The following is a 60,948-nucleotide window of genomic DNA, read 5'->3' as shown; positions in this document are numbered from 1 at the left end:
AGGACTCTCACGGGTCCAAAGAGCAGTACTTCCACTGGACCTCAGAAAAATTAGAATCTGTATCTGAAACCCACTGGGACCCCAGGCAGTCACATTTTGTCCCTCTGAGACCACACAGCTTCTGACATTTGTCTCCGTCCCTGTCCTCTCATCTTCCCTCTGGAGACTGGCTTTTCTGCATCTCTGTACTTGTCGAAGAACTGCCCCGGCTCCAAAGCTGACTCCTCTCTCCTCCAACCACCGCCAAGATAACCCGCGTGGACTAGCCATACTCCAGGAGAGAATCTAACTGGCTCATTGGGTCAGCTTTCTTCTCCTGGTCCGTTCAGCTGTGGTCAGTGGGACACAATCGTGTAATATGACCGTGGCTGCAGGGAACCCCCTGTAGTGAGTGAGCGGGCAGCTCCTTCCCTGAGTATATTCTCTGAGTCACTCAGAAATTATCCTCTCCAGAAAATTAGATTTTTATATCCAAATTTGGAATCTCATTCGTATCACTTTTTATAGTACTAATTACTGTATTAAATTACATAGTCCATTTGTTCATGTTCACTCTGTGTCTCAAAAAAACAAAAGATTGGCCAGGTAGAGTAACACACCTATAATGCCAGCCACTGGGGAGGCTGAGGACCGGGAACGCAGCTCAGCGGTTCCATCCCAGTATCTGCACTGGGTATGTATATATATGAAAGATGAAGGCAGATGGGAGGTCTCTGTTGCTCCTCGCTATAACCATAGCGCCTGGCACACTGCCTGATATTTAGGATGGATTCAAGTAAAAATCATGAAAAAAATGAGGGCTTTGTCGGTCAGATTCCATTTCGTCAGAAGTGGTAGTCATTAGCTGGTGCCTCTCTGCCACATTCTAATAGTCCCCCAGTATCACTTTCATTTACCCCAGGAAATCTTACCTCTTTGCAAGACTTGCTATTTAGCTCTGTGATCCATTGCCTATGATTTGCTTTTAATCCATGACCTGGAAGATACTACCTTTATGAGAGACTTGTTTTGTTTTTGATAATAGGGACTGAATGCAGTGTGCTTCACCACTGAGCTAAGTCCCCAGCCCTTTTTACTTTGAGACAGGTTCTCACTAAGTTGCTGAGGGTCTCACTAAGTTGCCCAGGCTAGCCTTCAACTTGTGATCCTCCTGCCTCAGCCTCCCAGATTGCTGGGATTATAAAGTTGTCTATTCAAACTGGGTGCAGTGGCACTGTAATCCCAGTGACTGGAGGCTAAGGAGGATCGCAAGTTTGAGGCCAGCTTTAGCTGTTTTCTTTTTGTTTGTTTGTTTGTGTTTTGGTGGTGCTGGGGATTGAACCCAGGACCTTGTGCATGTGAGGCAAGGACTCTACCAACTGAGCTGTATTATATCCCCAGCCACCCAGCTTTAGCAATTTTGTAAGACACTCAGCAACTTAGTGAGACCCTGTCTCAAAAAAGACGGAGGAGGTAGCTCAGTGGTAAAGTGCCTCTGGATTCAATTTCTATTTATCAGTTAATAGTTTTGCTTATGACAAAATTGTTTACCTTCCCAGGGACCAGGAAAATTAATACTGAGAAAAGGAAAACCTTTTTTGAAAAAAGCAATAAGAGTCCAGAGGAGCCATCAGGTAACTTAACAGATTATGTGACCTCTGAGGAATGAGTAGGAATTTCCCAGGCAGATGGGGGTTTGAAGGGCATCCTAAGCAGAGGGAAGAAAATTGAACTTGAGTGGATCCAAGCACTGGGGTCAGGGGAGAAGTAAAGGTGACTGCTGAGAAACTGGGAAGAGATGAGAACTGAATGACCTCTTTTATTTGCCAAGCAAAATGTATCGGGGTATGTGTGCAAATAACACAATCCAGATTCTAACCAGTTTAAACAAGATGATTTATTGTCCTACATAACAGGAAGTTCAGGGGTAGGGCAGCCTCCAGGCCTGGTTGATTTAGTGACGTCCATGAGAGCCAGGGTCTTTCCACCTCTGTTCTGTTGGCCCCAGCACCTGCAGCAGCCTTGGGTTTGTCTGCACAGGTGGCGGCTTCTCTGAACTTCCTTCTTTGGGAAGAGAGCAGCTCTTTGTGGTCCTGTCTCTTCTAAAATCAAAGAAACTCTTCTTGACGCACCTCCCCCCTCCTGACTTCCCCGTCATTGCTGGGGAAGTGAGGATCCCTGTAGACAGTCTGAGCTGGGGGTGGGGTCTGCTTTTCCCTGGGATTCATGACTGGGTGGGGAGTACTGGGTACCTGAACAAAGTGGGCGTTCAGTTAGTGAAGTCAAGGATCTGGGTCTTCACAAAGTAGAAGCCTTGAGATATTCCCAGCAGGGAAGTGACATTGTCAGATTTGTGTTTTTTTGTAAAATCATTCTGGCAGCTGTGCTGAAGAGAGATCTGAGCAGGGCCAGAGCAGAAGCAGGGAGCCTGGAAGAAGGAGATTGGATGAGGAGGAGGGCTGCGGTCATGACCAGCTTATCGTGGCCTATTCTGGCCTGTGTTGGGATCCTCCCGAGAAACAGAATCAGCTGGATGTTTATCTAGGAAGAGGGTTAAGATCAGGTAGTGGTTCACAGGATAATGCAAGCTAAAATGTCCCGTGATCTGCTTTCTGCAAGCTGGAGGCTCAGGAAGGCAGGTGGTGCAACTCAGTCCTGAGAACCGGGAGCACCAAGGGCAGAGTACCAGTGCCCCAGCTCGTGCTGTCAGGCAGAATCAATTCAACTCCTGCACCTTTTTCTTTTCAAGCCCTCAAAAGATCAGATCAGGCCTACTCACCTTTAGGATGACCATCTGCTTTTCTCAGTCCATCAATTCAAATGCTAACCTCTTCCAAAATCGTCCTCACAGACATATCCAGAAATGATGTTTAACCAGCTCTCTGGGAACCATGTAGCCCAGTCAAGTTGACATAAAATTAATTATCACAGTGGTGGTGACGGTAGTGCAATATTATGAATGTGTTTAATAACATTGACCTATATGCTGAAAATGGCTAAGAGAATACATTTTATGTGTATTTTACCCAAGAAAATTGAAAGAAAAATGATTAACCATCAAAGGGCCTGGCAGATCTGACATGTTCCAGTGATACCTCACTCATTCCTTCTGCCCATGGCCTCTTGTTCTCTGGGCCTTGACCACATCAGCCTGCCTTAAGTTCTTGAGCGCCTTTGCTCATGCTGTTGTCTATGTCTAGAACACTCTTGTCCACCCTCTGCTTTCCCCTCTGCCTCATCCTCCTCTTAGCCTTGAAATCTGTGCTCCATTAGCATCTCCCCAAGGAAGCCCCTGACTTTCTTCCAGAGGCCTCCTCCTTCTCATTAATCAGCACCCTGTTCTTTTCCGAAGCACATAATTAAGAGTTGGTTATGGAAATGACTGTATATGTAACTGGTCCTACAGTCACTTGTCAGGGTCCGATCCTAAGGTCCACGCATGCAGGAGCCTCATGCGTCTTGTCCAACACTGCCTCCCATGCTGAGATTGGCACATGTTCACAGGGTCTCACCAAGTTGCTTAGCGCCTTGCCGTTGCTGAGGCTGGCTTTGAGCTTGTGATCAGTACGGGGTCAGTAAATGTTGAATAAGCCCAGACAGACATCTGGTTGGATCAGATGGTGAGAGTGTGAAGTCAAGCACAGAGTGGCTGGCTCTGTTTAATTAGATACTGTTTTGCAGTGTTCAGGAACTTCACATCATTTGTGGTTACTATTTTCATCAGTAACTCACATGATATGAATGTGAACATGACAGTTCTTTAAATTTAGAAGGCTGTACAAGCTTGGCTAGGCTCTCATTAAACTCTTTATGAGACCCTGGGGATTTCCCACTTATCCTTTAGTTCAGGGGAAAATGTTGGGGTCCTAGCCTTTCTGTCCAAGCCGGGAAAGTCCAATTTGGCCTCTACAGCGTTTTTCTCATCCTGACTGCATTAGGACAGATGCCCAAAAGGGAGGGGTCTTTTCTATCTATAATCTGTCTGGCTGAGTCCATCCAATTTTGTCTTCATTAATTTATGGGACACATACTGTTTGCCAGGTCCTTGGGGGCCTGGGAGTGTGCAGAGGAGTAAGACAGGCCATAGCTGTGGAACCCCGCCTGCAGAGGTCTGTGGCCTCTATTTACTGATGGGTTGATATTTGTTAAGCTTTCATAGACAAAAAACAAATGGACAAAAGATGAGACTCCTGCCTCAAAGAGATCACAGCCTGGAAAGAAATTAATGATTATGATAATACAAGTGTGTGGACTGGGAGCAGAGGCACGCGCCTGTAATTCCAGCAACCCAGGAGGCTGAGGCAAGAGGACCCCAGGTTCAAAGCCAGCTTTGGCAATATAGCACAACCCTGCCTCAAAATATAAAAAGGATGTAGATCAGTGGTAGAAAGTATACAGGTGACAGCAGTGTGGGGGACAGGCAAAGCCATACAAGCACGTGGCTGTCCTTGGGAAGGAGGCAAGTCAGGGAACACACACTTTAGGAGGTGAGTTGTTGCTTTTAAATTTTTTTTCTTTTTTTTTTGAGAGGGGAACAGGGGATTAAACTCAGGGGCACTCAACCGCTGAGCCACATCCCTAGCCCAATTTTGTATTTTATTTAGAGACAGGGTCTCACTGAGTTGCTTTGTGCCTTGCCATTGCTGAGGCTGACTTTGAACTTATGACCCTCCTGCCTCAGCCTCCTGAGCCTCTGGGATTACAGGCATGCACCACTGCACCCAGCTGCTTTTTAATTTTAATTTCAGATAAAAAAAAATTATTTTTTAATTTTTATTTTTAGTAAGTTCCCCACTAGGACTTATGCTAAAAAAACATTGTTTTGTACCAGAAGTGCATATTTACCTGGAATTCTGATAGTTTAACTTGCTAAATCTGACAAGCCAACCCTGAGGTTATTTGGAGGACATTCCAGGCCCATGGAACGGAACATGCAGAAGTAGAGAAAGAAGGTCAGAGGTGCAGTTAACCTGCCCTGGTGCTTTAAGCACCACAGAGGGCTGTTCCAACCACCATAATTATTATTATTTTTTAAAATTTTTTTTTAATATTTACCTTTTAGTTTTCGGCGGACACAACATCTTTGTTGGTATGTGGTGCTGAGGATCGAACCCGGGTCGCACGCATGCCAGGCGAGCGCGCTACCACTTGAGCCACATCCCCAGCCCACCATAATCATTTTGTGCCAGTTAAGTACCAGACATTCAATGAAATAGACAGGTCATTGCCTATAAAAGCTCATTCTCCAGAAAGGCAAGACGGATCTTCCTCACAACATAGCAAAGGAAATGGCAGTCAGGGCTGCCTGAGCACACAGGAGGAGACCTGGGGCACAGTGCGAGGTGCTGGAGACGGGTGGGTGCCAGATCCCCAGAGGGCCCTGCTCTTCCCCATCACAGGGCTTTGCGTGTGCTGATCCCTCTGCCTGATCCCCCCCCCCTTCTCTTATTAATCACTGTTCATCCCTCCAGTCTCAGCTCAGTCGTCATTTCTTCAGCAGGGCTCTCCCTGGCCTCCTCTTGACTGCGTCAGAGTCCTCTACTTCTATATCCATTTAGATTGAGGTCCTCTGCCAGAAGCCATCCGTGACCCATATGTGAATTGAGCTGTGTGTAAACTGAGCGATGTTAAAGCCATCAGGCAGGGAAGCCTGTTTCGGGAGCCCCCGGTCGGAATGCACTGGTTTGTGAACGCTGATCCATGTGTACCCTGTTGTAGCTCACTGCTCAAGTTCTGGCACAGCCCTGGAGATGGGAATGACCCTTTGGAGCCACACAGCCTCCTGGAGATGGGTGTGGCTTGCCCAAATACCAGTCAACCTGTTTACTGTGAGATCCCTGCCACACCAAGAAGCAAGCACCAAACCAGACTCCTCCCGCTGAAACCTTATCCCTGCCTTTGATGTACTTTCCCTTAAATAGAGTGGGGGGCACTTTTTTCAGTAGTTCAGTTTCAGCTCCCATCAGTACTGGAAGACCCATCAGGGGCTCCTCTTTTTATATCTAATTTCTGGCTCTGTTTTTATTTCTTACTGATTATTTCAGACTTTTTATTTTTACTTTATTTATTTAGTATTGATGATTGAACTCAGGGGCACTCGACCACTGAGCCACATCTCCAGTGCTGTTTTGTATTTTATTTAGAGACAGGGTTTCCCTGAGTTGCTTAGCACCTTGCTTTTTGCTGAGGCTGGCTTTGAACTCGTGATCCTCCTGCCTCAGCCTCCTGAGCATCTGGGATGACAGGGGGGTGCCACCGTGCCTTCTCAGGCAGCTCACATCTCCTTGCAGGAAGCCATCATGATTCATATGTGAATTGTGTGTGAATAAAGAATCAGGGCCATTTTTCAGTCATTCAGTTCCAGCTCCTATCAGGACTAGAAGACCTGTCTTCTGCTTTATTTCATCTAATATCTGGCTCTGTCTGTTTCTTACTAATTATTTCAGACTCTCTATTTCCCAGGCAGCTCACTCCTCCTGAGCAGAACCCCACCCTGTCGGGGTGCTTGTCGCCCTGTTATAGTCCTCCCTCCCCATTGGACTGGGAGCCTCTGAGGGCAGGAGCCACAGGTTTCGTCTCCCTCTTCCTGTATTATGCCCATTACTTAATCCGTCAGTATGATCTGGAATGTTAAGAGAATGTATGAATGAGGTATGAAACTAGGCAAGAGTGTCACAAACTCAGGTGCCTACAGGAACTCAGGTAACATAAATGAAAGGGACATGAGTAGTGAGTTGGAGAGACCAAGCCATCTCTAAAAGGGGTACAACTACTTAATCACAAAAATGTAGGCTTGGAGAAGAGGCGGCTTCTGGTTTAAAATCTGAATTTTTAACTATTATGTACGTATGTACGTATTAATGTATTTTTGTTATGATACTGAGGACTGAACCCAGGAGCATTCTACCACTGAGCCACATCCCAGTCCCTTTCTAAAAAGTTTTTGAGGCAAGATTTCATTATTTTTTCCCTACATTTTTTATTGGTGCATTGTAGTTATGTATAGTGGTGGGATTTGTTGTTGCATATTCGTACATGCACACAGTATAATTTGGCCAATATCATTCCTTAGTATTTTTGCTTTCCCTTCCCCCCTTCCTCCCCGGTGAGACAGGATTTCACTAAGTTGCCCAGGCTGGCCTCAAACTTGTGGTCTTCCTGCCTCGGCCTTCTTGAGTAGCGGGGATTACAGGTGGTGCCACCATGCCCAGCTATGAATTCTTTTTTTAATAAATATTATTTATAGTTATTAGTGTATAGTAATTATACAAAATAGTGGGTTTATACTTTTCTTTTTTTTGTAGTACGGTAGATTGAAACCCAGGGCGCTCTAACTCCAAGCTATAGTCCCGGCCCTTTTATAGTATTTTTTTTTTTTTTAATCACTAAATCCTTAGGGCCTTACTAAGTTGCTAAGGTTGGTCTCAAACTTAAATCCTCCTGTCTCAGCCTCCCAAGTCACTGGAATTACAGGCATGCGCCACAGAGCCCCGAAGGGTCCATTTATTCTTTAACCTTTCAACTGTAGTCTCCAGGCCAGCAGGGTTGGCATCATCTGGAAACTCATTGGGAAGATAAATTCTTGTTTTGTTTTTTTAAGATTTATTAAAAAAAACTTTTTAAAATTAGAGCTTTATAGTTATACAATAGTTGAGGTTATCCCAACAACCTTCAGGTGCATGGAACTGGATTTCAGTTCATGATCCCCTCCCCATTTCCTTCTCACCCTCCCTCCTCTCCCCTCCCCCATTCTCCTTCCTCTGCTAGACTTCCTTTCCCTTGTGTATTTATATTTGATTGGTTCTTTCTTTATTTTTATTTTTGGTTGCGCTAGGGATTGAACCCAGGGCTTTGTGCATTTGAGGCAAGCACTCTACCAACTGAGCTATACCTATGCATAAAGGTGGAGATCCCTGTGGTATATGTAAATATGCACATGACTTTTTAAAAGTTTATTCTTTTTTTTTTCCAATGGAATTTTTTTTTCTTTTTTTAAAGAGAGAGAGAGAATTTTTTTTTTTTTAATATTTTTATTTTATTTTTATTTATTTATTTATTTATTTTATTTATTTTTAGTTTTTCGGTGGACACAACATTTTTGTTTGTACGTGGTGCTGAGGATCGAACCCGGGCCGCACGCATGCCAGGCGAGCGCGCTACCACTTGAGCCACATCCCCAGCCCGAGAGAGAGAATTTTAATATTTATTTTTTAGTTTTTGGCAGACATAACATCTTTGTTTGTATGTGGTGCTGAGGATTGAACCTGGGCTGCACCCATGCCAGGTGCTTGAGCCACATCCCCAGCCCCTTAAAAGTTTATTCTAAGCTGGGCAAGGTGCATGCTTTTAATTCCAGCGGCTCAGGAGGCTGAGACAGGAGAATGGTGAGTTCAAAGCCAGCCTCAGCAACAGCAAGGCATTAAGTAACTCAGACCCTGTCTCTAAATAAAATACAAAATAGGGCTGGAGATGTGGCTCAGTAGTCGAGTACCCCTGAGTTTAATCCCCGGTACCAAAAAAAAAAAAATGTTGGTTCTACATTGCCTCCTCTTACCATCCCTCCACTCTACCTCTCATCTCCTTCTGCAGTACCCATTTTCCCTTTATCTTTATGTTATCCTATCCTTCCTTCTCCATTTCCTTTATTTTAATCTATTTTAGGAAGATAAATTTTGGGGCCTCAACCCAAACCTACTCCATTAGAGAATGTGGGATGGGACCCTGCAATCTGTAACAAGCCCTCCAGATAATTCTGATACATGTTAGTCTGAAAAACACTAATGTAGATGTCAAAATGTTAAATAACTGAAGGTACTTAGAGTAAGTAATAAGTATAAGAAATACTCAGGAAGTGAAGGGTAGTCTTTGGCAATTAGAGAACCGTTCTCTCTAACTGCAGCCTCTTGACATTTCTAGGTATTTGGTGCAAGGAGGAAAACCAGATCCAATGTTGCCAGATGTTTAGAATTTTCAAGAGACTAATGTGCGTTAAAAGCATTGTTTAGCTCATTAATGAAGAAATTGGTGAGCTGTTAAAACTAGTTCAAAGGAGAATCCAGGGAACAGGTTATAAATCAGGGATATGGAAATGCTTGTGCAAATGGAGGCCAAACTGGTTTTTCCACAGGAAGAGGGTTGTGTGTTCCCAGGATAGTATTCATTTGCATGTCCATGGAGAGAAATAATTTTCCATTGGTGTCAGTTACCTACAGTTTACAGAGATGTAAAATTATTTCCCCAAACCAAAATCAGGTGACATAAGAGGGTATGCTTTAAACAATACATACATAATTTTCATTATTAAAGTACAGTTAAATTTACAAAATTAAAGTAAAATTTTCCCTGTATGGGTGATATTGTAGACTGAATTGTGTCCCCTTAAAATTCGTATGAGCAAGTCGCTGAGAAAGTGAACATCTGCAACCAAGAAGTGAGCCCTCACCAGGAACCCAGTCTGTTGCCATCTTGATCTTGGACCTCCCAGCCTCCAGAACTGACAGAAATCGATGTGTGTTATTTAAGACACTGGTGTAACTGGGTGTGGTGGCACATGCTTGTAATCCAAATGGCTTGGGAGGCTGAGTCAGGAGTATTGTAGGTTCAAGGCCAGCTTTAGCAACTTAAGCTGTAAGCAACCTAGTGAGACCCTGTCTCAAAATAAAAAATAAAAAAAGGCTGGGGATGAGGCTCAGTGGTTAAGTGCCTTTGGGTTCAATCCCTGGTACCAAAAAAAAAAAAAAAAGACACTGGTCTGACATTTTGTTATAGTAGCTTGAATTGACTAAGACCAATAACTGCAAAGTACTTAGCATAGGATCTGACACACAGTAAACAGTCCAATCATGGGTCATTCAGTGTAGTTTCATAATTTTCAGTGTTGAAGGGCGTTATGAACAGATGGGAATATGTGTGGTTAGGGGATTTGTTTTGGAATTAAGGTAGTGTTACCGCTGTTGACTGGTGACCAGTCCTTGCTTCCCCAATGTTGAAGTATAACACTAGAGAAGCACGCCGAGGCAAGGTCAGAGTGGAAATTAGAAGTTTATTGAAGGACAGCAGAAAAGACTTCTCCCCGAGGAAGAAGGGGACCCAAGAGATAGAATCCATGGAAGTGCGGTTGTTTCCCCTTTTTATAGTTCTTTCAGTGATGGCATGTAGGTGGGAAGGCCTGAGGGGTTGGACACAGGTGGGCCAAAGAAGTAATCTGGGCAGGAAGGACTTCTAAGTCAGCATCTTCAAGTTTGCTGGGGGCTGTTCATTAACACTTCTTTGGGATGGGCTCTGGCCTTGGGCTTTTCCAGGACTTCATTAATATTCCAAGAGTTGTTCAATTTTTCCCGGAATTCATTCTCAACATGGCCTCCATTTTAAATCTCACTTGATATTAGACCCCATTTACCTAACTACCTAACTGACTACCTAACTTTAAATCTGGCTTCAGTAGCACAAGAAATGTCCTTCTAAACTTAGTTTGTGTATTCATTGCTTTCACTGTTCATTTGCACATTCAACAAGTACTTATACAGTAATGCCTGGTATGTCAGGCATTATGGAAGGTCCTGAAGTACAGAGCTCTTTGGACTAAGGTCCCTGCTTAGTGGGGGTGAAATAGGTAAGGGACTGCAGGGAAGATTTTGTACTTCAGTGGAAGATCGGTGTGTGTGGTGCCAGGGATTGGAACCCAGGCCTTATGCACGCAAGGCAAGCACTCTACCAACTGAGCTATATCCCCAGCCCCCTTCAGTGGAAAATTGGGCATCGTGTGGACTGCTCACCTTGCCAGGGTCTAGCCTTTCATCAGAGAAGTCTGGCAGTCCTCTAAGTAGTAGATGGCTGGTAGCAATACAAAATAATTCTGGCTTGTAGACATGCGGATTAATTCTGTCTGCTGGAAGGACAGCTCTCAGCACTGGGGGAAAGCCGGTTTTGTGAAATTTGCACATTTGTTTCAACAGCCTATTATTCTGTAAAAATTAGCCCTTTGACTTATCTTGTGGACAGATGATAACATCTGCTTGGTTCCCTTATTTAGAGTCCTTTAGAAAAATAGATGTCTGATAAGTCGATAGTGTAATGGAGAAAATAAGGGTTTGTGGGGGACAGTGCGAGGGAGGAGACCCTCCTGGATTAAAAATGCTAAAAGGATGATTATTTGTCCTGCCTTTTATCTGGCAACCCTACTTCTGCAGGCCATGCGAGGTTAATTTGACTTTGACCTTGCCGGCGGTCTCCGGAGACCCGGAGAGGCCGTGAGGGGAGCCGGAGATGTCCTCCTTTGCCCGAGCCCGATTGGGGGCGGGGCCCGGGTTGGGCGGGTCCAGGCCTGACCACGCCCCGTCACGTGGCCTTCTGCGCCTGCCGCGTCGGCAGCCCAGGGTCGCGCCAGGCGGCACCAGCTAAGGGGCAGGGGAGGCTGCGGCCACTGCAGCGGGGTCGAGCCCATGGCGGCGACGGCGGTGGCTGCGGGGGCAGGGGCGGCGGCCGGGACCGAGTCTGCTGAGGGCCCCCCAGGCCCGGCGGCGGCGCTGGAGCTGTGGCTCAGTGAGTAGCCTGGCTGTCCCTCGGCGCGGGCGCAGCGCCCCACGTGAGGCCTCGCTTCCCGCCTCCCGGGGCCTTTCTTTCTGTGGCCGGCGGCCGCGGGGGAGGCGGGCGGTGGGGTCGCCTCGCTCCCCGGGGGGAGGAGCCCCAGGAGGCGGCGAAGCCGCGGACCCGCGCCGGGGCGCCCTAGGCGCCCCCCGCGCTTGCCCTGCCCCCCGAAGGCCGTGCTTCTTTCTCTCTAGGCGGCTGCAGGGCTAGCGCGCGAGCTGTCCTCCTGCGCCCGGCCCCTTGCAGCCGGCGTCCGCGCTCCTTGGGACCCCAAAGAGGCGGCTTCAGTTACGACCCCGTCTGAGAGCGGGGACGCTTAGGCTGTAAGCAGATCGTGTGGAGAATACGCAGCCTCTCGCAGTCCTTCCGCCTGCTGCTTTTAATGTCAAAATAAGCCGTTATTAAAGCCTTTTGTGCATGTTTACTCTGGCCAGCTGTTTATTTGTTCGGTGCTGGGGTTCGAACCCAGGGCACGGCGCACGGTAGGCAAGCGCGCTACCACTGGGCTGCAACCCAGCCCAGACGTCGTGTCTTGTGAAAGTTTCACGGTGGTCTTGGGGGCTGGAGGGGTTCTTGTTATCCTCCTTTTACTGATGAGGAATTGAGACTCCTAAAGCCGCTGGTGTAGGACTCTGCTAGGTGCCGTGGTCCTGAGAAGCGTAACCCAGGGTCCTAGCTCACAAAGGCATTTTTTTGTTGGGTGCTGGCCAGACCCTAACAGCACCTGGTTCACTGGAGCTGCGGGGAAGGGCGTTTGTGAGCGTGCGGTGGGAGGATTCGGTTTGTTTACCTGGGAGTTGTCACCGCGGACGAGGTGTTTGAGTGGACAATGGAGGCGACCACATTCCAGGCAGAGGAAACTGCATGTGCAAAAGCTGAGGACTGGAGAATGTGGAGCATTCTGGGAACTAGTAGGTCAGTCTGCTGAAGTGCTAAGCGGAGAATCTGGAAGGAGGTGCACACTCGTTTGCTAATTGATGTAAGATCCACAAGGATTTTGTATGCTGCAGAAGGGAACTGATATTTTACCATGGGGTGGGTAGCTGAGGAATTTTTTCCGCAGGAGAATCCGTGGTCAAGTAAGCCTGAAAGCCTGCAGCATGTGGAGCTGAATTGTTTAGAGAGGGTGAGACTTCTGGCAGGGGCCATACATAAAAAGCTCTTTTGATGGTGCTCAGGGTGCTAAGACAAAGGCAATGGGGAGGGAGAGGAGAAACAGCAGTGTCTGCTTTGCAGTGCAGGCAAGAGATAGGAGGATTGTAGAATGGATCCCAGGTGTCACACCAGGTCCCAGTTGTCACCTATTTCTCACCTGTTAGGAAGAGCTGCTTTAGGAAGACCTTAGAGTTTGAAGTGCTTGCAGCACCAGGAAGAGGAGCTTTCCAGGCGGTTGGCTCCAGGGAGGATAGGAGCAGGAGGTGTGATTTGGGAGTCTTGGCTCCTTGACAGTGAGCTTGCCAGGGAGGCTGTGCAGGGGAGGAAAAGCAGAGGTTTGGAGACAGAGCATGGGCGCGGTGGGCGGGGGGGGGGGGGGGGGGATCCCAACATTGAAGAGGCAGGTAGGGAGAGCAGTCTGCAGACTGAGGATGGAGCAGAAAAACCAGGGGGGAGGGGGGTTGGGGGCAGGGCACAGGTGACAAAGGAGGGGTGTGGTTGGTAGGTAGTTTTGTTGCTTAAAAAATGGAGTAGAATTTGGAAGAAGGGGGAATTTTGATTTCGGTAACTCAAAGGTTTTGGGATATTTTTGTTGTTTTTGGTTTTTGTCGTACTGGAGATCAAACCCCGGGGTGTGCTACCCCTGAGCTTCATCCCTAGCCCTTTTTTATTTCGACAGTGTCTGGCTGAGTTGCTGAGGGTCTCACTAAGGTGTCTAGGCTGGCCTCCCACTTGTGATTCTCCTGCCTTATCCTCCCAAGTTGCTGGGATTACAGGCATGTGCCATTGTGCCTGGCTTAAAAGGTTAGATGTTAAATGGTTGAGACAGGCTATTTGGGGGGCTGTGTTCATGGGGCAGTGGAGAACAGAAAGCTTAGGCTGGAGCTGCAGGAAGAAAAATAGACTGGGTGGGATGACAAATGGCAGCTGAGCTAGAGGAGATAGAGTGGCTGGAACCTAGGCGATCCCCCCAGAAGGGTTCTTCAGTTCCAGTTTATTGGGGTGATGTCCCAAAGTTGCTGAATCTTACAGTTTTTCAGGGAAGCCTTACACAACCATTTTTATGTGAAATCTTTTTGGTTTTTAAAAGTCATCAGCAATTGCCCAACTGAGTGCAGTGGTGCAGGCCTGGAGACTGAGGCAGGAGGATCACAAGTTTGAGGCCAGCCTCAGCAACTTAGGGAGACTTTGTCTCAAAATAAAGCTCTGTAGTAAAGTGGCGTAGCTCAGTGGGAAAGTGCCCATAGGTTTAATTTTCAGTACCGACAACAACCAAAAAAAGACTGTTTGCCCGATGAAGATCAGGCAGAATAATCTGTGGGAAGAGTATGGGAGATGGCTTTTTTTGAGGGGGTCGTACTGGGGATTGAACCCAGGGGCACTTAACCAGTGAGCCACATCCCCAGCACTTTCTTTTTTCTTTCTTTTTTTTTAAGAGACAGGGTCTTGCTAAATTCTTTTGGGCCTTGCTAAATTGCTGAGGCTGGCTTTGAACTTGGGATCCTCCTGCCTCAGCCTCCCAGTCTGCTGGGATTAGAGGTGTGAGCTGCTGCGCCTAGCTCAGATGGCCTTTTTTTATGGTGTTTATATGTGAAAGGAAGGACAGACAGGGGTAGCTAGCAGGAGTAAAGGAGCCAGGCGTGGTGGCACTTGCCACCTGTCCCAGCAACTCTCCTGTAATCCCAGTGGCTCAGGAGGCTGTGGCAGGAGGATTGCAAGGAAGGGGTGACAGGAAGGAGGTTAGAGTCAGAGCAGGAAAGGGTGGCTTGGCTCCACAGGGAGGAAGGGCAGCTTTTGTTTCTGAGTGTCTGGGGAAGGAGATAAAGATGATTGCACATGTGAACTAGTTTGTCATTGCTACACCATGTGAAGTGTCAGGGGCTGAGCCAGGAGGGGATTTGAGGAAAGTAGGGAAGGTCGGGAATGACTAGTAAGAGAAGCAAAGGGACAGCGGCTCAGGAGGCTGAGGCAGGAGGATCGTGAGTTCAAAGCCAACCTCAGCACCGAAGCAAGGCCCTAAGCAACTCAGCAAGACCCTGTCTCAAAATAAAATATAAAAAGGGCTGGAGATGTGGCTCAGTGGTTAAGCACTTGTGGGTTCAATCCCCGGTACCAAACAAAGAAGAAGAAGTGAAAGGGAGCCCACCTGGACACCTGAGGTCAGAGCTGTTCTCTCTGTGCCCTTGACATGTGGGGCCTGGTGATTCTGTGTGGCAGTGGACTGTCCTGGGACAAGGATATTTAGCTGCAGCCCTGGCTTTAGCCCGCTAGATAGCAGTAACACACTTGCCCTTTCCAGTTCTGATGACCCAAAATATCTCCGGACATTGCCAGATTTCCCTGGAGCAGGGGGATGAGTAAGGGTTGGGTAGAGCGGGAGACCTACCCTTCTCCCTCTTGAGATCGGACATCTTGGTGGCTGGATGTTGGGGGTCGTATTTTCCTTTTCTTCTGGGTGTGGGAGCAGAGAAAGTAAACTACAGTTTCAACCCTAACAGTTGAGGGAGGGGTACTGGTGGTGGGATGGAGGGACAGTAGAGGCTCATGGTCCAGCAGGGCCGGAGGGGAGCTAAAGGGAGGCGTGGTGGGTCTGAGCTGGATGGAGAAGGATGCCGCTCTAGGTGGGTCATTGACAGCTCTTGCCTGAGCAAGCACGGCAACCGTATCTTTAAGATGGGGGCAGCATTAATACCTCCCTTTAGGATTGTTGGGGGGATCAAAGAAAGGCCTTAATATAGGTAAAGCACTTAAATACTGCCTTACTATAGAGTGCAGTGGTGCCAGTAAAGTAGCTTACCACAGACAACGGCCCAGGAGGGGCGGGCTCAGTGGGCAGCTCCGGTTGCCTTTTTTTTTTTTTTGGTATCAGGGATTGAGCTCAGGGGCACTCGGCCACTGATCCACATCCTCAGCCCTATTTTGTATTTTATTTAGAGACAGGGTCTCACTGAGTTGCTTAGTATCTCCCTTTTGCTGAGGCTGGCTTTGAACTCCCGATCCTCCTGCCTCAGCCTCCCAAACCGCGGGGATTATAGGCGTGCACCACTGTGCTCCGCCAGCAGCCCCATTTCTTCATGTGAATTTTCTCTACTTTGCTTTGTCTTCTGCTGCACTCCCAATAGAAATAATTAATTTTTCCTATTGATTTGAGAAAGTTATCATTCTGTTTGTTGATCCAGCTTGGGTCTTATGTTCATTTTGGAATCTGGATGGGGGTGGGGGTAAAATATGAAAATTGCTGGACCTGGGCGGGGTGGTGGCCATCCCTAGAAATGAAGATGGGGAAGGCCATCATCAGACCCACCTGGGCTTTGGCCCTAGAATTGAGAAGGGATAGTTCCCAGAGGATCAGGAAGCTGTCAGAGACTCATGCTTTAAAATACAAATGGCAGCTCCTGTGCGTTCTGTTCTGCAGCTTCCCCCACCACACACAGTGTATTTTGATCATCGCTCACGTGACTTCATGTACAGCTAGCTGCCTTACTCTTTTTTAAAATTTTTATTTTTGTAGTTGGACAGCATGCATTTATTTTGTTTATTTTTTAATGCAGTGTGAAGGATCGAACCCAGTGCCTCACATATGCTAGGCAAGCGCTCTGCCCCTGAGCCCTGCCCCCAGCCCACCTTACTCCTTTTAAGGAAGTTTTACATGCCCATTGTGTCTTTGCCTGTAGACCATTTAACCAGTTCTGTTGGTGGAATCACCGGGGTTGCCAGTCCTGTGCTATTTTTACGAGCACTTGGTCCTCTTGGTCTCTGAATCTGGATTCGAGCTCTGGCCGAGGTGCCAGGAAGGCAGTAGCCTAGTAAAAATTGAGTGCTTGGTAAATCCTGTTCTTCCTTCTGCCTGGATCTACTCCCAGGTGATGTATCCTTTCTTCCAGCCCCACTTTTATTCCTCCCTTGGGGCTCTGGAGAGGTCTGGATTGCAATCTATTTATAGTCTGAGTTTTTCCAGGGCTGAGCTCATCCTTCTCTGTTGGGAGTCCAGCTTAGAACAGTTTCATGGTGGGTCTTGGCAGGTTTTCATTTATGCTGAATAAAGTGACTTCCAGGATGTCCAGTCCATGTGTGCCCCTGGGGAGGGACTCCCTGTGCAGTGCACACTGCTGAAGGATTGAATTCTGTTGCTGAAGGTGACTGCCTCCCTCCCTTTCCCCCAAGCCTCCCCTTGCTAGTACATGCTGCTGCTAGTGTGGAATTGTGACCCTGGGGTTGGTGGGCAGCTGGTGTAAGATGATTGGACTTTTGAATTAGTCTTTCTCCAATAAGCCATTTCACTCACAGCTGGAGGCTCAGCTGTTTTCTTAAGACCTCTGATCCTGGAGCAGGCTTGAAATCAATCATGTAAACACTGCTTTTATTTTATTTTATTTTGGGGGGCTGGAGATCAAATTCAGGATGTCACTGAGTGACATTCTTAGCCCTGTTGTTTGTTTGATTTTGAGGCAGGTTCTAAAAATCTTAAAAAAAAAAATACTAAGTTGCTGAGGCTGGCCTTGAACTTGAGATCCTCCTGCCTCAGCCTCCCAAGTTGCTGGGGTTACAACTGTGTGCCACTGAGCCTGGCCAAATACTTATTTTATTAAGCAAATAAATGGGAACAGAGTATTTCTTGGCACTCATTTGTCTCACCCACGTGTCAGCTGGGTAAACCACCTTGTGGAGTCTGGAGTGGCCATCTCAATGCCTTGATAATCATAGAACAGAGAAGGAATCCTTTAAGTTTCTCCCTGGTCATGCCTTTCTGGCACCTAGCTGTTCCTTGGATCGGATTGGTGTCAGACAGACCTGGGCAGTTGCTGTGGCCTGTCCAGACCTGCTGCTGGTCTTCTGAGGGTCATTTTCTCTGGAGCTGCTCGAGGCCTCTGAAATAGCTTTGGCAGGCTGGGATTATGTGTTCAGAGACCCAGTTATTTTGGAATTGTAATCGTCATCTCCTGACAGTGGCAGTATGTCCAGCCAGCCAGTCAAATACTGCACAGCAAAAGACAGAGCCCTCGTTCATTCAGTAGCTATCTGGGCTAGTGATGTTCTGTGTGCCAGAGTGTGGCAGGTGAGTGAGACAGACCTCCTTCTTGCCTTGAGACTGTTCACTTCCTTCCCCAGAGAGGCCCCACCCTGCATTTGTCAAGGAACTGAAGAATACTGAGAGCAGTCGGTACCTTAGGGACTTGGAGCCAGGCAGATGTGGGACTGGACTTCCGCTTCTGCCATTCTCTTGCTCTGGGGCTGGGCCACATCTGTAAATGTGAAATAATGGTGCGAACCTCAGTTGTTCCGAGGATACTTGGCCTGTTGCCTGGCCCAAATCGCAGCTAGAGAAAGAAAGAAAAGTAGAGAAAGAAATGAAAAAAATAATAGAAATAAAATGGTAGCTATTACTATTTCTCTTACTTTTGGGCCATGATGATAAACTCTGAGGAAATCCTCATAAGATCTAGCAAATAAAATAGAATCTAACTTACATTTTATAGACCTCTTGGCTGCTTTAACTTGGTCAAGGGTTTGGAAGTGAATAAACTCCATGGTGGTTTCTCCCTTTCTTTGAAAAGGCTAGTGCCGGCCATGCTGTCTCTTTCCTCTGGCAGCCAGGGAGAGGGGCAAGGCTGGATTGTGCCTCTATGTACAGTCACCTGTAGGGGTCAGAATACTTTGAGGTGTCCACCTTGACCTTATAATGGACTGAAATCGAAGCTTAACTGATGTAGGATTATTTTGAGGTGATTGAGACTAGAGTCTGAAAATCATTGCTTTATTTAATTTATTTGAGTATCAACAGGAAGTTCAACTTGCAACTTGGGGTTTATTTGGATAAGTCACCTTAAGTCACCTCACCGAAAGTCAGGGAGCAGCTGCATTTGGTCCCTGTGTGCAGCATTGTGCTGAGCACTGCAGGGCATGCAGGGCTTCTGCCTTCAGGGGTTTATTCCCCTTAGGTAGAGAAGGGCATTTATATGTATTTTTGCAGGAAAAGGCAGAGACTATTAACATAATGAGTAACAGGAGCTGACCTTTATTGATTACTTTGTGCTACTGTTCTGAGTACTTTATTTATTTTTGTACTAGGAATTGAACCCCAGGGTGCTCTACCACTGAGCTGCATCCCCAGTCCTTTTTATTTTTTATTTTGAGACAAGACCTTGCTAAGTTGCTTAGGGTCTTCCTAAATTGCTGAATTTGCAATCCTCCAGTTTCAATCTCCCAAATTGCTGGGATTACCAGCATTTGCCACTGTGCCCAACTGTGCTGAACACTTTAGAAGCTGTCCACTTTAAATCACACAACAATCCCACGAGGAAGATACTGTCTTCCTACTGAGACCCCCTAGAATTAGCGATCCCCACCTAAATGCAGTGAGGGAAGGTAAAAGACCAGAATTCTGAGGAAGAAGAGAGGGCTTCTGTTTTGTAGGGGTGGGCCATAAAAAGATCCAAGAAGCCCAGTATTCTGGTGCAGGCCTGTAATCCCAGCAACTGGGATGATAAGACTGAATGTTCACAAGTTCGAGGCCATCCTTAGCAACTTAAAGCCTGTCTTCAAAAAAAGAAAAAGAAAAATCAAGCAAGCTTTTATGAAAAGCTTGCTTTTATGAAAGGGGAAGCATTTAACATTTGAATTGGGGCCCGAATGAATGGTGGATAGGATGCTAGGGCACTTAGTGTTGGAGCACCTGAAGAGAACTTTGAATGGGGCCTGGGAGTGACAGAACTGATCCTTTGACTGCCTTGCACTCCTTTGTCATGTTCTCCTGGCATTTACAATGGGTATGTCCTTTGAATCTCATGGCCAAGACACATGACTTCCACATGACATAGTGTGACTGTACAGGGAACAGTTGATTCTGGGTGGAGGATGGAGCCCTAAGTAATCAGAAGGGAAGAAAATTAGTGGGTTGGATCAAGAGAGGAGGTTTCTAGAGGAGATGGAAATTCAAATGCGTCTTGAAGGATGGATAGGAGTTTGAGAGGAGTGGAGTGGACACTTGGACTAGAGGAATGATAGCACCAAAATACCCTGACACTGACCTCTTATTCCAGAGCCTGAAAGAGCTGCTCCGTCAGGACCAGCGTGACTCTTTTTCTTTCTTTTTTTTTCATATATGTAGCTATATTTATTTTTTAGTTGTAGTTGAACACAATACCTTCATTTTATTTATTTTTTATGTAGTGCTGAGGATCAAACCCAGCGCCCCGCACGTGCTAGGTGAGCGTTCTACCGCTGAGCCCCAGCCCCAGCCCCAAGCGTGGCCTGTGGGGGGTCAGAACCAAGACGATCTTCCTGTGGCAGGTTCTTGTCTTCCTGTCACAGAGTTAGGAAACTTACAGGTGGCCTCCCACATGCAGGGACCCCTGTGCCACCACATTGCAGAGCCAGCATGGGGTAGTCCTGACAGAGGGCACTCACAGGCCAGCCTCTGCACCAGAAATGGAGTCGCTTTCAGTGCCCTGGTTAATTAATTTGCTCATTTATTTATCCAGCAAACATTCAGGAAGGGCATGGTATGTGCCAGACATGGCCCTTGACAGCGTTAACAACACAGGCGTGATTCCCAGTGCTCTCTGCAGTGCACAGTCTGATCTGAGGGTGTGATGTCACAGCCCTTGACTCCCTCGTATCTGGGGAAGGGTGTGTGTCCTTTTTATGATGCTGTCTTTAACTTTAGCATTTATTTTCTTGGCAGACAAAGCCACAGACCCAAGTGTGTCAGAACAGGATTGGTCGGCTATCCAGAACTTCTGTGAGCAGGTGAACACTGACCCCAATGGGTAAGGTGACTTCACATAACACTTGACTCTGTGGGGACCCCAGACTGAGCACAGGCCCTTGTCTCTTGGGACTGATGGCTGTTACACAGTTAGGAAGGATTTCTGTCTTTCCCCCCTCCCCCCTCTCTACAATCTCTTTTTCTAAAATTAGTAAATTCATGAGGGTTTGTTGTTTGTAGTGCTGGTGACTGAATCCAGGGACACTAGACCTGAGCCACACCCTCAGCTCTTCTTTTTAAATTTTATTTTGAACTGGCACAGTGGCACACGCCTGTAATCCCAGTGACTTGGGCGACTGAGGCAGGAGGATTGCAAGTTTGAGGCCAGCCCAGGCAACTGCAAGACCTTCAGCAACTTAGTGAGACCCTGTCTCAAAATAATTAAAAAGGCCTGGGGATGTAGCTCAGAGGTAGAGTGCTCCTGGGTTCGATCCCCAGGACTGAAATGAATAAATCAATGAGTAAATCAAGAAAGTCTATTTTTTCAGGCCGTAACAGTTGCCCAGGCTGACCTGGAGCTGGTTCATTCTGCCTTAGCCTTCCAAGTAGCTGGATCCCAGGCGGGTGCCACTGGGCCTGGCTGGGTTTTGTTGGTTTGTTTGTTTTGGTTTTTGTTTTTGAGAGGGTCTCCCTTTGTAGCACAGGCTGGTCTCAAATTTTTGGGGTCAAGTGATCTCCCACCTCAGCTGACTCCAAAGTGGCTGGGACTACAGGTGTGCCCCACTACATCTGGCTAGGTTTTTAATTTTGGGGTGCTGGTGATTCAGCCTAGGGCCTTTTAGCATGCACTCTGTCACTGGGCACATCCCCAGCCCAGGGTACGGTTTTATCAAATTCTTTTTCCCAAACCCCTGGATAGCAGCTGAAGAACCAAGTCGTTGATGTGTAGGTTTAACTTCCATGGTGCTGGTATTCAGTCGGAGTGAGCGGTGCCTTGCCCACTTCCTGTCCCAGTCTTCAGCGGGCAGTTAGCACGGACAGACGAGTTCTGTGTGTCTCAGACATGGCTGCATGTGGGTTTGGGCCCCTGCTGCTCCACTAGGAGTTGTCTCTTGGGACTGATGGCTGGGGTGGGATGGCCAAGGGCAGGAAGATGTGGCCTGGGCAGAGGAGTAGTAGCTCAAGTGCTGCAGGTGCAGCAAGGGTGGGTGGGGGTGGGTGCCCCGGACTGGGTGCCAGTCACATTCCACCTCTGCTTTCGGTCACCAGCTCTTGGAAGACAGGTGACTTTACCAAGCACACTCAGCGAGACCAGTTAGTTTTTTCCTCCCCACCCACAGTTGGGATCTGTTTGTTTTCCTTCAGCCCCACACATGCGCCCTGGCTCCTGGCCCACAAGATCCAGTCTCCACAAGAGAAGGAAGCGCTTTATGCCCTGACGGTGAGTTTGGTCGCTCAGAGGTAGATGTTAGACCAGGACGCAAGAAAAGACCACTGACTCCAATTAAAATCAAATTAAAGCAAGCTTATTATTTCGACCGGCCGGGCTGCCTCTCCCTCTCAAAACCGCGGGAACAAGACAGCAGCCACAGCTTTCCTGCAGCCCAGCTTTATAGCCCAGAAAGTTACCAAAGGGGGGTTACAGATAACAAAACTCGGACGAGCATCACACTAATGGTAGTTTACATTTTTGCTGGCCCCAACATCAAATGTTATGAAGGTCATTAGAGCCTCAGAGAGGGTCGTCGTCTGGCCAGGGAAGGCCAAGATTTGTGAGGGGTCACTAAAGTTTCAGAGAGGGCTGCTCTCTGGTCAGAGAGCCAGGCATGGGTGAGTTCAAGGCAGGGCAGGCATTCCAAGCAGGTTCAGAATTTACAGTAATTTATAGTAAAGCCGAAATTATCTTTTCATGGCTTTGTGGCGAATTGGCTCCCAATTTTAAGAAAAGATCAGGTTGGGTCTATCAGTAGAGTGCTCCTGGGTTCGACTGGGGGGGGGGGACTTTGTCTCTACCCAGGCCTTTTCACTGAGGTGGGACATCTGAGAGGTTGTCCTTCGCAGTCTTTGAACAGCAGGCTGGAGGGAGTTCTGAGCCAAGTTGCCCAGCCAGACCTGTCCGTGTAGAGCAGCCCTGAGCCACTTTAGGAGGAGGAAAGGAAGCTCTCCTCAGAGTGAGGCTGGCAAGATCCAGTGCCCAAGGGCCAGACTGGGAGCGTAAATGAGCAAAGCCGCCGGGTGCAAGCATGTGCCCTGTCTGCAGAGGCAGCTGAGCCGAGGACCTGCTGGCTTGTTCCAGGCCTGAGTTTGGGCCCAGTTTTCTTAGAACTTTTGTTTTCTTTAAGAGAAACTAGAAGTCCAGATTTTTATGTGAGTTCTCTGAATGTTTAAATGTTGGGGGACACTCACTCTTTTTTATGGAATGAAGTATTGCCCAATTCTAGAATTGAAAATAAAGCCAGTTAAGATCTTTAACTTAAAAAAAAAAAGTGGGTAACTGACTTGACATTGAAAAATCAGTGTGGACTGCAGGTGATATGTGTGGGCCAAGCTTGCCTCTGGAGAGCCACCGGGTGACCTGGTGGCACAGTTCTTGGGCCCTGCATACCCGATTTCTTCCTCCAGGGAGTGAGTGATTCTCAGGCTATTTTCACCTGCCCATAGGGTTCCTAACAGGTGGGGTGACCTTGGGGTACACACACACCCCACTGAGGTACTGCCTGGGCATGAACATAGCATGTTGAACAGGTAACATTTATTTTTCCCTTGATCTGAAAGTGTTTCCTTTTCCCAAAACTTCAGGGTCCTTGTAGGCTGCAGGAGGGGTTAGCTTTGGTCTCACTAGTCACCAGCAGGTGCTCTCAGCTTCAAGGTGACAAGCCACTGACTTTCCTTCTCATGGGCGTCCTCTGTCTGTACAGGTCCTGGAGACATGTATGAACCACTGTGGTGAGAAGTTCCACAATGAGGTGGCCAAGTTCCGCTTCCTGAATGAGCTGATCAAAGTGTTGTCTCCCAAAGTGAGTAACTGGGCTTGGTCCTGCCCACTGCACCCAACCTTCGGCTCCTGCCGTGACTCTGTCCTACTCAAAGGCTTCCCTAGGCCACAGCAGGCCACGCCTGGACAGGCCCTGCCTGCCTGTCTTAGCTGTCGAGAACAGGTCCTGCTGTGGACGTGGTCTCCTCCCCATGCCCTGGGAAGGTGGGGGTGCTTATCCGCTGGCCAGCACCCTCCAGCTGACCTCCCACTCTTTGAAATGGCACAGTATTTGGGGGTGTGTGGACAAGAGGAGCTTGAGCTCCGAGGCACAGGGTTCCTGGTGCTGGGAGGTGACCAGGTGTGACTCCGAGTTTCACGCCACCTCCTGCCTGGTTCTTTGCTCCTTTCCTACTGGCACCTGAGTTAGTGATGCCACCCTCAGTAACCAACGTTGGCTGACCCCTTTCTTGCTGTGAACCAGGTGTGGTCCAAGTGGGCTTCCTGTGACTGACACCCTTACCACTCAGGAAACTCTGTTTTGTGTGTGTGTGTCGTACTGGGGATTGAACCCAGGGGTTTGGGCATGGGAAGCAGGCGCTGTACTACTGAGCTGCATCCCCCACCTTTGACATTTTTATTTTGAGACAGGGTCTCACAAAATTGCCCAGATTGGCCATCCTCTTGACTTAGCCTACCAAGTTACAGATATGTCAGTTCAAAATAAAATTTAAAAAGAAGAGCTGAGGATGTGGCTCAGGTCTAATGTCCCTGGATTCAGTCACCAGCACTACAAACAACAAACCTTGGGGCTGGGGATGTGGCTCAAGCAGTAGCGCGCTCGCCTGGCATGCGTGCGGCCCGGGTTCGATCCTCAGCACCACATACAAAGATGTTGTGTCTGCCGAAAAACTAAAAAATAAATATTAAAAAAAAAAAAAAAAAACAAACCTTCATGAATTTACTAATTTTAGAAAAAGAGATTGTAGAGGGGGTGGGGGAGAAAGACAGAAATCCTTCCTAACTGTGTAACAGCCATCAGTCCCAAGAAACAAGGGCCTGTGCACAGACTGGGGTCCCCACAGAGTCAAGTGTTATGTGAAGTCACCTTACCCATTGGGGTCAGTGTTCACCTGCTCACATAAGTTCTGGATAGCCGACCAATCCTGTTCTGACACGCTGGGTCTGTGGCTTTGTCTGCCAAGAAAATAAATGCTAAAGTTAAAGACAGCATCATAAAAAGGACACACACCATGCCCAGCTTTCTGTGCCAAGAAGTGGAAAAAGATCAATCTTTAAAAAAAATTTATTTTTAATAACTTTATTTTGTTATGTGGTGCTGAGGATCGAACCCAGTGCGAGGCAAGCACTCTCCCACGGAGCCACAACCCCAGCCCCAAGTCTACCCTTGCCTTAGTAAAATCATGAATGTCCCCAGTGATGTGGACAAGGCTCTGACTTAGGCCCATATACAGTGGGCTTTAATTTTAGCAGTTCTGGAGATGGAAGGGGCTTTGGCCAGGTAATTGGGCTCTCGTTGTGTCAGCCAGGTGGTCTCCTAAGGGACAAGTCCCTTTCCAGTCTCTAATTCTTTCTCTTTTTACTCTCAGTACTTAGGGGCCTGGGCCACAGAAAAAGTTAAAGGGAGAGTCATCGAGATCCTCTTTAGTTGGACAGTGTGGTTTCCAGAAGACATCAAGATCCGAGATGCTTATCAGATGCTGAAGAAGCAAGGTGTGGCCCCGTGGCTAACGCAGTGTCCCCTCACAGTGGTGTGCTCTTTCTGCTTTTTTATGTACCTTGTAATTTGTCGGAGGTGAACACACTGATAGATGATGGAAACTGAGGTCAATGTCTTTATCCCTGGAAATAGGTGGACTTTCCTTCTGAGGGGGCTGCAGTTACACCAGGCTTGAGATTTGTTATTGCCCTAATTGCCTGTGTTGATAGTTGGGGGCTGACTTGCTGGAGTTTGCTCAGTCTCTGTTCCGCCTTCCCTTTGCTCTGTTGTTGTGTTTCCTCCCTTCCCTCCCTCCCTCCCTCCCTCCTTTTTTTTTGGTACCAGGGATTGAACCTAGGGCGCTTTACTGAGCCACGTCCCCAGCCCTTTTTATATTTTATTTTGAGACATGCTCTCGCTAAGTTGCTGAGGCTGGCTTTGAATTCATGATCCTCCTGCTCAGCCTCCCGAGCCACTGGGATTACAGGTGTGCACCACTGCGCCCAGATTTCGCTCTGTATCTTAAAGAGAGCCTTCCTCCATGTTCTTTTTTTTGGGGAGGGGCGGGGGGGTTGCGGGGAGGTACTGGGGATTAAACCCAGAGGTGCTTTATCATTGAGCTATATCCCTAGCCACTTTTATTTTATGTTTTGAGACAAGGTCTTGCTAAATTGCTGAGGCTGGCCTCAAATTTGCAATTCTCTTGCCTCAGTCTCCCGAGTGGCTGGGATTACAAGTGTGTGCCACTGCACCCAGCTTCCTTTGTGTGCTTGCATGTGTGTGCCTGTTAGTTGTTGGAGGAGGGTGAGGGTGGTGGGCAGGGGCAGGATCTATACAGTTAAGCTCTGTTAGGCAGGCACTGTTCCTGGGTGTTGGTATGATCTGTCCGTGATCCTGGCATGAACTGCCCCAGGGAACAAGGTTGTTTTTCCTCGGCTTTTTCTAGCTGCAGCAGATCCCTCCAGTGCTCCCAGGGCTGCAGATGGTTGCCCTTCTCCCAGCAGTTTAAAAGCTTTGCTTCTGTGGAGCGATGGAGAAGGATTCAGTGGAATGTCTGGCCTTCCCAGCTTCCTTTTCGAGCCCCTGGAGAAGAGCTTGTGTCCTTGTTTTGTAACCCCAGGAGTCCTGCGCTGGCCTGGTCGCCGCTGGCCTGTGAGCAGAGGGGCAACTTATCTCACCAGTGCTGCCTCCTCAGCTCCCAGGGGCTCTGCCTCGCCTTAGGTTCAAGGTTAATTTGGTTGTAGTCCTGTGATCTCAGCTGTCTCATGGGTTGGAGAAAAGGCGTTAGATCGCAGGTGTCTAGGGTTTTGTTATTGCTGTTGGGGTGGCGGTTAGTTACGTGTTCCCACTTTCGAGTGTCCTGACAGGAAGCTGGGAATCTGACTTCCTTTTTATGTTGGGCTTCTTAGAAGAAGGAACTGGGTTCAGGATGGGTAATTTTTCCCTAATGTGCACTCACGTAGCACTTTTAGGAGCTTCATCGGGGATGCTGCCGTTATTTCTGGGCCCTAGGAGGTTCTACAGTCATGGTCAGTGGTCATTATTTTGTAGCCCAAAGCCCATGGGAGCGGGCTGCAGCTGGCTGTGCTCTGACACTGCTGGTCATGGTGGTTCCTTGGATGCTCAGTGAGATGATGCATAGCCTCTGTCACCCCCCGGGTGTGGCTTTTCAAGGGTGTTGACATTCCTAGTATCAGGAACTAAGGGCTTCCGGACCCCATTAACGTCCCTGCATACCCATATCTATATCTTAACCTTGTGAAATGCAGGAATCATAAAACAAGACCCTAAGCTACCAATGGACAAGATCTTGCCCCCACCTTCTCCCTGGCCCAAGAGCTCCATCTTTGATGCTGACGAAGAGAAGTCCAAGGTAAGGAACGCCTCCCCGGCCTCAGCGGCTCTCACGGAGTCTGACTGGGCTGCTTGTCTTGGGCCCTTTTCTTGAAACGTCCTCTGATCTTTGAACAGAGTGTGGGCAGATAGGGTGGTGAGTTCCATCTCTTTCCAGGCTCTTAGGCATGAGGTAGCAGAAGGTCCACGTGTGTTTGTGGATGGGCCAGATAATAAATGCCACACTTTTGTGCCATACCCCTGACCTTGGGGGGAAGAAAGGTGCCAAGGGTAACCCAGGGGACTGTGGGGTGTGGGGTCCAGATGTGTGGTATAGGGTTAGGGTTAGGGAGAGGAAAGGGTCGATGTCAGTGCACATCATTTTCAGTGCCAGTAGGCCTGACACTCCCCCCACAACGCTCACCGTTGTCCTTCCATTGTGGCCTCCTCAAATTGTTGGTTCTCCGACATCAGAAAGGGAAGGGGGAGGAAGGTGATCAAATCCCAGGCCAAGACCCCGGGGGTGATGTGATGTCAAAGAGAGGCAGGGCCCAGTGTCCCAGCAGAGCAGGTCCCGTCTTCCAGCCATCTGTGGTGGAGGGTCAGCCCCGTCGCGGAGCACATGGTCCCGGCACTCTCAGCACGCTTGACCTCTGAGCCCAGTAGTGCTCTGGGGGGGCTGCCCTGGGCACGGGTGGATAGCACAGCCCCCCTGGCCTCTGCTGTTTGCCAGAAGTACCTTCTCTTTGTTGTGACAACCAAAAATAGCTCCAGACTTGGCGAGATATCTGCTAGGGGACATAATCCTCCCATCCTCCACCCATGAAAACCAGCAGTCTGTTATTAGGACGGCCACAGTCTCCGTCACAGCATCACTGACGACATGGTAAAATAATGCACGTAATGTGGGGGCTGTTGTTGGTATGAAGGCTTCTGTTGCTGCCACTTTGGCTCTGGGCCAGAGGGAATTAACTGTGTCACCCTCTCCTCTTGACCACATTCTTCAGCTTCTGACGAGACTTCTCAAGAGCAACCACCCTGAGGATCTCCAGGCAGCAAACCGGCTCATCAAGAATCTGGTTAAGGAGGTGGGCGCTTTTCAGTCGGTTCTGTGTCACCAGCATGTGACACTGATGGTCACATGGGAGCTGATGGGCAGTGTGAGCCGTGTGCTGGAAGGCGTGGATGGGCAAGCCCTGAGCTCCCTGAGGGGCAGCGGCCTGGTGCCTGGGAACAGCCCTGTGCTCTTGTGCTTCCCAGCTCCCCTGCCTGCGGTGCTCAGAGCGTTTTGTAGACGTGACTCTGTGCCAGTGACAGGCATACTGGTGTGGACAGAGTCCAGGTTTGGGAGTTTCCTTTTTCCAACACGATGGAGGCTGGCAGTACAAAGGAGGTTACCAGGCCCCCACCCTGTGCTGTTGCCCCAGGAATTCTGGGCTCTGAGTATTTTCCCACCTGCTAGGTGAGCGCCCCACTTACCTAGTGTTGAGCCCTGAGCCCCAGCAGTACGGTACCCCTTCCCATCTCTGTTCACATCTCTGTTCAGGCTGCATCCAGGGCTTCTTCTCTCTTACTCTGTCCTTTTTATCCCAAAAGGAACAAGAAAAATCAGAGAAGGTGTCCAGAAGAGTCAGCGCGGTGGAGGAAGTGCGAAGCCACGTGAAGGTGCTGCAGGAGATGCTGAGCACATATCGCAGGCCAGGGCAGGCCCCCCCGGACCAGGAGGCCCTGCAGGTGACCTGCCGCTCTGACTTGGAAACCTCCCTGTGTGTGAAAGTGTGTCTGTAGGTCCACGAAGCCATCATCCTCATCAAGATGATAAATGTGGCTGTCATCCCCTCCCTGCTCTCTTCCCCACCCCACCCCCATCAGCAGGCTTCCCTTTCAGCTCTGGTGGGTGTGAGTGGACTGGTAACAGTGTGCCCTTAGTTCTCGCCTGGCTCTCACTGGACGCTCCCATTGAGACCTGCTCCTGTTGCCCTGGGTAGCACCACTTCCCTCCATGGCTAGGCTAGTCTGTTGCATGGATGTAGCTTGCTCTTTCCATCTGTTGATTATTTGGGTTGTTTAGGGCTTCGAGTGATACAGGCTGCTATAAACATTTTGTGTGAACATGTATCTTCATGTGTCTTCTCTTGGGTATTTGCCTAGGTGTGGGATTGCTAGGTCATATTCTGAGTGTGTGGTTAATTTTCAAGAAACTGCCAAACTATTTTCCTTAGTGTTTGCCCATTTTCCATTCCTAACAGCCATATATCACAGTTTAGTTTATTTATATCTTACATACTCTGAGAGCAATCTTTCTTTTTGATAACACCCTTGAGATAATTAACATATCATAAAAACAGTCAGTCATCACTATTATCTAATTTAAAACATTTTAATCAGCCCTAAAAGAAACCCAGTACCTTGTATTTATTTTAAATTCTTTTGGGATATACCGAGGATTGGAATGGCAGGATATTATGCTAACTCTGTTTGACATTTTGAGAAACTGCCAAACTGTTTTCAACATAGCACCATTTTACAATCTCACACACAATTATAAGGGTCTCAGTTCTCCACATCCTGCCAACACTTGTTATCTTGTTGATGACAGCTATCCTAGGTGTGAATTAGAGGCTCACTGTGACCTTATTTTGCTGATGGCTATGTCAAGCATTCTTCTTCTTCTTTTTTTTGTGGTGCTGGAGATTGAACCCAGGGCCTTCTGCAGGCAAGGCAAGCACTCTGCCAACTGAGCTCTATCTCCAGCCCATGTCAAGCATTCTTTAATGTGCTTTTTGACCGCTTAAATATCTTTTTTGGAGAAAGTCTGTTCAAATCCTTTGCCTACTTTTTTTTTTTTTTTTTTTTGGTACTGGAGATTAAACTCAGGGGCAATCAACCCCTGAGCCCCATCCCCAGCCCTATTTTGTATTTTATTTAGAGACAGGGTCTCACTGAGTTGCTTAGTGCCTTGCTATTGCTGAGGCTGGCTTTGAACTCGCGATCCACCTGCTTCAGTCTCCTGAGCCGCTGGGATGACAGGCTTGCGCCACCGTGCCCAGCCTTTGCCTGTCATTTAATCATTTTATTGGGTTATTTAAGTGATATGAGTTCTTTATATATTCTGGATACAAGTTCCTATCAGACAGTTTACTTCCATTCTGAGTTGCTACTCCAGTGGCTTGACAGCATCTTTTGGACCACAAAAATTTTTAAGTTCAGAGAAGTTCACTTTATTTTTTTCTTTTGTTGCTGGTGCTTTCGTTGTCCTGTGCAGGAATCTCCCCAGGCCTTGGGTGGGGTGGGGCGCTGCAGCGCTGCCTGAAGCTACTGTTCGTGATCTCTCTTACCCTCGGCTCTCTGCCTCCCCCTGCAGGCCTCCCTCAGCCTTCCTTCGGCAGTCCAGCTTTCTGTTTCTCTGCAGAGGAAAGAAAGATGGCCTTCACATAGCTCCTTTGTTACCCGTCCTTCCACTTCAGAAGACTAGCAGAAACAAACCAGAGTCTTTCCCAATCCCAAATTCCTGAGAGTAAAACCCATTTGGCCAGCTTGGTTTGTGTATCTGCCCTGGCTGACTTGCCTGGGACTGGGACTGGGCAGCATTAGGGAGAACGTCATGCCAGCCTTCCTTGGTGGGTGGTAGGGACAGAACTTTGAAGGGTGCTGGGCTTGAGCTAGGCAGACGCTCCAAAGCCCATCTCCTCCCATAGTGAGTTTGCACCAGGGCCCTTCAGGAAGGTCAGCGTGTTGGACTTTTAAACAGCACAGCTGTTCTTCACACAGCAGAGACGGGAGAGAGGCAGAGTCAGCTGTCGGGGAGGCCTGGAGTGTCAGCTGGTGGAGCCCCCTTCAAGGAGGGAAATCTAGGGCTGGGGTTGTAGCTCAGTGGTAGAGCACTTGCTAGCACATGTGAGGCCCTGGGCCCCATCCCCAGGACTGTGGGAGAGAAAAAAATGGAAATCTAAGCTGCCCAGAGCTGTGTGTGCTCAGCAGTGTGAGAGTGGGCTGTCCCGGGATGAGGATGGGGCTTCCAGCTGAGCCGGGGAGCGAGCCCTGTGGGCGGGCGTGGTGGGCGTTTTGTTGAAGGGATCAGGGCATCAGACAGCAGTTGGGGTGGGAAGTTCAGACTCTAGTGGTCAAGCAGGGAGTTGTCCTTTGAGCTGTTCCAGCCCAGGGCTGGGAGAGGGGCCTGAGGAGGAGGGGACGCTGTGCCCCCAGAGACAATGGGTTCTTTTCTGAGCTCAGGACTTTACACTTTTATTTTTTAAAAAATCATATATTTACAGTCCAAACTTTTTCTGAAACTGACTGCTGTCAGTCATGAATCTGGGGCAGACTGAGGGGCCCTCCTGCAGCCCAGACTCTGCTCCCCACTTGAATGGCGCAGCTGGGGCCCAGGTGTGGGTGTAAACCCTGCTCTTTCCCCAGGTCGTGTATGAAAGGTGTGAGAAGCTGCGGCCCACGCTGTTCCGCCTGGCGGGAGACACCACCGATGACGACGACGCGCTGGGTAATGCGGTTCTGGTCCCTGAGTAGCTGGCGCCTCAAGAGCAAAGCAGATGCGTCCTTGCTGCTGTGCTGCCGTGGTGCAGGAGCAGGCAGAGTGGGCTGTGGCCCTGGGGCAGCTGGGCTGGGGGAGGGGGCCTTGGCTGACACAGAACTGACTTCAGAGTTACCTGGGCTTGAACAGGGAATCAGCAGATCCAAAGCCTAGAAAAGGGTGGACATTTATCATGAGATTAAGTGTGTGGCCATCCCACAGAGGTGGGAACAGCACCTACCTCCCTACCACCCGTTAAAAATAGGTTCCTTGACTGTAGACTTCCGGATCTCCGTTTTGCGTATCCTCCTACCCTATTGTGATGTATAATGATATTTCTTATATTGCCAGTTACATCAGGGATGGGTCAGATTCAGGTTCAACTGAGGGAGCAGGAATACATGATAGGTGGATTCAGGAGGCCTGTGATGTAATTATTGTCTGACCATTTTCTCAGTGATGTCAGTGAAGTCAAAGGTACACAGATCCGAGTTTGTAAATATCTCACATGTTAAATATAAAAACACCTGCTGTTGATTTGCAGCCTCCATTCACAGCCAGAAAATTTGAGGGAACTAAGCAGTTGGTCTCTCGTGAGAAGTAATCTTCCAGCACTTTGACCTGTGGGTAGTTATTGTGCATCGCCCTGGTCCTCTTGCCATTCTGTGTCTCCTAGAGAGATGTGCTCGTAGGTACTAACCATGGGGTGCTTAATGCAGTTTTGGAATCCAGTGTGTATTTTATGCTGTAAGTTTCAGTTTGGATGCTTCATTTCATTGGAAATGCTGGATCTACATTTGCAATTTTATAAAATATGTAGGCTTAAAAACTAATTCATAAGGCTGGGGTTGTGGCTCGGTGGTAGAGCACTTGCCTAGCATGTGTGAGGCACTAGGTTTGATTCTCAGCACCACATATAAATAAAGGTCCATTAACAACTAAAAAAATTTTTTAAAAAATCCTAATTCATATGCCAATTTGTTCTCTAAACACTTTATTTCTCCTTCTTCCCTTTTTTTGTGGTGTTGGTGATTTAACCCAAGGGCTTCACTCATGCTAGCCAAACGCTCTACCAGTGAGCTATATATCCAGTCCTTTTTCTTACTTTACTTTGAGACACATCTTGCTAAGTTGCCCAGGCTAGCCTCAAACTTGTGGTCCTCCTGTCTCAGCCACTGTTCTTGGCTCATTTCTAAAAATTCTCTCCAATAACTGAATAAAGAAATAAGAATTTTTTTAAATATTTGTGTCCACATTGACTAAAGTTTCATGTTAGTTTTTGTTTAATAAAATCAAAGTTGAAAGTTTTAGTTTCTCAATGAACCATATTTCCAGTGCTTACCGTCAGCTCTTATGGCAGACAGTGTAGACATGGTGAAAAGTTTCATTTCCTACTACAGTGGGAACTTAGAGTATTAGGGGGACTGGGAATGTGGCTCAGAGATGGAGCACTTGCCTCGCACGTGTGAGGCACTGGTTTTGATCCTTAACACCGCATGAGACAAATAAAGGTATTTCTTTGACAATAAATTCTACAACTATATATATATATAAAATATTAAAAAGAGAGAGAGAGAGTAAGAGTATTAGGGCTGCCAGGCGCCGTGGCACATGCCTGTGATTGCAGACTCGACAGGTAAGACAGGAGGAGGGCCCCATGTTTGAGGCCAGCCTCAGCAACTGAGCAAGGCCCTAAGCAACTTGGTGAGAATCTGTCTCAAAACCAAAAATAACAAGGACTGGGTTGTAGCTTAAGGGTAGAACATCTTGAGTTCAATCCCCAGTACCAAAAAAAGAAGAAAAAAAAAAGCATTAGGGCTGAGGGGTTCAGCAAAGAGGTCTGATAGGGCCTGCTGCCAAGGCCTGAGCACAGAGGGTGTGGATGTGCTGAACCCAAGAGGCCTGCTGTGTGCAGTGGCGTAGAGAGGGCTGAGGTTGTCGGTAGCTACACAGGGTTCTGATTCTCATTTCCTCTGCAGCGGAGATTCTCCAGGCAAATGACCTCCTCACCCAGGGAGTTCTGCTGTATAAACAGGTGATGGAGGGCCGTGTCACCTTTGGGAACACAGTGCCCAGCTCAGTGGGAGACGTGCCTGTCTCTAGAGGTGTGTACCGTGAGCTCTTCTTGATTTGCAATCTCCCTTCTAGCTTGGGGCGGTCTACAAATCCCATAAAAGAAATGGACTCTAAGAGTATTGTGGAGTGTGGCACAGAAATGAGAGAATTGAATCTGTTCTCTTTTCCTGCGAGAACGCGTTTCACATGGCCAGCTTCTTCCACAGGAGCCGTTGTGAACTGACGGCCAGGCTGGACCCTGTGGAAGCCGAAGGCTGTGTGGTGCCTGGGTTTGAATCCTTCTCCTGAATGACAGGAGCTAGAGACCAAAAGAATGGTTCCTAGTGCCGGAGGCTAGCTGTGTCAGAATTTCCTGGAACACTGAACCGCTGAACCCCTCAGTATCTGTGTTAATCAAGCATGACAGGTGGCTGTGATCAGCTGGGGTCAGAAACCTCCAACGGCCTCTGAGCTGAAGAAGCCCAAGTTGCTGCTGCCCAGACTGAGGGGACCTTTGGAGGAAGACTAACCTCTGGTGTGAGCAGCAGACCTCTGGCTGCTTCATAGTATAGATCTCAGCTCAGATTGTGTGTCAGGACGCCCAGCTGATGTGGAAGGTGGCTCTGGGGTGTGTTGAGGGGACAGGGTCTTTTGATTAGGAGGAGGCCTGAGGGATGCTGACTTGAGTTGAGATTTTGTGTGTGCGCACGCGCTGGGAATCAAACCCAGGGCCTCACACGTGCTAGGCAAGTGCTCTACCACTTACTTACACCCCCAACCCTTGATTGGAGACTTTGCTGTCTGATATCTTCTCGTTATTCTCTGACCCTGTCTCTTTTCTAGTCTTTCAGAACCCAGCAGGCTGCATGAAGAACTGTCCCCTGATTGACTTGGAGGTGGACAGTGGGTCTGAACAGTCCTTGCTTCATCAGGACCTGGCAGCCTTAGGTTAGTGTGGGTGTTCGTGGGGCTCAGGCACAGAACGGACCTGAGGAGAGGGAGCGGGTAATGGTCTCTTCAGGGTGCGTAGGCCTGCTTTTGAGTGAGTCAGGTTTACCAGGCAGCTCAGAGAGGTCTCTTTGCATGTATGGGTCAGTTGTGCCATGGGTGAGTTGAATGACCCTGTGTAAGTTGTTTCCAGAGGTCCTAGAGAGTGGTGTGCCACTGACCTCCAGCTTGAATCCAGTGGAGTGACTGTTGTGCGTCTGTCTTCCTCTCTTACAGGGATCAGTGATGCTCCTGTTATGAACAAGGTAAGGAAGCTCCTGCTACGGCCCGGGGAGAGTAGCGGGGTGGCCAGCCTGCCTTCTGAGGCAGCAGGGCCTTGTAGGGAGGGGTTACTGCATAGTCCTAGAGGACACGGGGGGTCAGTGCTCCTCCTCATCCACCTCGCTGGCTCAGATCCCCAGGACTGACATCTTTACCTCTCCACCTTTATCCCGTCTTGTGTTGTATAGTCTCCTGCTTCCTGCTCAGGGGTCTTGTGCTGTCCTGCCTGTCTGTCTTTCTCCTCCTGAGAACACGTCCTAAGCCCAGGCTTCAGCGGCTCTAAGGGGCCACGGTCCCACCATGGCTGATGGTCCTTCATCCCCTAGCCTTATTTTAGCCATTGTCCATCTGCAGGTCGCCAGTCAGAACTGCTGCAAAGAAAAGAAGAACCTTGCTGCCAACACACCTCCAGGTGGCGGAGTCCAGAGCCCTTCCGCAGACAGGAACTTGCTGGATCTGCTCTCACCACAGCTGTCTCCCGGTCCTCTGTGAGTCTTCTGCCCAGGGAAGCAGAGGGCCTGGCTCCTGACAGCTCCCCATGGCATCTGAGCAGCAGGGCCTCTCCCTGGAGGGGTGTCCTCCTGCTGAAACTGCATGTGCTGCGTCCCCCGTCCCTGCCACTCCTCGTCCTAAGTACATTCCGGCCAAGACATCAGTAAAGGGTGTTGTGGTTTTGTTTTTGTTTTTAAGATCTGGCAAATTGATGATTTTTTGAAGTTTTCTTATTGATTTTTCTCAATTGTCATGTAATTTTAAGTCATGCAAAACTCAGTCACTAGAGACTTATGACAGGAGGCCCTAAAACCACTGTATGAAAACAAGGAAAGTCTTTGTTTTTTCCTTTACATGTGGCAGTACATTATTGTGGCTTATTTTTGCACGTCTTGGCCAGTTTGCATGTATTTGCCTCATCCTCTTTAGGGGCTATGTTAGAATTCATTGTGTGGATGTTAGTCACTCGCCTTGCGTGGACATTCTGTGGATAAGTGCGTGTGTGTGTGTGTGTATTTAGTTCCTCATCTTGCTCTTCAGAAAACCAAATCACAGATTCCTGGAATTCTCTATATAGTTATTGTTTGTCTTTGATATTTTTTTATTTCTTTGTAGGAATTATGTCCCACAGAAAAGTATCCCCAAGGAAGTGCCACCAGGTACTAAGTCCTCTCCAGGTTGGTCCTGGGAGGCTGGCCCTTTGGCTCCTTCCCCGGCTTCCCAGAACACACCTCTGGCTCAAGTGTTTGTCCCTTTGGAGTCTGTGAAGCCCAGTAAGTACAGTTTTATTTTTTATTTTTTCCCTTTTTAGTTCTATGTAACTGTAGAATGTATTTTGACTTGTTATACGTACATGGAGTATAACTTTCCATTCTTGTGTTGTACATAATATGGAGTTACCCTCATTGTGTATAATATATGGACACAGGAAGGTCATGTCCGACTCATTCTACTATCTTTCCCCATTCCTACTCCCCTCTCTTCCCTTCACTCCCCTTTGTCTGATTCAGTGAACTTCTACCCCCCACCCCGCCCCCTGCCATTTTTGTGTGTTAGCATCTGCATATCAGAGAGAACATTCAGCCTTTAGCTTTTGGGGATTGGATTATTTCACCTAGCATGATAGTCTCTAGTTCCATCCATTTACCAGCAAATGCCATAAATTCATTTTTCTTTGTGGCTGAGTAATATCCATTGGGTATATAACCCCTCCTTTTTTTTTTTTTTTTTTTTTTGAGGAGTGGGTACTGAGAATTGAACTCAGGGACACTTAACCATTGAGCCACATCCCCAGGCCTGTTTTGTATTTTACTTAGAGACAGGGTCTCACTGAGTTACTAAGAACCTCGCTGTTGCTGAGGCTGGATTTGAATCCATGATCCTTCTGTGTCAGCTTCCCAAGTTGCTGGGATTACGGGTGTACACCACTGTGCCTGGTCCTTTCTCCTTTTCTATTTTGAGACAGGGTCTTGCTGAATTCCCAGCCTGGCCTTGCGCTCACAATCTCCTGCCTTAGCCTCCTAAGTCTGTGGAATTTCAGGCATGTGCCATCATACTTGGCACAAAACAAAGTTAAACAAAAAGTTAAAAGCAAGAAAACATGTTCACTGTAGAGTTTTAGAAAAGACAGAGCAGAAAAGTATCATCATCTAAATCATTACCAGCTGGGCTGAGATGGAAATTTTATTAATATCCTTTTTTTTTTTCTGTGGTGGATACTGAACCCAGGGCCTCATGCCCATATGTATGGAAATGTACTTCTTAATAAATTGACCTCACAGTATGTATAGACTATTTTGATGTCTGGTTTTATTTATTATTACATTATAAGCTTATAGCATTTTTTATGCCCTTAATTGTTCTTCAAAACCTTGATTTTTAATAGCTCCATATATTATATCATTAAATAGATGTGCCATGATTTATTTATTGGTTCCTTTTTTTTAGTGATATAGGGATTGTACCCAGTGGCTAGCACATGTTAGACAAGCGCTCTGCCACCAGCCCAGTTTTATTTTATTTTGAAATAGGGCCTCACTGAGTTGCCCAGACTAGCCTCAAACTGGTGATCCTCCTGCCTGAGTTTCCTGGTAGCTGAGATTGCAGATGTGTGTTTGGGCCCAGTGCCTTTGTGAAAGCTGACCTTGTTTGTTGTTAAAAACAGTGGTATGGTGAACATCGTGGGTGGCCTTTCTACGTGGTCTCCTGGTTATCAAGCATATTCCTGAATGTGGGGAAATGCTGGGTGTCGACTTTTAAGTTTTTGATCTGCATTATCAGTTTCCCTTCCAAAAACGTTGCCTTTTCCCCATACTCTCAGCACAAACTTCACTGATGTTTTTAGTCTTTTAAATCTTTGGCAGTTATATAAAACCACATCTTTATGATGTCCATTTTGATAAGTGACATTTGGCATAAGGATCTTCATTAAAAATTTCCCCAGGTGCTTAGAGGTCAGCTGAATACCCTTTATCAAATTAGCTACTGATTTTTGAAATAGTTATTCTTGTTAAATTCTTGTATTTGGGTTTGTTCTGCATGCTCTGATTTATACCACTTTACAGTTTTTTTCTCTGAATATTTACCAACATAAATAGCCCTGCCTGTCTTTTTTTTTTTTGGCCTGTTGGTTAGTCGCATGTTTTTTTTTTCCCCCAAATTAGGATTAGAATCCACTGTTACTTAAATTAAAACAATCTCTTTGGGATTTCTGTTGGAATTTCTTTAAGCCGATTTCAGATTTACTATCTTTACGGAATGTTCAGGTGGATGTGGCTGTGTGTATGTAGTCATGAAAGAGACCGGAAAGAAATAAGCCTAAGTGTTTGGGCTGTTTATTTCTGAGTAGAATCAATAGTAATAATAATAAAAAAATCTTATGGTATTATCCACAGTGTATCTGTATTTTCCACAGTGTTCACACTTTATTTTTATCTCCCTTAAAAGATGTTGTCTTTTAAAAAGCTGATAACGTGCTTAGGATGGTTGGTTGTGGAGAGAGGTCAGTTTGGAGGACCATAGGAAACTCGGTGGACACAGGAGGTCTTGGCTTACCGTGAAGTCCAAGAGCTGGAGGAGCAGCAGCACTTGTGACACGCCTCTGAAGCCTGGCTTTCGTGGCAGTTGGTGGCAGTACTAACCCTCCTGGTGGTCCCTCTCTCCCAGGCAGCCTGCCTCCTATTATCGTGTATGACCGGAACGGATTCAGAATTCTGCTCCACTTCTCCCAGACGGGGGCCCCTGGCCACCCAGAGGTGCAGGTGTTACTGCTGACCATGATGAGCACTGCTACCCAGCCAGTCTGGGACATCATGTTTCAAGTGGCTGTGCCAAAGGTAAGTCGTCCGCTACTGGCCAGCTTCTTTGAATTGTTCAGGAATGGCTGTCATCGTTGAGCACCAGATCCTTTATGGGACATTGTTAGGTGTAAGAGATAGAACTCTCTCTCAGACTAGTTAATGATAGAATGGGGATTTTATTTATTTTTTAAAATTAAATTATTTATTCTAATTTGTTATACATGACAGCAGAATGCAATTCATTTCATATTACACATCTAGAGCACAATTTTTTTTCAACATGATTCTGTTTTTTTTTTTTTTAAAGAGACAGAGAGAGAGAGAGAATTTTTTAATGTTTATTTTTTAGTTATCGGCGGACACAACATCTTTGTTTGTACGTGGTGCTGAGGATCGAACCCGCGCCGCACGCATGCCAGGCGAGCGCGCTACCGCTTGAGCCACATCCCCAGCCCCTGGAGCACAATTTTTCAAGTCACTGATTGTACACAAAGTATTTTCGCACCATTGGTGTCTTCACACATGTACTTAGGGTGATGATGTCTTTCCACCGTCATCCCTAACCCCTTGCCCCTTCCTTTCCCCTCCCTCCCCTTTGCCCTCCATTCCTCCCATGCTCCCCACCCATCGCCATTATGAGTCAGCATCTTCATATCAAAGAAAACATTCAGCCTTTGGTTTTTTGGGATTGGCTTACTTCACTTAGCATTATATAGAATGGGGATTTTATTGGCTCCCTTAACTGGGGGTTCCTGAATGTATCTCACTTCACCTGAATCAATCCAGGTAGGTTTTTAAATGATTGCTTAAGAATCTCTTGGTTTGGGGTTATACTGAACCTTAAGCATTGTTATGACAGGATCTCACAGCTGGTGTGTGGCATGCACCTGTAGTCCAGGATACATTCAGGTGGCTAACGTAGGAAGATCGCTTGAACCCAGGAGTTTGTACAGCCTGGGCAATATAACGAGACACTATCTCTTTAAAAAAATAAAAGAAGCTCACGTGGCCTGAGGTGTGCATATCGACTACCCAAAGGGCTCTGCTGGGCCTTGCTGGGGTTACTTGCATACCTTTGACCAGTAACTTGTGTCCAGGGAGATGAACTGTTTGGCCAAGTTGGGATGATATGCCCACCCTTTTTAAGGGAAGTAGGGCCCCACTGATTAATATCCATACCCTAATCACAGGGGAAGGGGCATCTCCCGAAAGGAAAAGATTCAAGGCAGAAACACATGACTCCGTGGTGTGTTTTTGTCCTCAAGGTGTTCTTTGTGAAGCATGTTATTAACTCTGTGGTTAGTATTATAATTACATAACTCTACAGGGTCAGTACTCTAAGGACTATTCTCAGCTCTTATCTTATAAACGATCAACGGAAGACTCAGGAGTTTTTGCCTGACGTCACAGAGCTAGTAAGAGGCAGAGTGAGAATTGTACCCAAGATGTGACGCAGCTCTTCATGCTGCCTGCCACTGACCACACCCCTTCAGATATATTTTGGGTGGAAGGAAAGGCTTTGGGTCCTTCCATCAGGTAGTGGGAACTGAGATACCACATTTCCTAAGAAGCCAGTTCTTCTGGATGGGTGGTGTGGAGTCCGGTTCCTGTTGCCCTGATCTCCTCCCTGAGCCGGGGCTCGGGAGGAATGAGTTTTATGTGCTGTTTCCCTGATAGTCAATGAGAGTGAAGCTGCAGCCGGCCTCCAGCTCCAAGCTTCCTGCATTCAGTCCTTTGGTGCCTCCAGCTGTGATCTCTCAGATGCTTCTGCTCGACAATCCTCACAAAGTGAGTGCTGATGCCTTGGGGAGCAGGGAACGGGGCTCCTGGACTGTAGGGAGGCAACCGCAGGGAGAGGCACACTGAGGCTTGCTCTGAAGCCTCTGGTTGGCGCTGGAGTGGGGCGTTGGTGGGACATCCCTTGCTGGTGATTTTCTTGGGGACTTACTTAAAGCAGGTCTGTTTTTCTGGGAACCAAGCAAGGAGCTCCCTCTAATATCGTGGAGTCCTGAAGGGTGAAGCCTGCTTCCTTAGCAGGTCTCTGAACTGCAGTCCACTTCAGGACTGCAGAAGTGTGGAAGGGCTCCCAGAAGACATGTCTGGCTCCCCTGTTGGAGCCCCAAAGAAGGCAGGCCAGGGTGTCTGTCATGTAGTTGTTTGAAGCCCTCATTTGGGGGAAAGTAACATAAACGCCATTCCTTGGAGACATTTGCTCTGGCTGGCCTCTGGGTTGCTCCCGTCTAACTGAATGTCTTGTATCTCTCACCTCCCAGGAACCTATCCGGTTACGGTATAAACTGACATTCAACCAGGGTGGACAGCCTTTCAGTGAAGTAGGAGAAGTGAAGGACTTTCCAGACCTGGCCGTCTTGGGAGCAGCATAATTTTTCGTGAGACAGACCCTTCAAGTCAAGCTTGGGCCACGTTCCTCTCACTCTCAAGTTGGAACTAGTCACGTGATTTAGTGCAGAGTGCCAAAAACTGTCTCCTGACACAGGCTCTGAATGCCAACCTCTGAACTATTCTGCAGAGACTGTGTGTGTGCTGTCGGGGGCTGCGGGGAGGGAAGAGCGGGGCTGGGGGTGGCAGTGTGGAAGCTGCCGGGCATTTCTGAAGACCATCTCTGCTGCAGTCATCTGTTTCTGCATGTCGTGGACACCGATGTCCCTGCCTCAGGTTGGAGGTTTTATAAGCCAAAGTTTTTTTCATGTATGTTATCTTTTCATTCATCCACTCTGTGCCTTGTCAGCCTTTGAAAGTCTTGGTTGCTCCCAGACTGCTGTTCTCAGGGACCTTAAAAGGGACCTGGTTGGTCTTGGGGCAAAGAGTGTCTTCTGGGGACACTACTCTTCCAAGAAAGACCTTGTCTCCATTTCATTCGAGAATGCTGCTTGCGTGTGTTCGGGAAGATCTCTGGAATGGAATGCTTGTTGCACTGTAACCAGCGAGGGGCTGCTGTGAGACCAGAAGACCACACCTGGTGGGCCAATCATGTCCTTCACCACTGTGCCTTAGAATCGCCCTTAGATGGACCCTCTGAGGCAGAGGGAAAGCAGACCCCAGGCCTTAGGTTCCATGGGTTGGGCAGCCTGTCTGGGCCCTTACTCAGGACCCTCATCTCTATCCTCATCCTCTTTCTCCATAAGCATCTCCTCTGAGCTCTTTGATTGTGACACCAGGTTAGTCATAAATCATAGCTAGTGGCCAGCCCATTCTGCCTTGCGGGAAGTCGAGGAAATAGGAGTCGCAGAGCCAGTTGTGTTTAGAGCTGAGAGGCTGGAAGGGAACTGGCTTCCTGTTGAAGGATGGAGAGCCAGTGACCCCACGAAGACAAAACCCTGAAGATCTGAGCAGAGCTGGATGTCTGTTCCATTTATAAGCTGAAGGAGAAATTCAAGCATATAGTCAGGTGATCCTTAGTGAGCATCTACTGTTTGCTGTGATCTTTGATGTGCATATTTAACAAGTCCTGCTCAACTAGACTCTGGGAAAAGGTGCCTGAGCCTGGCTGAGATGTACCAGTGAAGGGCTGGGAGGGCCAAGAGGTCGGCCTTCTGGGTGGCAGTCAACCTAGGAACCTGCAAGGCTGTTTGGAGCTTTTAATCGTGAGATCTGGTCTTGATGTCTGCATATAGTTGGATCTGCCAACATTAAGTGGTGGAAATGGCAGCTGTAAAGATCCTCAAGGGATGCTCATTTTTAAGCAAATGTGCAAACTCATAAGACAGATAAATGATGGGGAGATTTCTTCATTTGGCATAATTCATATGAGACTAATCTTAACCCCAAAATTATTTTAATGTTCCAGTGTCTTACAGAAAAGCTATCACATAAAGTTTTTAAAGGGTGCCCATCAGGATGACGGTGTCTGCCTGTGAAGAACTTGGTCCAAATGGGTGAATGAGACTGGCACGTGAGAAGACAGGCTTTTTATCCTGTAGTTTAGAGATGAACTCATGTACATCCCTGAAGATCCTTCTGTTTTCCAGGAGAAATGGCACTCTGCATAGGTAGACTTGGAGAGAGGATAGATAGGAAGAGAGGAAGAAGGTGGCTGTCCTGGGAGGGTCCCTGGTTCATGCCATGAGTTCCTCTAATCACCAGATTCAGTGAGTGCGTAGAGCCCGGCCTGCACCCTCTGGTTCCCTCACCCACCAGCGGCTGTCGTAGCCAGCACTGCTGTGGGCACTACGGATGCAGCAGGGACTTCTGGATCTTCTGGTCCTCTGGAGAGAGACGAGTTTATCCTGTGTCAGCTGGAGAACTGGCACTGATGGCCAGTGCTGTCTCCTGTCCTCATCTGTCTGGAATCCTGCTTATCTTTACTTCTTGACCTACCTCTGCCCCTTTAATGTGCTTTCCCAGGGCTGGTCCTTCGGACTTTTCTAGGTCTACACACTGAGCCTGGCATCTAAGCCCCTCTAGACCACTAGGTGGATCCTAACCCTCATCTCAAGCTCCCTCTCCCTGCTGACATCAGATCCGATTTGACTGTCAGTTGAGGTTCCGCTGGAGGCCCCCCTCTTGTTTAGAACAGAACCCCTCCTTCTCTCCCTGTTCCCTTACGTGCTCTTTGACCCGAAGGCACCTGTTTGAGACTTCCTGGGTCCTCCATTTGTGCTTCACGTACATCCACTCGGTTTTGTCCCATGTAGTCTGTTTCCCCTACATTCACATTACCATGCCTTAATTTGGCTTTTTCTTGTTTTGTTTTGATACTGCAGTAGTCTCCCAGTTGTGATTCATACTTGCCACCACCAGAATTCTCTAGCAAATCAGAGCACTTGATCTTAGGCTGAATGGCTTCCTAATGCCTGTAGGTGGGTAGGAACAATCCAGGTTGCTTGTGTCGGCGTCCAGTGCCCTTCTGCAAGTTTGCTCCCTACTCTCCTGTCATCACCTGCCAAGAGTAGAGCCCACATGGCCCCGCAACAATAAAGTTGTTTAAGCTCTTTGGTAAATGCCATGTTTTTTCTTTTCTTTTTGACTATATATGCAGTTCATTCCTCTTCCTGTATCCCTTCACTGAACTTAAGACTCAGCCAAAATGCTATTCTAAAATGCTACTCTGGGGCTGGGGCTCAGGAATAGAACAACTGGCCTGGCATGTGTGAGGCCCTGGGTTCCACTCCCCCCGCCACACACACAAACACCTTACCTCTGCCACTCTTTGAACATAAATGGGAGGTAAAGATAGTAAATTGAAATCAGGAGGGTGGTGCATGCTTGTAATCCTAGTGGCTCAGGAGGCTGAGGCAGAGGATTGAGAGTTCAAAGCTAGACTCAGCAAATTAGCAAGGCCCTAAGCAACTCTGTCTCTAAATAAAATCCTTAAAAATCTGGGGATGTGGCTCAGTAGGTGAGTGCTCCTGGGTTCAATCCTGGGTACCCCTGCCCAGAAATAAAAGTATAAATGATAACCAAAAGGAAATGATTATTACCCATTTAAGATAAAATAGCACTAATTGAAATGGCAAATATTAAAGGTAGATAGCAAAGATAATATCTAAAATACAAATCGTACTTAACTACTACAATGTTAGTTCCAAGTTTCTTAAGTATATTCAATGAAGAATTAGTTACCCAGCCCCAGAAGTATGAATTCTACAACCAGGTGATTTTTTTGTTGCTTTTGTTTTAAACTAAGAGAATTCTGGAATGTTTGCTATGGGTTTCTTTTCAGCCTGATGATTTTCACCTAGAGCAGGGTGTGGCCAGGTAGGACAGCACAGGCATCATCCTCAGATGAGCCAAGCCTTTGGTTTCCTAACTCAGGTACTCAAGGTCCAGAGTTTGAAAATTCAGGCTTCTCGTCCCATTCGTCCAACACATTGCCAGTTATACCATGTTCATTCATTTTATTTTTATGTGGTGCTGAGGATTGAACCAAGTGTCTCACACATGCTAGGCGAGTGCTCTACCTCTGAGCCATGACTGCAGCCAACCATGTTCATTCTTAGAAAGGTGGCATTTTGGAAAGCATAGACTTTCTCCTTTGACTTTCCGTCTTGAGAGGAACATGTACTTCACTTCCTTCATCCCACTTAGAATTTTAGAAGTTGAAATAACACCTCAGAGTACAGGCCCCAGAGACAGACCTAAATGTGGAGGTCAGAAGCCCCTGCAGCTTGAAATGACTGTTAACCCTAAATGTAATTCAGTGGCTTCACTGATGCTCTAACTAGCCATGTGACCTAGGGAAAATAATTTTTTGAAATTAAAAAGCATAATGCAATCCTTTTTATTTTAAGCCAAAGTCACTGTAAATTGCAAAAATATTTTCAGTGAGGTACAAATTGAGAATTTATTTAGCAAATTTGTAAACATCCTGAAATTTAAAACCTTGACACCAAAATCTGGAACAGGTAGTAGACAGATCAGTTGTTGCTTGCTTGCTTGTTTTTGGCATGGGGGGTTGGACCTAGGGTCCCTTAACCTCTGAACCACATCCCCAAGTCCCTTTTATTCTTTGAGACAGGGTCTTGCTAAATTGCTGAAGCTGGCATTGAACTTGTAATCTTCCTGCCTCAGCTTCCCAAGCTGCTGGGATTATACACAGGCAGAAGAGAAGAGCAGGACGTCTTAGCTAAAATACTGCTTTGAGGGCTGGGGATGTAGCTCAAGCGGTAGCGCGCTCGCCTGGCATGCGTGCGGCCCGGGTTCGACCCTCAGCACCACATACTAACAAAGATGTTGTGTCTGCCGGAAAAATAAAGTAAATAAATATTTAAAAAAAAAAAAATACTGCTTTGAAGCCAGCAGTATAGTGAAAGAATACACTGCACAAAGCATTTCTGGGAATGCCATCAACTACATTAATAGCTCAGAACTACTCAGTCATCTCAGTAGATGTAGAGAAGCCTTTTTTTTTTTAATATTTATTTTTTAGTTTTCGGTGGACACAACATCTTTGTTTGTATGTGGTGCTGAGGATCGAACCCAGGCCGCACGCATGCCAGGTGAGCGCACTACCACTTGAGCCACATCCCCAGCCCTAGAGAAGCCTTTTATCACATTTATTTCTAATAAAATCACCCAGCACCACTTACTGCTTAATAAGGCAATACACCACGGTGGCCAGAACACCCAGTTTACATTCCCGTGAGAAAGGAAACCAGAGGTTGTCTAGAACCATCTCTGCTACAGACATCACAGTCAATAAGAACGGAGGCTCCTGCCATCCCCTAAAGCCCCTGAGAACGTGCTCTTCAACGTCCTGTTCCAAGAAGATGGCTTAGCTCCACAGCTGCATCTGTACTGTGAGTTGCGGGAAGGAGCTGGAGGAAAGGAAAGGGAAAATGCCAACATTGTTTTGAGGGCTTCCTAGAAGGTGTGCATGACACTTGCACTCGCATCTCGTCCTGTTCAATTATGTGCTCACACATTGGTGCAGAGACAACCAAGATTGGTACATCACATGGAATTAGGGTTTGGTTACTAAGGAGAGATGAGTACGTGAGCAGTCCACCATGAGGTGGGCGCCTGCTGCGGGGAGCTGCCCTCGGGGCTACTGTAGTGAAGAACAGATCATGCTTTTATATTTATCATAGAACCCGTTTTCAAAAATTTTTTTTCTCCTTTTTGTGGTGCTGGGGATCAACCCAGGGCCTCGGCGTGCTCAGCAAGCGCTCCGTGATGTATACCAGCACGGACCCCCATTTTAAAGCCAAACGGTCCACCAAGGTATTGTGTCCACATACTGGTGGTCATCTTTGGGTCACAGAATTATGTAAGTTTTCTTTGAATTTAATCTTCATTCTCTTATTTCTAAGATGAAAATAAAACTTATATATGTTCAGTGTTAATTTTTTTAAACAGTAAAAGTCACGAGATTCAAAATTAAAATACAAAAGGTAAAAGCTCCCACTCACCAAGTACATTCCTCGTCCCTTTTCAGAGAGGGTCTAGGCAAGCTCGAGCAGATTCGCTGTTTTTCATTTTGTGATGACACCATTATCTATGAGTTAAGTAATGCTGACAGAAGTGAGTGGCACCCTGCTCGCCTTTCCCTGACAACCTGTGGCATAACCAAGTGGGTGTGTGTTCAAAGAGCAGCACAGTAGAACTGGCATAGTCGCTTTCTGGTAGCTTCCTGAATCTCTAGCCTCTCCCTCCTTGTTTAGGGGCCTGGCCTGGTGGATAGAGTGGGATAGAGTGGCTTAGGAGTCACAGGTGGGTTCAGGTTTTAGTTTTTTTGCCACCTGAAGAGTCTTGAGCAGCCACTTAACCTTCTGGGCCTCAGTTTTTAGTAAGTTGCTGAGGCTGGCTTCAAATTCAGGATCCTCCTGCCCTGGCCTCCAGAGTTGCTGGAATTACAAGTCTGTGCTACTGGATCTAGCTTCATTTTACATTCTTAAGAAAAAATGTTAACAATTTGTAAGTTTTGGTGAGGATCTAATGAGTTGAGCAAAATACCAGATACAATAGGGACTCTAAATTTAGGTGCAATTATTTGTCAAAATCAGCTGGGCCAGGCACAGTGCTGCATGCTTGTGATCTCAGTAACTAGGGGCCCCGGCTAGCCTCAGCAACTTCGCAAGACCCTGTCTTCAAAACAAAAATGGCTGAGGATGTAGCTCAGTGTAGCTCAGGGTTCAATCAATCCCCAGTACAAAAAAAAAAAAAAAAAAAGAGATTGAGGCTTCTCTAAGCCATCTTAAGAACGGTGGCTTCTGTTTTATCACTTCATTCCTTTCACAACCTCTCCTGCTCCCAAGGGACCACTGAAATTGGACTAAGGATGCAATAATCTAGTATTTCCAGAGGCAGCAGAAAAGGTTGACGCTTTTTATAAAATGTGACTCATACCCTCTACTTGTTAGGCTTAAGATCAGCTGTAAGAAATGGAAAAATCCAAAGCAGTAGTGGCTTACACATGCTTAGTAGTTTCCTCTGTATTATTTTCCAGAACTGCCGTGACAGTACCACAAACTGGGTGGCTTAAGACTACAGAAATACCTAAGTTCTGGAGGCTGGAAGTGTGAACTTGGGGTCATGATTGTGCTCCTTCTGAAACCTGTAGGAGAATCTGGTGTTTGTGGCAGACTTTGGTGTTTCTCAGTTATAAATGCAGAATTCCAGTCCCTGCCCTCATGGTCACGTTCTCATCGTCACATGATCATCTTAAAAGGATGCCAATCATATTGGATTAGGGCCCAACCTATGACTTCCATCTTGTTACATTTGCAATGATGTCAAAGAAGCCACATTCTGAGGTATGGAGGCGGGTTAGGACTTTCTCTTAGTTTATAAGCTAGATGGCTTATCAACAACCAATTTATTATTCACAGTCCTGGAGATTGGGAAGTCCAAGGTTAAGGTGCCAGCAGACTGGTGTCAGGTGACCACCCACTTTCTGGTTCATAGATGGCCTTGTCACTGTATTTCACATGGCAGAAGGGGTGAGGACTCTGAATCTTCTCATAAGGGTACTAATCCCATTTGTGAGGATTCTGACCTCATAACCTGATCCCCACTTTGACATGCGCTCAAGTGGGCATCAGGTGTGGTGGTGTGCGCCTGTCATCCCAGCCACCTGGAAACTGAAGCAGGAGGATCGCAAATTCAAGGCCAGCCTCTGAAACGTAGTTTAGTGGCAGGGCGCTGCCCACCATGAGCAAGGACCTGAATTCAATCCTCAGAACTGCAAACACACACACAAATTCACACTGGGAATTATATTTCAACATACAATTGTTTTGAGGGGAAATGCAGTTTTTTTTTTTTTTTTTCTTTCCTCTGGGCTAGGGATGGAACGAACCCAGGGCCTCACATAGGCTAGGAGCACTCTACCACTGAGCCCCACTCCCAGCCCCAGGACGTCATATCTTTGTGTGTGTGTGCGTGTGTGTGGTGCCGGAGACTGAACCCAGGGCCTTGTGCAGGCGAGGCAATCACTCTACCAACTGAGCCACATCCCCAGCCCCATGTCGTATCTCTTTTGAGCTGACACGTAACTCTCATTCCAGAACCCAGTCCAGAGATGATGAGGGCTGCTATGCCATCCGTGGTGGGAGGCAGCTGAGTTCCTTCTATTTTGTTGCTCTGCCATGAAGAGAGTGTGCCACTCCTGAGATCATGTCACGATTCAAGACAGCAGTTATAATTTCTGCCTTTACACCTGAATTCCAACCAGTGGGGAAGAAGGGGAGGAGGAGAGTTCACCTGATCCTTTAAAGAACACCTCCATGACATCCACGTGGAAATTCTCAAATCCCAGTGGCCAGAATTGAGTCACCTGGGCACACCCAACTTTATTCACTGAATTCTTTTATCCGTTTTTAAGATGGGGTCTCGCTATGTTGCTCAGGCTGCCCTTCAAGCCATCCTCCACCCCAGCCTCTCAAGTAGCTGGGACAACAACACACCTAATTTTAAAGGACACCGGGATTCATCTTTATTCTGGGAGACTACAGGCCCAGTGTGTGAAGCGGAAATCAGGGGAGAACTAGCAGCACCTGCCATACCCCTTGGTGCTTTCTTGCCCTGTGATTCTTACACACTCTTCCCTTCTATCTTTATTCTGTAACTTCTCCCAGGACAGCCATTTGCCAAGTGTACTGTCCTCCACCATCTTCCCAACTCTACTAAATCTCCTTGAAGTACAAATCTGCCATTCCTTTAATTATGACCTTCGATTACTTTGATTAAATAAAACCAATTTCCCCACCATTCAAGTGTCTCCTCATCCAAGCTCAGCCACACCTGAGCTTCAATTTCTTCTTTCTGAAACAGAAAAAATGCTGGATGCTGCGGCACGTATCTATAATTTGAGTTACCTGGGAGGCTGAAGCAGGAGGATCATAAATTTGAGACCAGCCAGGGCAACTTATTGAGAACCTGTCTCAGAATTATAAATGAAGGCAGGCGGGTGGTGCAGGCCTGTAATCCCAGTGGCTGGGACAGCTGAGGCAGGAGGATCGCGAGTTCAAAGCCAGCCTCAGCAACTTAGTGGGGCCCTAAGCAACTCAGCGAGACCCTGTCTCTAACTAACATACAAAAAAGGGCTGGGGATGGGGCTCAATAGTTAAGTGCCCCTGAGTTCAATCCCTGGTACCAAAAATAAATACATACAAATGAAAAGAGCTATAATGTGCCTCTGGGTTCAGCCCCCAGTTCTGCAGAAAAGAAAGACTAACACCTTGAAAGGTTGTGAGGATTAAAAAGATGGGTAAGAAAAAGTAAGCTTTAAGCTGTAAAAGTTTGTAAAAACATGTAAGGAATCTTTTGTGCTGTATTCACTGACCTGGACGGACAGATCCTGTACTCTGGCTAATCTGCACTCTTCACTGACCCTGCAGGGCTGGAGGGTGTGCTCTGAAGAGGACACCATGCCTCTCCTGCTAGTGATGTGGCTTATCCCAAGGGCCCAGACATGCAGCTGCGACCTAACTGAGCATCCTCAGGTCCTGTTAACATGTTCAGGTGTTTCTTCTGTTGAGTTCCTACACTCTGCTCATGAGAGACACAACTGGTAGATGGGAATTATACGCGCGGTGGTGCTGCTGACTGTGGTCTGTCTCATGCTGTGACATGTGGCATTCCTTCCTATTCACGGGATCACAGGAGAATATTAAGCAAATTCAGGATCAGTGGCTCAACATCCCACATCTTCCGATGCCCACTTCTACCCCAGCAACGTTTCACATGTCCATCAGAGAGGGCCTCCTGGGCGCATTTGGTAAGAAGTGGAACTTCCCCATGTTAAGCTAATCTGGGGGACCTGGACATGGCTTAGGGCCATGTAGCAAAGGTCAACTCACTCTTGCATGTCTCAAAAAGGATGGACTTAGGGGAAGAACTTTTGAATGTGGACAAGTAAAGAGAATGAAAAATCCCCTTTCCAAAAAACAGCTATGAGCCTGGAAATTTTGGGTGATCATTTCAGTGGTGGAAAACAAGCAAAGGGAGTTGACAATGTGAGAAGCCCTCACGCTTGCGGGAAAACTGCTGAAGTTTGGACATGGACATTTGCAGTCTGTGTCACTCTTTCCTGGGGGTGCTCCTCCCCTTCCCCTCCCCCCAACTCAGAGGGTCTGGCGGCTTCTTTTTTCCTGACGTTAGGGGCAGGGGCTGAGGTGTGCAAGTGGGGAGGGCGAGTTTGAGGTCGTGGTCATCAGTAGAGAGAGTGTATTCCTTGCTGAGGTGGTGTACGGCTTCATAAGTGGCCAGAGCCCAGGCTAGCCACACGATCCTGGCTGACACTGAACCCACCGTCAGACACTGAACAAGCACAGAAGGGCCGAGTGGCCAGGACATGCCGGGCCACACCTGAACATGGCCTGAACTTTGAATGTGCTCCCCGCCATGCAGACTTACTGTCTCAAAATGGTAGCACAATTTTAGTTTGATCGTTAACTGCCACTAAGCTTTGTGGAGGTAGGATGCTAGATTTAGAAAACAAATTAAAAATAGAATCAAAAATCTGAGCAGAGACATCAGTGACCACATACCATAAGGGAGATAGTTCACAAAGTCAGTTCAGGCAAGCTACTGAGCAAGGGCAGCGATGACCTCCAGAAGTTCAGAATCTGTTCTAGTACTACAGTATAGTAACTACAACGTTCAGTTTTCAATAAAAACATAACATAAAGAAACAGGAAAGATGACTCATACTGAGGGAGAAAGAGCAGTAAATGGAAACTCTGGGTCTGAATGTCTCCAGAGGAGGGACTTGGCAGATGGTCTTCACAGCAGCTATTTCATTCAATATCTATAAATTTTTCCCCCAAAGGAAAACAGAAAATCATGTTTACTGCTCAGTTGTGATTCAGTGGTACAAGGCCCTGGGTTCAAGGGTTCAATCTCCAGCAGTAGGGATAAAAAAGAAAACTATATTTAAAAAAATTAAAAGAAAATATGACAACAAATAATAGTGATTTTCAATACCAAGATAGCATAAAAATAACTAAAAATCCTGGAGTTGAAAAGTACAGTAAATTGAAATGAAAACCTCACTATCACGCAACAGATTTGAGATGACAGAGGAAACAATGAACTTGAAAACAGATCAATAAGAATGACCCAATCAGGGGCTAGGGTTGTGGCTCAGCAGTAGAGCGCTCGCCTGGCATGTGTGAGGCCCTGGGTTTAATCCTCAGCACCACATAAAGATAAAAAAATAAAATAAAGGTGTTGTGTCCAACTACAATTAAAAAATGAATATTAAAAAAAAAAGGAATGACTCAATCAGCCAGGCGTGGAGGCACGCACCTGTAATCCTAGAGGCTGAGGCAGGGGGATTGCAAGTTCAAAGCCAGCTTCAGCTACTTAGCAAGGCCTAAGCAATTCAGCAAGATCCTGTCTAAATGAAATATAAAAAGGGCTGGGTATGTTACAAGTGCCGCTGAGTTCAATCCTCTCTACCAAAAAAAAAAAAAGAAAAAGAAACTGTATATTATAATCCCTAGAACAATTAATAACAAAATGATTAAAATATATAGTAAATAAATCAGAAGAGTCAAAATAGTATATTTTAAAATGTTCATTTGGGGGCTGGGGGTGTGATTCAATGATAGAGTGCCTGCCTAGCATGCATCAGACCTTAGGTTTGATCCTTAGCACTGAAAAAAATGTTCATTTAATACTAAAGGAGGAATAGAGGGTCAAAAAAGAGACAAAGAAATAAAAATGGAATAGAAAGGATTTAAGAAGAAAATGGCAAATGTGAACCTAATTATTTCAAAATAGTTACATTAAATTTGAATGATCTAAGCATCCCCATCTAAAGGCAGAAGTTGTCAGCCCATATTAAGAAAAGCAAAACTAGGTCCAACTATATGCTGTTTATGAAAGACCCTCTAAGGTCACAATGTGGTTGAAAGTAAAAGAATATAAAAGATTAGCCATGCAAACAGTAGCCCTAAGAAAGCTGAAATGGGTACATTAATATCCGACAAAGTAGACTTTAAGATAAGAATATTCTGAGAGGGCTGGGGATATAGTTCACTTGGTAGAGTGCTTGCCTTGCATGCACAAGGTCCTGGGTTCAATCCCCAGCACCACCACCACCAGGAGAAAAAAAAAAAAATCTCTATGAGAGACAAAGGTCCATTGAATAATATTAGGTTAATAAATTCGACAAATGTTGGAGATTTCAGTACTTGATAGAACAACTATAAGGATTTAAAACATTTCAACCAAACTGGTAATCAACTTTACTACTCCACCTAGTGACTGTGGATACATATTCTTTTCAAGTACATACAATATTGCATGGAATAGGCCAATATTAGGTCATAACAAGTCTCCACACAATTAAAAGAGCTTCAATCACACCAGGAATGTTTTTGATCACATGGAATTAAACTAGAAACAAACAATAGTGAAAAATCTGAGAAATATTCAACTATTTGGAAATGAAATAACACATTTAACCCATGGATTAAAGAAGTCATACTGTGAATATGAAAAGAAAATACATTGAATCAAATGAAAATGAAAACATCAGAATTTATGGGATGTAGCTAAACCAGTGCTTTTTTCTTTTACACCAGTAATTTAAAGATATTAGAAAAGAAGAAAGGTGCTGTCATGGTGGCCCATGCCTGTAATCCCAGAGGCTAAGGAGGTTGAAGCAGGAGAATCAGGAGTTCAAAGCTAGCCTCAGCCACTTAGTGAGCAACTTAATGAGATCCTGTCTGTAAATACAAAATAAAGAGGGCTGGGGATGTGGCTTAGTGGTTAAGCACGCCGGGGTTCAATCCCCAGTACCCAACCCCACCGCACCCCCCCAAAAAAAGAAAAAAATGAAGAAAGGTTTCAGATCAGTAGCCTAAAATTCCAGTTTAATATATTAGACAAAGAAGAGCAAACTAAATTCATAGAAAACAGAAGAAAGGAAACTGATGAATGCAGAAATCAATGGTAGAAAATAAAAAAACAGAAAAGGTTGCAATAAAGGAAAAGTTGGTTCTTTGAAACGAGTAATGAAACTGACAAATATCAGCCAAATTGACCAAGGGGAAAAAAAACAAGTGATAAAATTAAAGAAATTAAAATGGATTATAAGGTAGTGTTATGAACAATCTTATGCCCCAAATTATACAATTAAATGAAATGGGCAAATTTTCGAAAGGCCCAAAATACCAGCTGATTGAAGGAATAGCAAAAATTTTTACATTTCAATGTACAGTTATCTCAGGATCATTTGTTGGAAATCCTCCACTGATGGCCATTTCATCTTTGTCAAAATCAAGTGACTTAGCTGGGCGCGGTGGCACACCTGTAATCCCAGTTACTTGGGAGGCTGAGGCAGGAGGCTCTCAAGTAGTTGAATAAAGTTGGGGTTCCTATGACATAGGAAGCCTCCCACATAGTCTCTCGTTTCCTAGGTGTCACGTTGTTTGTTTTAGGCTAGAAGAAACCATAAGAGCAAGAACTGGTGGTTTTCAAGGTGGTGTTTCGGGAAAGGAGGCCAACAGGGCTACAGCGACGTGAGACCCGCAGGAAGAGGGGTGGGCAGAGGCCAGATCACGCGGGCTTCCCCTGCTCCCCCTGGGAAAGCAGTAAAACACCAGGCGCCAGGGCCAGCTGGCTCGAGTCTTACTTAACTGCCTCTGTTCTTCATCTAGACTTTGGGGAGACCAGTAGCACTCAAGGACTGTGCACATTAAACGCGCTAAAACCTATTAGCACGAACGGGGACGATCCTACTTGCCAGGAGCTCGCGCTTCCGGGATCGCCTCCCAGGCGCCGGCCGTCGCTATGGTAACGGCCACCCACTTCCGGAAGGAGTACGGCGCGCGGTGAGGCTCATTCCCGTCGCAGCCCCAGCCGGTTGACTGAGGGGCTGCACCCTGGCGAGTTGCGGGCGCTGTAGAGGCCAGCTTCGGTGTTCTCGCCGTGTCGCCCGCTTCGGCGTCCCCGTGGCCGCCCGGAGCCTACTCTTCAGGCCTGGACGCCAGGCCTGAGGCCGTGTCGCCATGGACTTCTCCAAGTTCCTGGCCGACGACTTCGACGTGAAAGAGTGGATCAATGCGGCCTTCAGGCCTGGCCCGAAAGACTCGGCCGCCGGGAAGGCGGACGGCCACGCAGCCACCCTGGTGATGAAGCTGCAGCTGTTCATCCAGGAGGTGAACCACGCCGTGGAGGGTGAGTCGCGCGGGGCCCGGCCCCCCGGCCCCTCCCCTGAGCCCGGCTGTGCCCTGGCCGTGCCCGGATTGGGCAGTAAATAGCCTTGCAGACCCGACTGCATCCAGGAGGAAGGCTCAGCCTGGTGCTGCACTGTCTTTAACACTTGCAAATTTTGCACATTAGTTTTCTTTTTTTTTTTAGGGGGCTGTTGGGAGTACCTGGTATTGAACCCAAGGGCGCCTAACCGCTGAACCACACCCCCAGCCCTTTTGTGTGTGTGTGTTTTATTTAGAGACAGAGTCTCACCGAGTTGCTTAGGGTCTCGCTAATATGCTGAGGCTGGCTTTGAACTCATGATCCTCCTGCCTCAGCCTCCAGAGCCGCCGGGATGAAATAATATTTTAATGGATCTTTATGTTAATGGGGGAAGATAGGCTGGCCAGAATGGAAACTTCAACCATTTTTTAAGGGATAGTTAGTTATAAAAAATAATATCCATCAGTAGCCACGTCAAATACTCCCTCTGTTTGACTTTATTTTGCTCTGTGTTGATTCAGTAAGTTCTGCACACCAGCCCTCTGCTAGGCTTTGTTGGAAAAAGCAAACAAATTGCTTCCGCTGAAACCGAATAGTAAATAGAACTTTGTTTTATAGATAAGCTCATTGTTTAAGGAAAGGAACTAGAGGGAACTAGAGGTTTTCTTTCAGTGCAGATTCTTTATTGTACTTTGCATTTTTTTTTTTTTTTTTTTTTTTTTAGTAATTAGGGAGCATCTCCTGTCTTGTATCAAGAAATGGGTCCTGGGGAGGAAAAGTCAACTCTCTGCAGCTTGCTGCTTGTGGGGAAAATATGTAAATAGTTAAATTTTAATGAAGGGTGGCTTTAAGGAGACTAGAACCTGGAGCCCTGAGAGCTGGCAGAAAAGTGCAGTTATCTCTTGTCTGGGAGAATCATAAAGGGCTTTCCCTGCAGTAGGCCTTGAATGAGAACTTCCTCGGGCAAAGGGAGGATATGTAATAACAGACACTTGAGGACTTGGTATATCACATGACGTTCTAAGTACTTTATATGTGTTAAGGAAGTGGGAAAGTGGACTACAAAACCTTTTCTTCCACTTTGCCCTCATCTTTGGGAATATTTGGAAATTTGTGAGAGCCTTTTTAATTGTGGGGAGGAAGCTCACTGATAAAGAGCCCCTGAACAGCTGGGCATGGTGGCACACACCTGTAATTCCAGTGGCTTGGGAGGCTGAGGCAGGAGGATTGCAAATTCAAAGCCAGGCTCAGTCACTTAGCAAGGTCCTAAGCAAATTATCGAGACCCTGACTCAATTAAAAAAAAAAAATTAAAAACCTGGGGATGTGGATCAGTGGTTAAGCACCCCTGGGTTCAATCTGGTACCAAACAACAAACAAAAACATTGCTGGGTCCTTCCACTGAATGTTCATGATTGTGAAAGAGAGATGATAATGAGGCTCCAACTCGGGTAATGGCAGTGAACATGAGAAGTAGGAACTTCAGGATATTTTTAGGAGCAAGAAAGGGGAGAATTTGCTGATGGATTGGAATGGGGGATAAGAGGGAGAGAAAATGAAGGATTATAGCAGATTCTTGAACTAAGCCATGGTGAAGTGGACATCCATAAACTCACCATCTAGATTATACAATTAACATTTTACTGTTCCTGCTTCACCACCAATCTGTCCATTGATCCATTCCCTCTATTCGTTGATCCATCTAATTTTTTTTTTTTGGTGTGTTTCAAAATCAGTTGTAGGCATATGTATTGGTATGTTTCATTTCTTGAAATTTCAGTTAGAACACGAAACAGTAGAGTTCAATATTTATTTACCGTTTTCTTTTAGCTAAAATTTACATAGGTGAGATGCATGGCTCTTATCCGACGAGTTTGCCAAGTTTGGGCAAGTGTATTCAACTACTATAACTTAAACTGATCCCAAAACATAGAATGTTGCTGTCACTCCAGAAAATGCCCTGACCCTTCAAGAGGGAGGCAACCACTGGAAGAGAGAGTTTTTTTCCTCTTTCCACATATTTTATTGGCACATTATAGTTGTACATAATGATGGAATTGTTTTACATTTGTACATGCACACATATAAGAATATGATTTACCCAATATCACTCCCCAGCACTTCCCCCAAAGACAGAGTTTTTTCTTTGTTGTTGTTGTTGTTTTTGGTACAAGGAATTGAACCCAGGGACACTTAACCACTGAGCCACATCCCCAGACCTTTTTTATTTTGCTTTGAGACAGTCTCACTAATTTGCTTAGAGCTTGAAGTTGTTGAGTCTGGCCTCAAACTTGTATTCTTCCTGCCTCAGCCCTCCAAGTATCTGGGACAGGTGTGCGCTACCATCTGTCAGAAATATTTTTAAGATAGATATAGGAATCAGCTAAATTTGGGGATGCTAAGGAGAGGGAAAAAGAGGTTCACAGGGGGTCAGCCAGGACCTGATGAGTGACTGAGATTTAGCCAATGGGAGACGTGACTGGGGCCATGTCAGCCCTGTTGAGTCAGTTGAAGAAACCTTTACATGTTCTGACCCTGGTCCCTCAGCCTTGGACCTGTGCTTGGGTCAGTATTGCTATTTTGTGGCAGAGTTGAATGAGCAGGTTTCTACAGTACGTCATCAGAATGTTAAGGTTCCATTCAGTGCACAGGTGGAGCAGGAGACTGTAGACTCCTTTGCTTGATTCCCCCGTGAATTGCTCTTCAAGGGCTAAAGGGTTCTGCTGGTGACCTCCCAATCCAGATAACACATCTTAGTCTGCAAAGATTTTCAAATTGTATTCTATACTTGGAATATTCATTATAAAACACAGGTTCCTTGATCTCAAACCAAACCTTCTAAATAAAAATCTCTGGCTGGTGGCTCCGAGACCTGCATTTTAACCATATCCTTTGACACTGGTGCTCGGTGGACTACATTTTGGAATGACCATGAATCAGCATTGCTACTTTCTCATCATACTTTTGACTATGTCATACAATTATTTAAGTGGTAAAGCACCATCCCCTGGTCATGGATGACACCATTTTTGAAAGGACTTTCTGAAGAAACTGGTCATGTGCTCCTTCTTGGCACGCCCCTGTGTAGACCACAGAGTGGCCACCTAGACTCTGGTGCCATAGTTCTAGGGGTACAGTTTGCCTTCTCAGTCTGACAAGGGGAGCAGAAGGAGCAGGCTAGTGGTTCTTATGTGTGGTCCTGGGGCCAGCATTGTTGTTTGAAGATGGATTAGAAATGCAGATCTCAGGCCTACCCTACACCTACTGAGTGAGAAACTGGGTAATTCTGAAACAGGTTCAGGTTTGAGAACCACTGGATTAACTGGAGACTCCCCACTATTTATCTCCTGCGACCCTGGTTGCCATGGACTCCGCTTGTCAACTAGGGTCACCCTTGACCTTCATAATCCCTCAAACTTAAAAATACCTGGATTCAGTATGTGACTCACTTTGTTTTCAGGGTCTGCAATATGGCAGCCATGGTACCTAGGAAAGTGTTACTTATCCTAAGAATTGCCAAAAGTTACTGGGCGTGATGGCACATGCCTGTAATCCAAGATACTTAGGACACTGAGGCAGGAGGAGGACATGGACCTTACCAAGTCCTCCTCCCCACCCATCCTGTCTCCTGCCTGACACTTGGCGCAGGCTCTAAAAGCTGTGTGATTTGTACTGCTTCAGGCCGTTTTCTCTCTGTTGTCTCTCATATTTCAAAGTTTTCACTGGTGATTGCTCCAATTTTTACCTTTTGTGCCTGTTGCTTTCCTTGATTTGTGCTACAGAAACAAGTCACCAGGCCCTTCAGAACATGCCCAAAGTGCTCCGTGATGTTGAAGCTCTTAAACAGGAGGCATCTTTTCTAAAAGAACAAATGATTCTTGTCAAGGAAGACATTAAAAAATTTGAACAGGACACATCACAGTCGATGCAGGTATTTCGGCTCCTGCCCTATGTGGGGATTCTGGTTTTTGGAAGGGGTTCACTCTCACAGGGGGTGTTGGACAGCACAGCATTGCCAAAAGCCAGCCTGAACTCAGAATTCTAGCCATCACTCTAGTCACCTTCCAGCTTCGTCCTTTCCTCTTACGTATCTCTCCAGCACGCTGAGCAAAATCGACTAGGTGATTGATGCTTTGGGGTACAGAAACTACCCGAAGAAGGAGCATGCCACGAGACTCATGCTTCAGGTCACTGGGGGAAGATAGAGGAAAAGGAATCCCTGCTTCATTTTTGCTTCATTTCCTTTCAGGTATTGGTGGAAATCGACCAGGTGAAGTCCAGGATGCAGCTTGCTGCTGAATCTCTTCAAGAAGCGGACAAGTGGAGCACGCTGAGCGCCGATATTGAGGAGACATTTAAGACTCAAGTAGGCGTCTTATTTAGGAGATGTTGGAAATTCATTTAGGCGGGAACTTGAGATTTGGGGAAAGCAAATGTGATAGCCTCTCATCAGAATATCCCCAACCTCCAGGGATGTCATTCGCGGCAGACAGAAATGTTCAGACGTCCTGTAGGGAAAATCTGAAACTGCTCTCAGTTCTCCCCTCCCCGCACACTTTGCACACCTTGCCTCTTGGTCATGGAGAGTGAGTGGAGGAGAAGCCTCAGCCAGCATGCCCACGCCAGGGATGGTGCGCACAGCTGCAGTTCAGCTGCTTGGAGGCTGACCAGGGGGATGGCAAGTGTGAGACCAGCTGGACAACTTAGACCCTGTCTCAAAAGGAAAAAAAGGCCTGGAAATGTGGCTGAGTGGTAGAGTGCTTGCCTAACGTGCATGGGGCTCAGTCCCCAAGGACTACAATAAATAAATAAATAAGGTTTCTTGTTGTAATAATTGACATTAGTGGTTTACTATTTTAACTACTAATGTCAATTAGTAGTTTAAATACATCTTGTTTTTCTGCCCTTTACTCTCCTGATACTTGAAACTAACTGCCCACAAGACCAGCTGGACTCTCCTTAGCATTTGGCATTTCAAAAACTGAATTCTGTTTTTATTTTTATTTTTTTTTCAGAATTAGGCATAGACCCCAGGGCCTCGTGCATGCTAGGCCAGTGCTCTACCATGGAGTTACATCTCCAGCCCTTTTTATTTTTTATTTTGAGACATGGTCTTTTTAAGTTACCACGCTGACCTTGAACTTAGGATCTTCCTGCCTTAGTCCCCTGAGTAGTTGGGATTACAGGGGTGCACCACCATGCTGAATTGTTTATTTTTCTCCAAAGCCATAAACCATCACTCTTTCTTGTGTTCCCCCATCCTGGTTAATGGGGCCATTTTCCATCCAAGCATTTAACCTAGAAACGCCAGAAGCCTTAACTGCTCCTTCTTTCCTGTTCAGTTATATCTGTTCTTTTTATCTCTGCTGGGATTCTAGTCATGCTTTTAATCATTTGTTCCTGGACCGTTACGACAGCTGTCCATTGGTCTCTTTGCCACACTAATTTATCTTCCACATGCGACCACGAGATAGCCTAAAGCATAAATTGGCACCTGCCATTTCCTTGTCTCCCTCCCCTCCCCTGCATTTTAACTTTCAGTGATTTCCCATTCTCTTCTGGATAGATTCTGAGCCCTGAACAGGGCAGCCTATTTCAGGACAGGTTGTGGCCTGCCTTTCAGCGTTTCCCTGGCTGCCCTCTCCATGTCTGTCCACGCTGTGACTGTTCCAGACCAACGTGCCATCTCCTTCCGCTCTTCAGTTCTCTGCCTGAACTGTCCTTCTGCTTTTCTTTGCATCAGAGTGGACCTCTGCTCGTCCCTCTAGGTCCAGTCAGAGCACCACCCTTCACAGCTCTGCCCGACGGCTCCTTGACTCTCCAAGGCAAAACTGTTTGCTCCTGTAACACGTGAGCCGTTGTTCTGAAGTTGCATCAGAATCTTTCTATCCCACCGAGTTGTGAGCACATCTTTGTAATATGACCTTACTCATCTGGGAGTCTCAGATGTCTGATACAGTGTTTGATACATCCTAGCTCATTGAGTGCTGGAATACTATCACATAGTACTTTCTTAATTAATTATTTTTCTAATTAAAAAACTCATTTATGTGTATCTTACAAGATTTGAGGAATTCAATACACAAGGAAGAAAAGAAAATGTTCCATATTTCTAGACCACAGTAATATACTTTTTAAGTCTGTAAAGGATTTTTTAAAAATAATTTTTATAACTTTATTTATTTATTTATATGTGGTCTGAGGATCAAACCCAGTGCCTCACCCATACTATGCAAGCGCT

The 60,948-nt window shown here is 46.8% G+C and overlaps 2 protein-coding genes and 1 long non-coding RNA gene across 4 annotated transcripts in view; 2 read left to right on the top strand and 1 right to left on the bottom strand.

The window, feature by feature from the left end:
• Positions 1–1,851: 1,851 nt before the first annotated feature.
• On the bottom strand, positions 1,852–3,562 carry LOC114103133 (uncharacterized). 2 transcript variants are annotated; one of them, XR_011705448.1, is made up of 3 exons: positions 2,759–3,562; positions 2,232–2,407; positions 1,852–2,081 (listed from the first exon to the last, which is right to left on the bottom strand). It is a non-coding gene; the product is annotated as an uncharacterized lncRNA (long non-coding RNA). The 2 variants fall into 2 exon arrangements; XR_003584602.3 differs by having other exon boundaries at positions 2,232–3,562.
• A 7,793-nt stretch (positions 3,563–11,355) lies between these two features.
• Gga2 (golgi associated, gamma adaptin ear containing, ARF binding protein 2) lies at positions 11,356–43,559 on the top strand. Its single transcript, XM_027948345.3, has 17 exons — positions 11,356–11,520; positions 20,405–20,489; positions 21,794–21,869; positions 23,347–23,445; positions 25,013–25,136; positions 26,892–26,995; positions 27,963–28,043; positions 28,552–28,689; positions 31,372–31,453; positions 33,463–33,588; positions 34,382–34,486; positions 34,763–34,791; positions 35,162–35,295; positions 35,915–36,072; positions 38,465–38,634; positions 40,276–40,386; positions 40,872–43,559. Exons 1-17 carry the CDS (start codon positions 11,421–11,423, stop codon positions 40,980–40,982), a joined length of 1,833 nt encoding a protein of 610 aa, XP_027804146.2. The 5' UTR covers positions 11,356–11,420; the 3' UTR covers positions 40,983–43,559.
• Positions 43,560–54,335: 10,776 nt separating this feature from the next.
• Positions 54,336–60,948, top strand: part of Cog7 (component of oligomeric golgi complex 7) — a 64,078-nt gene continuing 57,465 nt past the window's right edge. The window contains exons 1-3 of the mRNA XM_027948433.3: positions 54,336–54,690; positions 58,490–58,638; positions 58,957–59,073. Of these exons, the coding sequence (XP_027804234.3) occupies positions 54,522–54,690; positions 58,490–58,638; positions 58,957–59,073 (435 nt within the window). The 5' untranslated portion in view covers positions 54,336–54,521. The remainder of the gene's footprint in view (positions 54,691–58,489; positions 58,639–58,956; positions 59,074–60,948) is intronic.

Source organism: Marmota flaviventris, chromosome 19, assembly GCF_047511675.1.
Source record: "Marmota flaviventris isolate mMarFla1 chromosome 19, mMarFla1.hap1, whole genome shotgun sequence".
Lineage (NCBI taxonomy): Eukaryota > Metazoa > Chordata > Mammalia > Rodentia > Sciuridae > Marmota > Marmota flaviventris.
The sequence above is the reverse complement of the archived record's forward strand: the minus strand, read 5'-3'. Positions and strand labels throughout refer to the sequence as shown.

Excerpts from the sequence above, each read along its gene's own strand:
- Gga2 (XM_027948345.3), top strand. The coding sequence starts at position 11,421 with ATGGCGGCGACGGCGGTGGCTGCGGGGGCAGGGGCGGCGGCCGGGACC. Across the intron at positions 23,446-25,012 it reads TCAAAGTGTTGTCTCCCAAA|TACTTAGGGGCCTGGGCCAC; the intron begins GTGAGTAACTGG and ends TTTTACTCTCAG. Across the intron at positions 40,387-40,871 it reads TGCTCGACAATCCTCACAAA|GAACCTATCCGGTTACGGTA; the intron begins GTGAGTGCTGAT and ends CTCACCTCCCAG.